Genomic DNA, 72,089 nt, shown 5'->3' with positions numbered 1-72,089 from the left:
CCGGATTTGAATCAGGTCGACCCGCTACCCGGCCCGACTATTATCGGGCCGGGCCGGGCTGGGTACCGGGCCTCGTCAACTACGTCCAAAGCCCGCCCGTTTTGTTAACCGGGTCGGGCCGACTGTCCCAAGAAGACACCGTCCACATTGACGGTGAAATCCCTCTGAAATCCGCCGAGGTCGACCTTCCGAATGTCGTGGCGATCCTCGGTGCCGCTCACGCCCTCGTTGTTGACCTTGATGTTGAGGCGGCCGAAGCGGGCGAGGGCGAGGTCGATGGCCGCGGTGACGTCGCAATGGGAATAGAGGAAGCCGTGGATGGTGTATGAGCTCCGTTCTGGTCTGCCCGATCCCTCTCACTCCTCCCGTCACGATCACGAGTTTCGCTTATGATCGCCAGTTTCCTTCCAACCTGCAACCCGCAAATGCATCATTCCCATGACCCAACATCATTAATCTTACAACAGAGAAAGATGGGGAGAGCGACGGTGAGTCAATCAACAAAAAAATAAAAGATTTGTAATGAATCAGTTGAATCGATTTGAAGCAGTGGATGGGATTTGGGGTTGATCTTACCTTCTGCAACGGGAGGTGAAGACTGCCATGAGGTGCGCCGGTGGTGGACTGGAGGTGGATGGTGAAGGACGGTGGTGGCGCCAAGGCTTACTCAATGCACGCGCAATCTCCTGTCGAAAACCCTAAATCCCTAAATGCATTTCCTAAAAATTTTAAATCGAAACTCTTGAATCCATTCTCGAGTTAACCGGCCTAACGGGTCCCAACGGGCCCGTTAGCTTAACCTGGACCCGGCCCGTTATGATGTCGGGCCGGGCCGGGCACAGTAGGCGAAAGACCGATAAGATAAAACAAGGGCCCGGACCCGGGACCGAACCGGGCCGGGTACCGGGTAGCCAGCGGCGGCCCGGCCCGGCGCCCAGGCCTAGTTATCAAGATAGTCAGATCAGATAGAGGTGGTGAATATTATGGTAGGTTTACTGAGATGAGACAATGGGAGGGACCATTAGCACGATTTCTAAAGGAAGAAGACATTGTGCCTCAATACACTATGACTGGCAGCGCCTACTAAAATGGTGTTGTTGAAAGAAGAAATCGTACGCTTAAAGAAATGGTTTGAGCTATGTTAAACTATTCGACTCTCCCTCTAACCTTGTGGGGTGAAGCTCTCAGGACAGCAGTGCATATACAGAATAAGGTTCCTACTAAGGTTGTTCCCACAACTCCTTATGAATTGTGGATAGGTAGGAAACCTTCTCTCTCTTATATGCACATATGAAGATGTCCTGTTGAAGCTAAGTTGTACAACCCTTACATAAAAGCCTTTGATCCTAGAACAACCAGTGGTTTATTTATTGGTTATCCAGAAAGATCGAAAGGCTATAGGTTTTATTGTCCATCTCATACACCACATATTGTGGAAACAGATAAGGTTAAATTCCTAGAAGATGACTCATTTGGACTTGATGCATTACAAAACCTCATGTTTGAGGAAATACAGGATACTGAAAGTAGACCTGCTAAAGAGAATGCAAGTGTGTATGATTATGTTGTCTCTCATGATGACATGAATGCAAATCATACAGGTAATGCATCAGATCTAGATGAATTAAATGTAAATCATACTGATGAACACGAACAGGATGTAGACGTACAAATTGAAAATGATCAATTACCTGTTTGTAGATCTGTAAGAGCCAGGAGATCTGCCATATCATCAGACTATGTAATATACCTACAAGAGCCTAGTGATTTCATAGACGTTTATGATGACCCTTTCACATTTATTGAAGCCGTTGAAAGCAAAAAATGCAGGTACTGGATTAATGCCATGAAAGAAGGGTTTGACTCTATAGCTAAAAACCAGACATGGAGCCTTGTGTCGTTGTCTGAAGGAGTTAAACTCATAGGATGTAAATAGGTCTATAAGACCAAGAGGGACTCTAAAGGCAACATAGAGAGATACAATGCAAGATTGGTTGTTAAAGGATTCACACAAATGGAGGACATTAACTATAATGAGACATATTCACCTGTCTCTGCTAAAGAGTCAATGAGGATTGTCCTTGCACTTGTAGCTCATTTTGACTTAGAGCTACATCAGATGTAGGTGAAAACGGCTTTCTTAAATGGTGATTTGAATGAAGAGGTATATATGGATCAACCTCAAGGGTTTTCTGAGAGTGGTAATGATCATTTGGTTTGTAATCTTAATAAAGCGATTTATAGACTTAAACAGGTCTCACGTCAATGGTACATTAAGTTTTTCGAAGTCATTACGACTTTTTAGGTTTACAGAAAACATCATTGATCGATGTGTATATCTTAAGACATGTAGGAGTAAGTTCATAATTTTGACTTTATATGTGGATGACATTTTACTTGCTTCAAATGATCTTCAATTGCTAATAGAAACCAAACATTTTCTCGCATCTCATTTTGAGATGAAGGACATGGGTGAGGCTTCATTTGTTCTCGGCATTGAGATTCGTCGAGACAGATCTAAATGTGTTTTAAGTCTCTCCCAATCAGCATACATCAATAAAGTACTTAAGACATATGAGATGGAGAATTGTTCTCCTAATTCGACACCCATAGCTAAAGGTGATAAATTTTGAGCCTAAATGATTGTCCAAATGACGAATTTGAAAAGGCACAAATGATCAACATTACATATGCATCAGCGGTTGGCAGCTTGCAGTATGCGCAGATTTGCACTAGGTCTGACATTTCTTTTGTTGTTGGCGTGCTCGGTAGATTTCAGTCTAATCCAAGCATGACACATTGGAAGGCCGTAAAGAGAGTCATGCGATACTTGCAAGGGACAAAAGATTACATGTTGACATATCGCAAGGTGGACCATTTAGAAGTGATTGGCTATTCTGACGCTGATCTTGGAGGATGTACCGATAGTAGAAAGTCTACTACTGGTTTTGTTTTCCTTCTATCAGGAGGTGCCATCTCATGGGGGAGGAAAAAACAGACTATGACTGCTGCTCATACCATGAAAGCAGTATTCATTGCATTATATGAGACTACATCGTAAGCAATTTGGATAAAGAACTTCATTTCACAGCTCAAGATAGTGGAATCTATTGATAGACCACTTCAGGTTCATTGTGATAATGAAGCTGCAGTGTCCTTTTCCAATAACAACAAAAGTACTACTTCTTGTAAGCATATGGAACTCAAGTATTTTGTTGTTAAGGAATGGACAGAGAATCAACTAGTGTGTATTCAACACATTGGGACTACAGATATGGTTGCAGATCCTCTTACTAAAGCGCTAGCATCTGGTATGTTTTTTGAACATGTTAAGAGGATGGGTTTGTGTAGTTCAATGTAAACACACTATTATATACATTTATGAATGTGATCACATGCAGTTTGTTGTCTATTATTTTGTATTCTCAGTTGTTTGTTGAGAAGTTTTGTAAGACATCAAATATGGGACCTTGGAATGAATTTTAAGGTTAATCCATTCATTTTGTTTACCCTTGATATCGACTTGGACTAGTGAGAGATTGTTGGGATTTCCTCATCTGGATAGTCCTGCGTCGATACGGGTTTATATCTGTTTCGGACCCTTAAGTATAAATACTCGTGTCTTGTGATGGAGAGAGACACATTCAGTTTTTACCGTCTGGGTAATCGGTCCCCTTAGCCATACATGAATTGCCTGTCCCCATCACTGAGCTGCTATGGCTGAGGAGAGAAACCCATTGCCGCTGCTACCGCCGCCACCGCTAACTCCGCTACCTCCGCAGCAGAATGACTCTATGGGGGCTGTAGCCGTTCTTCCAACAGCCGCCGACATTCAGTCGGCGATCGCCTCTACAGGTTCTACTTCCGCCCTATGAAACACATGGATCTATGAATGGTTTTTGATTTCTGCATTTTCTTTTGGTCGCTATCTTGATTCATCGCAAAGCTCCAACAGACCAGCCCATCGATTTTCATGGTTTGAACTGTGATTTTGGCCAAGTCTAGGGACAGAGCTCTTCGACGCTCAAAAAATACGTGGACGCAGTTTCTTTTTTAGACCACCCTGATTCATATGAGCACCGCAGTGGAGGTGCCTTGTTGATGTTTCCAAAATATTAACATAGGAAGGTGGTTATGTGCGCATCCCTGTGCAACAAAAATTGTGATTAGGTGTGCAAGACCTATATGCGAGAGTTCACAACAATGAATTTCACACATTTTAAGTGCTTACATATAAGCTGACATTAACATGAAATCATGATCCATTTTTTGAGATATAATGTGCATGAAGCTTACATGTGGATCTTGGGTTTACTGAGACCCACATCAAAATCCAATTCCAAGGAAAATTCTAGAAGATGGACTTAGATATGGAATTGGTATCTTTTGATATCCAAGATATGAAATGAGAATAACAGCTCTTGATGTATAAAGATAGATTAGATTTAGGACTTGGATATGAGATCCAAACATGGAAATAAGACTTGGATGTATCATATGGATTAGAAATATGTAGAGACATGAAAATAGCATGAACCGAAACCCGGCTCGAGCTTAGCTAGGTGAGTTCAATCTATATGTCATGAACTGGACCTATGTCAAGTCCATTTTCTAAAAAATTGGGTCCAGATCAAGGCTGGGTGCAAGCTCAGCCTAAGTGCTGTTTTTGAAAAATTTAGTTTTAATTAGAAATTGAGGAAGGCTAAGCCCCAGCTCAGGCATGCCTGATCCATGAAATTTATATGAAAATCTAATTTAGGTTCATGTGTTTTTTAATTTAGGTTTTAAGAAAAATATGTGCATGATGACAAATGAACAAAATACCCATGTGTGTGATTTTAGGCTGAAAGGAGTTCAAATAAAGAGATGACATTGAACTAAGGTTCTAAAATCAAAGAAAATCATAAACCAAGGTATTGTTTATGCACAAGAATGTGGCTTAAAAAAAAAATAACCATTTTACCTACGTGTATTTTTAGAGTTCTTAATTAATTTACTCAATTTGTCTGAACTAGCCTATGGCTAGGTTTGTAAATAGGCTATCATTAAAATCTTGTTGTATAATTCATTCGAAATTGCTCTAAAAATAAAAAAACAATTTTTAATCAATTTGGATATAACACGTTTATAAAGGGAAATCAAGGAAGACAACAAAAATCCTATTTCTATTAGAATTTCCATAGGTTAAGATGAGGGTTCCTAGAAAAGCTACTTACCTATAAGAACAAGCTGAAATATCAGAGAAATTCAATTTAATTTTTGCATAATTGAGTATGACAACAGTTTCTAGAGTGTAACAACATGGGCGGAACCAGAATTTTTTTCAGGGGCAGGCCAAACGATCCGTAGGTCGGGCTAAGAGGAGCAACGGTCGGGCCAAGAGGAGCGACGGGTAGGGCCAAACTAAAACAATTTGATTTTTTCAATATAAAAAAGTTTTTTTCCCTACGCTCACCCGGGCCATGGCCCAGGCACCCCACCCCCCCACCCTCTCCCTCTGCCTCTATGTAACAAGTACTAGGAATGTGTTTAACAGCCCTTAGAATGGAATTGAAATCAAATCGAAAGGAATGAATCAAACCAAACTAAGGGAGTATTGATTTACTCATGAAAAACATCATATCCACTTGGTTTCAGCTCACTGTATAGTTTGAGTTCAAATTTAGTTCAAACCCTTGAAAATATGTTGGAGAAAGCACTTGAAACTGAATTGAACTCAAACAAGGATTAATGAACACAAAAGTAACTAATGGAAGCTTTATTTATACATGATAAACATGGTCCTAGCTCGGTTTTAGCTCAATCTTCTAGGTTGAGCTCAAACCTCTAAAAATAAGAGAGAGAAAGCACTGAAAACTAAATAGACCTCAAACCGAGATGAATGAACTCAAGCCCAACTATGAGAATCTTGGTTGATATGTGATAAAACATGACCCTAGCTTAGTCTTAGCTTAATCTTCCTGGTTGAGCTCAAATTCAGCTCAAACTCTTGAAAGCACGAGAGAGAAATTTTGGACAATTGAGCAATGGCCTAATTGCTCAAATTTTAGACAATTATCAGAAATTTTGGCAAAAAATCCTACTTTTTAGGTGCAACGCTAATATTCAAGGGTAAAATTGTAAAGTTTAGTTTGAACAACCTGGTGATTTGGTCTTGGTGTTCAATGCTGGTGTGCAAAATGCTTGTTTGGCTCAAAAATGGTCCTTTGTTCATAAAACTTGGTCTTTCAAAATCAAATTGGAAATCTCATGGTGAAGGATAAAATGGTCATTTAGACTTGTAAAAATTTTTGGTGTTTACAATAGGTAAGGGTCCTTCCATTGACAATTGTAACACTTAATGGGATTATATCTAGTCGACCATTAATTTTTAGCACTGATGTCGCTTCGTATGGCATTGTCGAATCTAATCCCATATCTCTACTTGGACCTAGGACAACGCCATAAGGGGCTTTATAGTGGAAGCTGCTCTTGATAGCCGTTCAACTGCTGAAGTCTCCTTCCCCTTCTTGTATTGCATTTCAAAGTCAAATCCTATAAGCTTTAGCACCCATTTTTGGGTTGTGGCTGCCAAACAATGCTACTGTAAATGGAACCTCAAACTGCTAGGATTAGTGAGGATTGTAAAGCATCAACATTGTGACTGCCTGCACTATTGCCATCAACTCGCATTCATAAGCCAATTTGGTGTTGAATGTCACCCTCATTACCTTGCTGAAAAAAGCCATAGGATGCGGGTTCTGGCTCAACACTGCACCTACCTTTAGGTCCGAAACATCGAACTCCACTATGAATGGGGCTTGGAAATCAAGCATTCTTAATATAGGTGCAGTTGTTAGAACTTGCTTTAGTGTTGTCAAGGCTTCCTTAGCCCATTGTTCTCAAGAGAATTGCTCCTTCCCGGTGAGGGCTAAGGATCCGCCAATTGCCCATATCCCTTTACGAACTTGCAATAATATCCTCCAAGTCCCAAGATGCCCCTCAACTCTCTCATGGTATATGCCAATTGTTTATGACCGAGATCCTCTCATCCTCCATCCTAACCTATTATCTGCTGCTAATGATGCACCCAGGTAGGCTATCTCATTGGTGCAAAATGAGCATTTCAACAACTTGGCGTTTAGCTAGTTCTTGTGTTGCAGTGACATTACCATATCAAGGTGATCCAAGTGATCCTCTTTGCTCTTGATGTGTACAAGAATATAATAAAGAAACACAAGCACATAACTGCGTAGTAATGGCCGAAATCTATCATTCATAACAGATTGGAAGGTTAAGGTCACATTGGTCAAGCCAAAGGGCATGACCTTGAATTCGTAGTTCTCATCGTGGGTATGAAAGGTGGTCTTCGGCACATCCACTTTGGCAACCCTAATCTGATGATACCCCGAATGCAAATCAAACTTAAATAGGTGACTCCATACATGTCATTCAGGACATCTTCGATGATGGGAATAGGGAACCAATCCATCACTGTCACAACATTTAGAGCACAACAATCCACACAAAAGTGCCAGTTCCCATCATTCTTACGGACTAGTAATGCCGGGGAAGCGAACAGGCTATGGTTGGGTTGAATATTGCCTCGTTCTAGCATTTACTGCACTAAGCTCTCCAAGGATCTTGCTATGTTCAATTGTACCTTACTTTAGTCTCATGGCTTGAACCTCTTGTTGCAGTACAATGCGGTGATTGCTTTCATGAGACAAAGTTAATCCCTTGGGCGCTGTGAAGGTCTCACTATAATCATGTATCATCTTTTGTAGTCGGTGACGGTTGATTTTTACCTGTTGAAGCCGTCCTTGTGCCTCATCCTGATTTTGACTGGCGTATTTGCCTTAGCATCGAGCGTGTATGGCTCCTGCTCCTTCTTGAAAAGCATCTATGTCCCTACAAAATCTTGGACTACCCCTCCTAAGCCGCACAACTATTGAATACCATGCACTAGATCTTCTTCAACCATTGCTAGAATGAAGAGTGTTATTGTCCTTAGATTTCCAAGATTTGGTTTCTGCACTTGCCCTACACTTTAAGTTACTTCCATTCCCTAATATAGTGTCCAACATTGGTTGATTTGCTAGCGCACAACCCAGCAGTTTGACCGATTTCTCATAGATAATATTGTGTGTGGATTCAGCGTTTAGCAAAATGTTGACTGCTCAGCCCTCACAAATGCCCTTCTACCCTCATCAATCGGGTTGCCTCATCCCTTGTTAGAGCATGTTATCATATTTTAAGGGATCCTACAAAATCATGTCCATAGATGTCTTTCCTTCTTAGCCATTTTCCTCTTCATCCTCTAATGCATCCCTTTGCTCCATCAAATACATGTGGAGTTGCCTGCCCTAGCAATCACAACCAGTCACAATGAAAACAAATTTCTTGGCACCTCTTTTCTTTGATTTGCTCAGGTGTAAGGTGCCTGAACACTTACTTAAAAGAAGAAATGGGTTTCGGGCCTTACCAATGTGGTATGTTCATCCTTTTTCGGTTCGACGTACTATTTTTTGATCCCTTGCATTCAATCCTAAGTAAATATTCTTCTCCTTCACAGTGCACACGAGCTTGAAGCATTTTAAAAGGTTGCATGATTTCAAGTCTTGCACTTCAATGCAGACTTCTTCCTTCATCCTCCCCACAAAAGTCCCAATCACCACTTCAAGGGGTTGCTCCTCACCTTGATGTTCTTGAACTATTTTGGGTATTCAGTGACTATCCTTGTCTGTCAAATCCTTGATAGTTCAATGTTGTAATCAAGGTAGGCAGATGGATTGAAGTGTTGTGTCATTGCTCCTCACAAGGGTTTCTCAATTGAGTTTCACCTGGTGCGCCACCATCTATTGATATCATCAAATGGCAGAGCCTTCAAAATGGACCGTAGCGTGATTCACTCTAAGGTCTCCGACTATTCCTTGGCAATCGACGTTTTGTTTTGCTTTGAATATCCAACTTAAAGAAGCTTCACCAAAAAATTTGAGAAACTCCATCTTTATTGGAAGCTAGAGGTGAAGTCCATGGAGTTCGCCTGATCTATAGGGCTGCACCGCCACTGTTCATTGGTCTTTGTTTGACTCTGGGCTTGGAGAATGGCGATGATTCTGCTGCAATACCTTGCACACCAAATTTGTCAGTACCTCTTGACTTGTGGGGATCATGTTGATCTGACCGTCCATGTTACTAAGGTGTTGCTCCATTGCCTAACCCCTCCCACCAAATTTCTCCATGGCAGGCATGGTATCCCAGGCGATGATTCTATTCACAGCCTTCCAGCTCTGGTAACTTGTTAGCGTTCCTATAAAGCCAACTCGTGCACACTTGATGGAACCCATCTTCAGTCGAGAAATCCATATTCCATTAGGGTAAACTTCTCAATGAGGCACTATATTAAATATATATATATATATATATATATATATATATATATATATATTCCACGAGTGAGTTATTACAAGAATCCATCTATTGACCTGCTAATCCACCAGACTCACCTATAAAATAGAAAAAAAGAGACAAGATGTAAAATAAAGACTCAGAAAGTATATTGTAAAATGGACTCCTAAGCTGAAACTGAGTGTAGGCCCAAACAGTACTTCTACCTACACTTTGAAGCTTTTTAGCTAGAGATGACACCTCTCTATATTGCCTTTCTCCGTTTCATGGGGGACAATAATGAGGCCAAGAATTACAGTTACGGTTTGGATGGTGGAGCTAATCGGAAGAAGATTGTTTGGCAAGGGTTCCTAGAAGCATCAAGGACAGCCATAGGAAAGTTAAAGGCAGTTATGATGGCTTCATGATAAGAGAAACATGCCCCTTTTTTTCTCAGCTGGTGATGAAAGAAAATAACTAAAGCTCAAAGTAACAGGTAGGATATGGAAAGAACAGTGAAGGACATATGATTTTCCTGACATCTCAAGATGTGTGCTCGTCTTTGTCAATTTTAAAAAACATGAAAAGCAAAAAGTCTTTGCTTTTCCAGGTGACCATACACTTGTGTTGTCAGTAGGTTGCACATTTCATCAATGAAGATGTCTACAATTTATTGATTAGATTCTGATATACCCATGTGCTCCTTGTAGAAGCTTCTGCTCCCATAGAAAATATATAAAGGTATTCTTGTCATTGGTCAAATTGAATTGTCATTTCAAATTGTAAAGAAATCATGGTAAGTATAGATATCTGCATGACAGTTTCAAGATGCCAAAGTCCCAAATTAGGAACTTAAGAAATTCTCTTCCACTTCAGATATTAGGGGCAAGCAGTTTGGTCATAGACAAAAAATTACTCATATTTTCATGATGCCTTATTTGATCATGTTTCTTTGGTCCTGGATAGACAGAAACATTACTTGATGACCTCATGGAAGAAATAGATGAATGTATTTCTCCAGAGTATTTTGGTAAATATATTAATGCTTTTTTTCGTCTATTTTCTAGGTGAATGATGGTCCAATGGTTATGGTTCTCACTGTTGCTGTTTTCATCACTAGTTTTAGGACATGTTGTCTTCTGTTTAAGCAGCAATCAAACTTGTGAGGACTCAGTTTGTGATTTGGATCAACTTAGGAAGGTCGATCCTGCATCAGAAAATAGGATACATCAAAATAATATTAGAAAAGTAAGTGTCTCATGCTTCCCTAGTTTATGTTATCCTATTAGCTGCCGGTGATTTATCTACATTTTTGTACTTGACTTTTTCATTCGGTTATTCTATTTCTCAATTGCATATTGCAACAAAAGTTGAAGTTGTAATGTTATTGAATTACTTACCACCGATTGTTCATAGAGAATCTACTCTACGAAAGTGTGCATTTATGTGTGTATTTGAAAGACATGAGTGGTTCATTTTCCTTTCATCACTATACAAAATAGACAAGTTTTTTGGAGTTTTATGATGAGTGCATCTGCTTATGTTCGCTTTGGACCAGTAGGATCACATTATCCCCAAATTGGTGGTGAGAAAAAAGTTTACTCGTCTTTTTGAAACTTCAAACGGCATAAGTAGTTCCGCCTACTCAATATCTTGCTTTTTGTGTTCTGGTCCAATATTTTACTTGTAATGTCCCAAATTTTTCCAAAACTACTGTATTCGAATTTAATTCTAGACCTAAAACAAGTTTACAACTATTCGATCTAAAATGAATTTTTAAACCTAAGTTTAGATCTAAATCAAGCATTTCAAACTCAAAATCCAAAATCGAGTTCAAAAAGACAAAGTCTGGTGCTATGAGCATCGCTCACATGCACGTACCTTCCTTATGTATTGTGCTTCGTCTGTGGCTAATTGAACCGAATCTGGATTCAAAACGAGTCTGGAGTCACGCGAAACGGAGTCGACTATCCACTTGAAACAAAAAACCAATCGTGCGACCATCCATTTGCTCGGTCGCGCGCGTCGTACAACTCGCGGCCGCACGTCGTCACAACGCGCTATTTTGTGACCGCGTGACAACCCGTGCATCGCGCATTGTGATGACGTGCGACCGTGCGTGCCACGGGCGGGCACACACCCTCAAGCGTGTTTTCTCGCTGGCGTGCATTGTCAAGCCCCATTTTTCTTTGAAGTCATTCGTTAGAGGGCGATTTTTAACATTTTAACAGGGCATTAGCCGTACTTACACCTTAAAAAGGGATTTGCAGGTCTAATGACCAATCATACTCACTCAAAACCTTTTTTTTTCAAAAAAAATGAAAAAAAATTGAAAATTATTTGCAATTCGTATGAAAATATTGTAAAATTAAAAAAAATCAAATTTTAAGTTTTGGCTCCAAAACTCTTTATAAATACCCCCACAATCTTCTCTCTTAGGCATGAACGGACCATGGAGGAACCTATTGTGCTTCCTCACTTGAAATTCTGAATTTTCCTTAGCTCTCTCTTTTCATTTTTCTCTTCTTCTCCAACCTTGAGAGCGAACATTCTCTAAGTTCAAATTCTTCAAAGGAGCACAAAGAGATCTCGTGGTGGTTCATCATCTTAGGCGACTCCAAAATCATTCAAAAGAGAGGGTTCATTTCTAATATCATTCATATTCGAGGTATGTAATATTCCTCTCATTTTCATCTATTTGCTCTTTTTCTCTTGCCACCTCCCCGTGGCCGTGTAAGAAAGCTCAAATGATTTCTTATCTGGAATCGAGAGCTATATCTTGCATGCACTGGGAGTATGAGCAAGGCGGAATAAATCTCATTTCTTCATTTTTTCTCTAAAAATATGTTTGCTATATTGCCTTACTCCTCATCTTGCTTGAAATGATGTTCATGCATGATATTCTAAATTTTCCTTAATTGATGAGCAAATGCACGGGGAGAATGAATGCTTGGGGTTGAGATTTCTTCATTCTTGTGTTGATTTTTGAGGTTGAAACTTGTCCAACTCGGGAAAACCTTTGACAGATTTGTACATGTTAAAGTACATGTTCATGTCATTTTCATGCTTAGTTTATTCCTTAATCACCCGATTAAGAACACCAATGAGTGCTTTGTCACTCCCCATTTTATGTGTTTTTGATTTTCTTCTATACTCAATTGTGGGAGAAATCAATTTTCTTGTAATAGTTGTGGTTATTATTTACACATAAAAATATTTAGAATCATGTTTCCAAAATATTTTCAAAACCAAATACCCTCTCTAATGCGGTTTTGGAGACTTGACATAGGTTCTTGCATAAGCCCAAGTTCCTCTCTAGCTTACATCAAAATTAAAGTAGAATATTTTCAAGTTATTTTTTGATTTTTAATATTCATGAATACATATGCATATATACATGTTATATACATATACGTGCACATGAATGTCTTTCTTTGTTTTTCTCTCTTTATGATTTAACATATTCTTTTACAAACTCTCATATACATATATATGAATGTATATATGTGTATTCAATTTTAAAATCTCTCTCTCTCTCTTTTCTAAAATAAATCTTCTCTTTTTTACTTGATTTAAACTTCATTTTCATAAGCCTTTATATATATATATATATATATATATATATATATATATATATATATATATATATATATATATATCTCTTTTTTTTTAATCTTTGATTTTGTAATTTTCAATATCTCTTTTTCTCTATATTTCTCTTGTGATCAAGTCTTTATCTTTTATATTCTTTTGAACTTTTTTCTTTCAATATCTTTTTTATCTACCGATTTCACCAAGACAAAAATTCAAAGTAATGACTCAATATTGGAATCATGCTTCAGGGTCTACAACCTCATTCTATTTTCAAAAACTTTTCTCTTTCATAAAAAATATTTACTACAAAATCTTATATGTACGCAATGGTATCAATGCATTTAGATGAATGTTATGGTAAGAATGAATCATGTAGAATCAATGCATTCATGCATGTACATTCACTTAACATCACAAATAAGCACAATTATATCTTTAAAAGAAATTAAGGAAGATGAGATTGAGTTCTAATTAGGTAATAACCAATTAAAGCAAAACCTCAAACCTACTAAAGTTTTAAGAGAACAATAAAATTACTTCAAAATGATTTCCCAAGCTTTTCAAATAATATTTACAAAGATTTTTCAATTTTAGTTTCCCCCAAAATGTTTCACATTCTCAATTAATTTTTCAAGAACCTTTTTAAAAGTTTGAAACATCAAACTTTCAATATTTTTACACCACATATAGAATGAAGAGATGTTTAAGCCAAATATGAAATGCATCAAAGATAAGCATAACCATTGGGTTGATAAACTCCAGTAAAGGCACCGGGAACGATCAATCCTTGTACCGATGAGCGAGTCTCTTTTTCTCTCATTTTCAAAAAAAAAACATTTTTCTAGAGCACTCCAAAACCAAAAATAAAAATTTTGGAGATGCGACCATGTACCTAAAAGAATTCACCGTTGTTTAATGCACTGCTATTTTTTATTATTGCTAAGGCTGTAACGGTGATAAAGTGCACTTCTATTGTGTCTCTATACTTCATATAAAGCATCAATATAAACAGGATATACCGCGCAGCACATTTTCACCACAAAAAGCTATAGTGAGGGAAACAATAACGGTTACTGCAGTGGTGAAAAAATTTGCTGTGTAGAGCTATACGAGGAGCAATACCCATAAAGATATGGCCATATAGGACTGTTTTCCTATATTGGTACAGGTCGTGGTGATGTACTACATCTGGTGCATGAAGCATAGGTTTCAAACATATATCAAAAATGACATTCCCCGGAACTTAGGCAATGTGCCAGTGCCCCCACCCTCCCATGAAGGTTGGTGACCATCTCCACCTTCAATGGATCCCTTCTCTTCGACCACTGCCAATTCCTTAACGTATCTATTGGCTATTGCAAATGAGGACAACCATCTATCTCTCTCGCACACACACGGCCACACCAGACCACATGCATCAAATCCATTACAATAACCAAATGGATTAGTGCCCTTAGCTAAACTTTGATGGCTCTGGCCACTGCACACACATGCAACTGTTGGTCAGCAGCTCCCATCTCTCTCTCTCTCTCTCTCTCTCTCTCTCTCTCTCTCTCTCTCTCTCTCTCTCTCTGTCTTTTTTTTTTTTAAGTTTTGGTAGTATATTCTTGGCCCCCATCCAATGTTGGTGATGCTAGCTGGGCCAATGGGCAGACGTGACAGACTCCACATGCATAAAAGAAATTTTTCATCAAGCACCCACCGCCCCTTCCAATGGCCTCTCCATGCATTTCTTTTTTCAGGCCGCCACGCCATATATACATATATATGCCATTTGGCTGAAAGTTAAAATTTGATGCTAAAATAACCACAATGTTTCTTACAACTGCCCATCTTTCCAAAAGAAATAGAGGGTCAATGATATATAAGCCAACTATTCCCTATTGGACCCAAACAAACGAAGCAGGAGGAGGAACAGATTGATGATGTCCAGATATAATCTGCATGAAGCCCAGATGTACTCGTCATAGCTGTATCTCTTGATCAGGTCGTCCGTGTCATAGATTACATATCCACTGAAGATTATTATCCCGATAATGCTGTAGATCATCGAGGCGATTCCCGAGAAAGGGAAAAAAAGCTGACATATACGAAGAAAAGATGACAGGAGTTCAACAGTTACAACAAACTAATCGAAAGAACAAGAATACTTCATCAACTATTGGTCGATTGGAAAATCTCTACTTGGAGGCATACCTGGAGGAAGCCAAAGAATATAAGAGTCGTCAATGAGGAAAAGAGAAAAGGCCTGAGAAATTGGAAGTCATGGCCTCTCCTTGCTGCCCAATATGTGTAAAGAGTCAAGCTGAGAAAAAGGACAACGGTCACCGAAGCAGCTTCCAGGACGGCCCTACCTACTCCAACCAATAATCGAGTGCAACTTTGTCAGAAAAAGAGTTACTTAGCTAACAAAAGTAAGGTGTGATTTTTTTGTGGGGTAGGTGCCATGAAATTTTGAAAGAAAAGGGCGTATGGCTCAGATCAGAAACTTGCAGCTAAAAATTATATGTTGATCTGGGTAGGTACCTAAATTAGAAATCAAAGTTATGCGACTGAGGCTACAGATTCTCTTGTTATAAGTTGCATATCATCATCAATGCATGTAGAGGAGCCGAGTTTCAGTCTGTTAATTTCGTGGAAATTTGCATCCAAATGGTTTGTTTGGCCATAACAACCACTATTAGTGTCCCATGAATTTTTCCTAAGAATGATATTGTCATAGAACAGTGTGTTATAATAGTCAGTGAATCTGCTTCACTTTTCTGATATCTATTGGTAGGGGTGCACAACGAGTCGAGCTACTCGAGCTCGACTCATTTAAGCTCGACTCGTAAGCGAGTTCGAGCTGCTTCATTAGTTAAACGAGTCAAGCTCGAGTTTACGAGCCGACTCGTTTAACTAATCGAGTCGAGTTCGAGTTCACTCATGTGGACTCGTTAAAGCACGACTCGGCTCGTCATTAACATATCGGTTTTAAAAAAACCGGTTCGAGTCTTAATCGAGCTCACGTATTCGAGCCTCAGTCAAGCTCAACAAGTATGGATGACTGTAAACGAGCTTATCGAGCTTAATCGAGTCGAGCTCGAGCTCGATAAGTGACTATCGAGTCGAGTTCGAGGCAAGATAGTCGAGCTATATTCGAGTTTGAGGCAGGATAGTCGAGCTATATTCGAGCTCGAGCCGAGTCGAGCTCGTGTCTTACTTAGTCGAGCTGAGTTCGAGCTGACCGAGCTCGGGCTCGACTCGGCTCGTGTTCAGCCCTATCTATTGGTAAACCAAAGTTTCTCCTGGAAGAACACTCTAGGAACCCTGCTGGTTGACAGCTTTGGCAATATCACTCTTAATCATTTTCCGTTGTTTTAACGTACATTAGACCTAACTAAATAGTGGCATTGTCGATGTTTGAATCATAGTCACAAATAACGTTTCGGAGTTTTAAACGATGAAGTTTTTTTTAGTATAATACAGCGAGCTTGAAAAAAAAGGAAAAAAACAATAAATTTTAAAAAACTAAAAATAGAAAAAAAAATAAAATAAGTGAGAAACTAATAACCCAAACATCAAAAGATAAACAACAAATAAAAAACAAACAATGAAAACAATTGTTTGACATTAAAAAACTGAAAAAAATGAGTTAAAAATGTGTTTTTTCGTTTTAATGTTTTTTAAAAAAAAAATGTGTTTTTTTTTTAGTTTTAAACAGCTAGTTAATTTATCGCATTTTTTTCACGTTTTCTTCGAAAAACGTGTTTTTTTTTGTAACTATTTGAACTAGACCAGTCATTGAATTCACGAGGCAGCATGGTTAAGAAGAGGGGCACTTTCGTCATTTTTGAATGGGAAATTTTTCATTCCGATTTTGCCCTTATATTGGATCGTTCATTTTAACATTAAAGGCCTTTTGGTCGTCTCTAGCCTCGAACACATGGACCTGTACTAAGGGTCCTAACTACTCGATGTTTTTGTTTTTATTAAAAAGGTTATTTCCAGTTTTTCAATTTTGTCCATAGGAGAGAGAGAGGGAGGTGATCAATTTTTATGGTCGACCATCCATCCATTGGCATTTTAGTCACTCGGCCACCCTGATTAGGCCAGAGTGTTCGCTCCTGGTTGGAATTAAACACTACGATTCCCACGAAGTAATGACACTCACTTCTTTTTATAACTCAGAGTCTATCCTGCTTCCAAAGAAATATATGACATGTAAAATGTAAACCTCAGGAAAACATTCTTTTGTAGTCCACAATTTGCCTATAATTTAAGAACGCACTTGTTTTTGTGAATTTTATGAGGATTCGGTAGTGTCATGAAATTTGTCAAATGCTACAAACTGTAGCAATATTTCTCCCATCTTACTATTTACATTGGTCGTCTTGATCCTTTCTATTTCCTCGCTGCTGCTGAGGGTGGACATCAGGCTAGCTAGGTAACCGGTGGGTGGTAGGTACTGGGCTCATGGCTGATGGCTGGGTTTGGACTGGTTATTTGACCTTTGACTACCCAATAAAAAAACTCTCAAGGTTGGGCTGGTCCGACTGGACTGATACATATATTTAAGTCTCATCTTCCACTTTTTTATTTATCTCTCTCCTGATATATATATATATATATATATATGCTGACTGCCGGCTACCTTCAAAACAGTTTGTGGGTTGCAATGACGATTTAAAAACTCTGTGGCCGAGTGTTTCCTTAGAAATTCTTGATGCATCATCACCAAGAGTTTTTGAGGTATTAAAAAATGAAATATTAAAAGGTTTCAAATAAGAGTGCTATCAAACCGAATATCCAACATGCATAAAGTAGATAAGCTAAGGGGGCCGGGCATGGGCTGCTAGGAATGTCTTTGGAAGTGCTCGAGCCCAGCATTGCCAAGCCTCAAGCTGGCCCGATGCTGAGCCCTACTGCTAACTCGAAGGAGCAAAAAGAATAATGTCCCTCAACTTAAATCATGCTTAATTAGAACATGGTTTTAGTGGATGGAGAATACCCTCAACAAGCTCACGCCCCTTCCCTTTCCTCCTCCTCCTCCTCTTGATGATTAGAGGTGTTTGGAGATTTAGAAAGGGGAATGATACCCATCAATTAAACATCACACATTTACTGCTTACAATCCAAGGGTGTAGCGTTCATGAGTATTGAATTGATGACCGACCTTACACTTCTCTGCCATTCTGACCAACTATGCTAAGTTTCTCAAAGCAAGATTTAGGGTCGAAGGGGTCGACATTGAGGATTTTAGCTTGTTTTAACACTATAAAAACAACTTCGATTGATGCGGAAAAAAAAAAGTGTCTGTGAAAGAATAAGAATACGACTGAGGCAGACTTTAAACGGCGATGGAACGTCATGCAAGTAGAGGAAGCATGCAAAATATGTGGGCAGTCAGGAACAAAGAGTTGGCTTACCGTTGGTGAGGGCGCAGGCGAATCCGACGAGGAAGCTGATGGAGAGCGTGTATAGTCCCAGAAATACAAAATTGACCGGATGCATTTGCCGGAAGATGTACATGGGGATGAGAACTATCAGCACGAAAATAAAAAGAAAATTATAGTCTCAATCTCAACACTTGTGCCCGACTGAAGGTTCTGAGGCAGATTCTAAGAAAAATCGGATAAGCCCATATAATATTTAAAACTAGGAAACGCCCTTTGTTATAGGAAATGAGAAACACCAAGAAATAGAAGAATTCATATGAAGAAAAAGATGCTGAACAATGGACATATTCTACCCAAAATAGATTAATGGGACTAAAGTAATCAGTGGCGAAGCCACATATAGGCAGTCTTTAATTTTTACATTAAGATCGTTTAATATTTACGTAAGAGGTTTGTAAATGACTTAATTTCACTTATATTATTCAAAAAAAAAAAGAAAAACTAAAGTAAAGTGAAGCCACAACTAGTTCATCTTCCATGAATTGTTGCAATTTAGCATGTTGAATGAAAAGACATTAAGTAAACTCAAATCAATTTCGTTAATATTTCTTGATTTTAATAAACTAAACTATTTTTAGTAAAATGACAAACATAGCTTATATTTTAGCCTGTATGAACTATCAACAGCAATAAAATATATTGAAGAATGAAATAAAACGAGTCACCCTACTGGGTTGACTCGGTAAGGAGGCGAGCTGAGCTGAGTCACTTGCCTCACCAGATTGACTCGGTGAGTTTTTAAAGGATGATTAAGGGAATGTTGCACCTTTAGTCTAGTACTACAATCTCCATTAAAATAACACCCATAATATTCGAGCTGGATTTGCGCTCATTTACCCCACCCTACGGCCTTAGAGACCTCCACAATATAATCCCTATGACATAGACCATATTAGAAATTTATTGTGTTTCATTTTTGCAAAAGCATCCTTTTCTTTTTTTTGCCTTTAAGGGGCTTAGCATAGCTCGTCTCGAGTTAGGAGCTTGTATAAAAGCAGATCTCTAGTTAGATTAGATCTAGTTAGATTTCTGTGGGCGCTTCTGTGCCTTAAGATGGTAGGGTGTGACATCTAAGTTAAAGAGTTAACTGTTGCTATCGCCGACACCGATACAGCTCAGGACCCTAGAAGCAAGGGGGATGAGGGCAGCCTTCAAACATTTTTTTAGGTGGTGAGATTAATACCAATCGTTCACTCGAAAAAGCACCATTTTTTTAACCATTAAGTGCATAATCAATAATCAGTCTAATATAAAAGTGCAATGAGTAGTTATATCTAAATTATCGTCATCTAAATTATCGTCCGCTAAAAGACTTGAGAATGAGAAAACAGGAAGAAGACAAGAAGAAGATGAATATCTGATTTTCCACTATACGAAGAAAAAGGATACACAATGACACATAGCAGAGCTAAAAATTTTTTGTTGAGGGATACTCTAAATTTAAATTTCAAATATTAAGGAATACTCACATGTAAAAAATTAAAAATTAATGAAGTTTTTGCATGTAAGTAATGTAATTTTTTTTTGTTGGTGTGGGCAATTTCCCACACCAACAATAATGTAGCTCTGCCACTGCAAAATGATATACAAAACCGGCCAAGATCAAGATTCTCCTTTTCTAAAAGAATAGGAAGAAAATAAGGAAAGATAAAAATACAGTTAAACTAGAATGTACAGTTGCATAAGGTGTTGCCTAAATTAAGAGACAAGATCCGTTACACTTCGTAGTTAAAATGGAAAAGAAACATATGATAATAAATTATAATCTAAAATCAGTGTAGCAGCTAATATGTTTGGCCCCCCAAGTTATCTTAATATTAAAAAATAGTCCCTCTCACAGAGACAAAAGTGAAAACTGAGATAACATTAAAAAATAGTCCCTCTCACAAAGACAAGTGAAAACTGACAAAGATGTCTTTTTCATTAAAAGGGTGAGACGTCACTCTTATCGCAACGTGAGGTCAATGTTGAACACCCACAGCCTTTCAATCTCATCAAGCGCGTAATTTCATCCGCCCCTTTGCGGCCATTGCCCCTCACCATCTGCAAGTTGACAAAAGCTGGTCGTTGGGCTCGATCGTTGCCTTGACCTCACTTTTAGTTTTGTAGGATAAGAATTTTTTTTTCCAAAATTCCACTTTTAACTTCATAAGAAAAGGATCTTGCTGATCATTTTGAATCCATAGGACATCGTTCCTGTTAATTTTGTAATTTTTAATTAATGGAAGGATAAAGATGGGTCGATCCCCGAAAGGATGGTACGGAAAATCAACACCGCGGGAAGACGAGTTCAAACTCGAGCTCGAGTCAAGTTCCCTAACACAAGCTCGACTCGATTATACTAAGTCGAGCTCAAGCTCGATTCGATTATACTAAGTCGAGTCAAACTCGAGCTCGAGTCAAGTTTCCTAACCCAAGCTCGACTCGATTATACTAAGTCGAGCTCAAGCTCTACTCGCTTAACGAGTAACTCTGTTAGCCCATTGCAACTTCTGATCTCCAACTTAAAGATGAAACAAAAGCAAAAAAAATGAACTCAACTAAAAAGGACATCTGCAAAAAAATGACACATTTGCTCACGCATTGCCCTGGACCCATCTACTTCTCTATCTTGGCCTGCATTTCGCGGAGAGCACCCGTCCTCCTCTTCATTTGACCCAATTCCTAAATAAAAAAAATCCAATTTCTGAAGTGTTGTGAATCGGTGCCCAAGAGTCCCAAATGAAAGAAACCCTAGCTCTAACCTTGAAAAATGAAGTCTGACCGTCTTCAGCTCCGACCATATCGGCATAAATCTCGCCCTCCTCTTGCACGCCGTCCTCTATGCAGACCTCATTTTGCCCCGACCTGCCTCTCCTTCAGCCTTCTGAAGAGAGAGAGAGAGAGAGAGCGCGCGAGAGAGAAGTTGGGGAGGGGAGCCGCAGGCGTGTTTGAGGAGGAAAGGCGTGGGTGAACCGTGAACGACGAGTGTAAGGTGAGAGAGAAAGGAGAGGGAAATTGATGAGAATGAGTAATTATGAAAATGTAATAATGAAAGTAAATGGCTAGGTGGTTGCGTGGGGGTGAAGGGAGGGAAAAGAAAAAGATGAAAAGAACGAAAAATGGTGGGAAAATTAAAAACTTAAAACAAAATTAAAGTGGGCTTGCGCGGGTTAAGGGAGAAAATAATGAAGTAAAACTAAAAACCCAACCCGGGTGAACCGGTTTGAATAAACCGGTTTGAATAAATTACTGTATCGGCTTTTAACATTTAATGAGTTTATAATGAGTCGAGTCGAATATAAACGAGTTTGAGTTCTTAAAACTCGAACTCAACTCGTTTATTGTTTCGAGTATCATTCTAAGCTTGAATTCGACTCGTTTATAAACGAGTCGAACTGAGTCGACAATTTTCGAGGGAGTTCCAGTCGAGCTTGATTGGTTGTGCACCCCTAAAGATAGGCTTCTGCGTCACAACCGATAATCATGGATGCATGACGTAGTTCACTTTACACCAAAAAAAAACCACAAAATATAAAAAATTTTAAAGAAGCACAAAAATATTCCGAGAAAAATGAAACAGTTGCCACCAAATATTTTCTAGAAAAACAAAATATGTTATGCCATCAAGGCACACTCTCATAGAGCTCGTGTGGTTATAACATAAACATATAACTGTTTTATGAATATGACTTAGAGAAGACCTTATGCTATGGAACAATGACAACGTCAAGACAGGAAAAAATCATTCAAGTTTCACTTTTATAACCTGCTTTGAAATACAGATAACATATAACCTAATCTCATGCCATTTGGCAAACGAAGAAGCAAAGAGGTAATCGGGATTAGGCATCTAACGCACCAAAAATTCGAAGGAATTTAAATCACAAAAAGCAGGAAAAAAAAAAGAGTAAAAATGCCTTCAAGGTCTACTAATAAAGGGAAGGAAATTAAGATCGGGGAATAGTGAAGAGAGAATCGGAAGGAAATGGCAGTTGTGCTCACTGGCGAACGGCATAACGAGGCTGGCGTTGAAGAGAAACCGTCCGAGATTCGTCGAGACTAAGAAGTCGGCGGTCGGGTGAAGGGCGACGACAACGGCGCAGACGGCGACCGTGAGGAGGAGCTGCACGGTGAGGATGGCGTAGATCTTCCGGATGAACGCCCAACGCAGCTCGGGGTTCTCCGTCATCATCGGGTAGAGCGACGCCGCCGCTCCTTCCTCCACGTCGCCGTCCTTCAGATAGGTGCTCATCTCCGGCAGGCAGCGATTGCAGAGCGATCGATCGCAAACAACTCGCTGTTCAGAGAAAGGGAGAGCGGGGAGGAGTTAGGGAGGCGGTGGAGACGAGGAAGGATCCATACAAATAGCGACGGACGCTAGAGGGAGGACGGCCGCAAAGGATAATTTGGCTTTTAGTCCAATCTGTTTGCTATAATTTCGTACACGGGAATAACATACCTAGATTTTGGATAACTGCCACATTTACATTTTTTTTTACAAGCTACTCGGACTGAGCCCACCACAAACTTTTACCTTGGATGAATAGCGAGGTCAGATTGACCAAAATGGCATCAGTTTCATTTTTATGTTAATATAATTATAGCCTGGAGAGGAGGGTATGATATTTGGCAGTAAAATAATGGGTTTATGTCATTTGAAATTTTATAAGAAACAAAATTCTATGGGGAAAATAAAATTTTTAAAAAATATTGTTATTATTTGAAGTACTGCTAATAAAATTTCAACTTAAATGCACTTACATACGACAACGTATCCGATCAAGTAAACTAACACACATTTCAAATGAGTAAATGATCCTTTTTTTTTTTTTTTTAATTTTGTGAAGTTTGTAAATCAATGACCTTTTCAATATTTTTCTGTTAACTTGCTTAAATTTGCAAAAATCACAGATTATACACGAAGTTTCATAATTGAATCCAAATCCGATTCCCATATCCAACCGAGATCCATTAAAGATGCAAATGCCCTTTACATGTAATTCGCTTTGCCAGCCATATGAAGAAAGGTTCAAGGAATCGTAAGGGTTGAAACTTCTTACCAGCCGCCCAAGGGAAAGTTGACGACGGAAGGTTGGACTTCCAACATCTACGGCCGACCCTACTCGGAACAACTTTCCTTCATAAATGATAATGGACTACTCTTCCAGTTATTATTGGGGGGCCGCCCAAATGGACTTGCATTCCCAGGTTTTGGCTTTTGACAAATTATACGTCTAATAACGCGAACATTCAAGAACGTATGACAAATTTCTTTATGGGAACGCCAACCAGAGAACTAGATTAGGAATAACAAAGGCCACAAATAATTAGTTGCTGGCGGCAAGTTTGAGAAAATGCAACAATAGAGTTTTTAGAGACATTTCCAGCTTCTTCCACTAAGACAGCCTGGACCCTGCGCCCGCTGCCGGGGCGGCTGCCTGACTATCAAAGTCTCTAACCTAAGCATGGCCCAGGCCAGCTCGATGATAACAGAACTAAAACGATTTTTTTTTTAAATCATGAAAAATGTATATTTAAATTTATAGTTTCTTATATACAATATAATGAAAATTAAACAAAGGTTACGAGTTGGAGCCAACCCACAAAATTACTGGGCCTGTTAGATGGTTGATTTTGCCAGCCAGGACCTAGGCCCATTTTTTCGGGTACTCCGCCTTGTGATTTTTCACCCTTTCTCCTTTTCTTTTCTATTCTGAAGTTTGAACATCAAGTATTTTATCTTATGAAAGTAATTGTGAAAGTTCTGAGGAGTTTGTCGTGATCATGATATTACTCGTCATAATATAATAGACATTTTTTATGATCAAGAATGGACAATTGAGGAGCTTTCTATATGTGCTCGAGCATCAGAGCAGGTTGTACGTGTGGCTTGTTCTATATAAGTCGGCTTGGTTGCTCATTCAAACACGGTTTACTTGCATAAACAAGAAGGGGAAGACAACACCTTTTAGTCTTAATCTTAAAGACGAAAAGATTAATGGAATGTTCGAAAAACTACTTACTGCGCTGGATTCTTGCAGGTTTCAAATCTGGAACGAGCGGCGGAATCTCTCAGCGGGTGGCGATTTCTCCAACTAAATCTGAACCGTTTGCAACTCCAATTATGATTGCAAAATGTTCAGGATACAATTGCTAAAGCGAAGAGCAAAAGTAGGGAAAATATTATACTCGAGTGGTTTGATACAAAGGGCGATTCCAAGGCAAACTGCTGGGAGTATGGCTCCCTGCCATTTATTGATAAACAAAATACAAGGTACAAAAAGTAAGAAAAGGGAATCCCTGCAACCACTTACAACTGAGGGAAAGAATCCCAATCTCTAACAGCATTTACAGGAACAAAACATTAAGTAAATTGAGCACTTGTGCTGCCAGGTTTGCTTTAAGAACACCAACAAAAAGCTGACGTTGACAACCCAAAAGATTTCCAAAACCTCTTCCCTATACTCTCTTAGCTGCTCTCTTAAGTGCAAGTGATGCTTGTGCTTGCAGTAAGATTCATTCATTGCCATTTTAAGACTCTAATTTTGAATCTTCCACTCTTCTTGAGTTAATTTGTACTGACATTTTGGGGACCTGCACCAACTAAAAGTCTTACGCCATAATTATTGATCATTTTTCCAAATTTATTTGGATCTACTTGCTTGCACACAAGCTCGGAAGTTGCTTGGGATTATGTAAATTATTTAAATACAATGTTGAAAAATATTGAACCACAAGTTGAATCCACGTCCTCCACCCAAGATACTGAACCACAACTTGGATCCAGTTCTTTAACTCCACAAGTTAGACCCAGTCTATTACCTAGTGAACCTCAACCAATGCAAGAACAGCCAATGTCTCACCCCTCTGGCCCAACCCATCACATGATTACACGGTCGCAAGATGGGACTTGTGTTCCAAAGGTGTACTCTCATTCTTATATTCCATTCGTCAAGCCTCATCAGCCACTCATTCACTTGCTAAACCTAAGACATTCAACCAAGCCATTAAACATGACCATTGGAAGCAATCCACGGACAAGGAAATTACTGTTCCCAATGACAGTATAACTTGGACTTTTGTACCGCCTCATCCCAACACACCCATTATCGGTTGCAAGTGGGTTTACAAAGTAAAGCTTAAAGCAGATGGGTCCCTCAATGCATGTCTTGTGGCTAAGGGTATGACCAAACTGAAGAGATGGACTTCTTTGATACGTCTAGTCTAGTTATTAAGCTAGCAACCATTCACACGGTCTGATGGACATTAATAATGCTTTTTTACATAGGTGTCCAGTCAAAAAAGTTCATATGTCACAACCTCCTGGCTATAAAGATTCTCGACATCCTTCATATGTGTTTCAACTCAATAAAGCTCTTTGTGGGCTCAAGTAAGCTCCTCGAGCATGATATCAAGAACGAAGCTCAGCCCTTGCTTAAATGCAGTTCAAGGTGGCCTCAACTGATACTTCTCTCTTCATCTTCCACCAAGGAGACATTACGGTATGCATATGGTTCATGTCCATGATATTTTGGTGACCGGATCATCTCCTACATATATTGAAAATCTCATCTCTAAGCTGAGCAAACGCTTCTCTCTTAAAGATCTTTGGTCCATTGCATTTCTTTCTTGGAGTACGTTCAAGCTGTTTGGACAACAGAGATGACGTATTTTTATCTAAACAAAAATATGCTCTTGACCTTTTACAACGCACGCACCAATGTGATTGGAGCCAAGCCTGTCATCACCCTCATGACTGCCAGCAAAGAACTGACGATCCATTTCAAGACGCTGCTTTATATCAACTAAGAGTGGGCACTCTTCAATACCTCTCCATGACGCACGTTCGCTGTCAACAAATTATGCCAATTTATGCAATGTCCTACAGAACATTGGACCGCAGTTAAGAAAATCCTTCAGGATATCAAAACTACTTTGTCTTATAGTCTTATTCTCAGATCGAGTTTAGATTGGACATTCAATGCTTATCCGGATGCCAATTGGGCCAGATGTCTAGATGACCGATGATCTACTGGAGCTTATGCCATATTTTTTTGAACCCAATTTACTTTCTTGAAGTTCAAAGAAGCAACCCACTATTGCCCGCTCGTCCATAGAGGCAGAGTATCGATCAGTTGCCAACACTGCTGCAGAAGTCCTTTGGTTACAATATCTCCACAAATATCTTGGAATATCTTCACGTCAACCACCCATCATCTAGTGTGACAACATCAGTGGAAGTTATATGTCTGCAAATCCAGTTCTCCACCACAAGAGCAAACATGTAGAAATTAATGTCCATTTTGTTTGACATCATACAGAAATTGATGTCCACCGTGATGCACAAATAAGGTTACAAACATATTCCCACAAAAAGAATGTGACTTTAATGTTATATAACCCCTCATCGTCATGAAATATAGATTTCTACTCTTCCACATCCATGAAATAACCTTTGGAAAGCACCGTTTCCAGTATTTCGTCAGCCATTTAGTCTTGAAAGGTTTAGTTCTCCTCCAGTCCGACATAGCTAAGAAGGAGGAAAACTCCAAAATTGAAATTTCCATTTTCAAACTCACAAACTTCCAAACATAATTGGCGTACTTGCATGAGAGAAAAAAGTAAGAGTTAGATTCATTGGCTTCTTTACAGAGTGACTGGGCAACGATTCGCTAATTGTGATTAATTGGATTCCCATCATTTCCATTTTATAGAGAGTGAAAAGCTTTTGCTTCAATGCCAAATAGTAACCCAAATAGCTGTAAGAATGGCTCTCCTCTTCCAAATGATGCTAAAGTCTCATTTCCCTACTGTCTATCTAGAATTTGTCTATAGATCTCCATCCTCTTCATATCAACAACCTCTTTGTCACCCCATAATAGTTGATCAGAACAAGGTTGTGATTGGTTGCTCCTAATCACTTGCTTGATCCAAGGAGATTATAAATTTGTCAAAAGATAAGCTGAATGTAATCTTATAATCTGTTGTCTCGCGCAATGTATAAATTTTCTATGAATATTACAATCAATTCCATTTGTCAAATATTGGCTAATTCCTCAACTCCAATTGTCTATCCAAAACATAATTGAGGAGCGCTCATCATGTTTTCAGCTAAGCAAATAACTTATATCATTCCAACCCCAAATGATGCTTTTCCAAGCACAAGAATGTTCAGTCTTTGCCTTGAAGGTCCACAAAGTCTTTTTGCTTAAGTACTTGTGCATTGAGAATGGTGCCCATACACTAGAATACAAACAAACTCTAAAAGCAACAAATATTTGATAAGCCTTGTTAAGTGTATGCAACTGAATAAGGCCGACTCCTCCTTTTCATTGAGGTCCAAAGAGTGCCCTAGCCAACTAAATGAATCTTTCAACTGCCATCTTCATCGCCCCAAAAGAAACGACTACATTCCTTTTCCTATTTTGTAATTACCTCCCTTGGTAATAAAAAAAACCTCATGTAATAAGAAATAAGTTGTGTTATCACATGTCGTACCAAGCAGATTCTGCACACCATTGATAGAAGATGCCCTTTCCACCATGCCAACCGTTACTCATTTTATTAATGCGATCTGCGCAATGTTCAGTTTTGAGCCTGTCCATAAACACAGGAAGTCCGACATAAAGTATAGGCAGATTAGCTTTAGACCACCCCATATAATGAATAAATCATTAAGTTCTTGATCATTCATATGAAATAAATGGAATAATATAAGATTGAGTAGGGTTAATTCGGAGACCTGCTTTGTCTTCAAGCTCCTAAAATATATTTTTCATGCATTGAAGATATTTTTTTTTTTATCCCTCTGCATAAAAGCATAATATCATTGGCATAAAAAATCTCTCACGACAAATACTTACCACTTGGAATTGGTGGTATAATAATATTTTTTTCCATTCATCTTCCATCTTAGTCTCTTAGAGAGGATTTCCATACCTAAGGAGAAGAGCAGAAGAGACATAGGACCACCTTGAGGAAGGCCTCCATGGTTATTGAAATATTTTCCCTCTCTGCCATTAACTATGACAGCAAATGAAACTGATGATATACAAGCCAAAATTTTCATAATCCAGTCTTGACAAAATCCAAAATACAGGAGCGCCTTCTTCTAGAATAACCATCTGATTTTATTGTAAGTGTTAACAATATCAAGCTTAAGTAAAAGAGATTTATTGGTTGAAACTATTTAGTATGAATGTCCTATGTTCATGAGCAACCAATCTTTGCACAATCCATTTTATTTTATTGACCATAATTTTCACCAGAATCTTGTATACAGTATTGCATAACGCTATTAGTATGTAATCTTTAATATTAACTGCCCCATCAAATTTAGGAATAATAATAATATGGGAATAATTAATATTTTTTACAAGCTTACCCGACTTGATAAAATCTTTGAACGCTGCAATCACATCCTCTTGAACTATGCTCCAATAGGTTTTTAAAAAATTCTACAGTGAAGCCATCTGGACTAAGGGCCTTGTTATTGGGCAGGCTAAATATAGTTTTCTTAGTTTCTTGAAATTCATATTTTTTTCAAGAGACACAGGATTGAGTAAAGACTGATTTTTATTTCCATTTATCCTCGGTTTTCCACCAAAGAGTCCATAAGAAAATCATTATTATGTATTGGTGTCATCGTTGAAAAAATCAATGAAAAACTGTGTACAAAACTGCCAGGTTGTTGAGCTAGGATCCCTTCAACTGCCAAACCTGTAATTCTCCTTCTCAACGTTCTATTCTTTGCACATGCTTGAAAGAACCATGTGTTTCGATTGGCTTTTGAATGCTGTATGTATAAAAGGTTGACTGCACGTTCAATTTTCCCGCACTCCTTTGCTGGGGCGCAGTCACGTTTGAACTTTGAACTGCAATTATTGCAACAAGCCCGACCGTCGTGTCTATTGGACTTCACGATGCGGTGGCGCCGCCATATTTTCTATCAAGGATTTTTTGCAAGTTTAGTTCTTCGTATACAAGTGGATCACGAAAAACTGTTGCTTAGCCGCTCTTATCTCTCTCTAAAATGTATGAAACAGTAGATGAAGATTGTTGTCTTAACCACCAGAGCCAGTTAGCTGAATTAAAGTTTATAAATTTTGACTATGACCAAAATATCATTTTTTTTTAATTTTTATATAAAATAAGTGAAATTTTTCAAAGTTGTTTTATAAAAAATGTGAAATCTTTTATCATCAAAATGTTATGTTTTTGGGAGCAATTCATTTATGCTTATTATAGAAGCACTATTAAAGTTCAAAAAATGATCAACTGAAAATATGTTTTGCATCAACCTATTCTTAAGGTTATATGCAAAAAAAAACCGTAAACATCACATTAAAAATTTGCCTTTTGCCTTCAACCTAATGGTTTGGTTTCTATCAATAATAATAATAATAATAATAATAAACTTAAATCGTGACTCATATCCCTCTACCATCAACCAAGGCCCAAATCAACGTACTTCCATACAACCATACTCCAAAAACGACACATTTAGTCCACTGGAGACCTCATCCCAACATCACGACCCCATCACGTTATTGACTCCTCCTTCACCATCGACTAATCCTATTAGCTCACTTCCTCCCTCCACCACCGATCATTCATCTCCTCCATCTAACGACCCCCTACCTCCCATCCCATCCATTTCAGCACCCTCACACACATCCCATGATCACCAGGTCGATGACACCGGTCACCTAAAACCTAAAATTTTTGTCACCATCAAGCCATCGACCACAATCAACACCCAAGAACCAGTCAGTTATAAAGAAGCCTCTCAATATGCAGAATGGCGTACAACAATGGATACCGAATTTCATGCTTTGCAGCAAAATCAAACATGGGAACTAGTACTACGACAAGATCATTTTCATGTTATTGGATCCAAATGAGTTTACAAACATAAATACCATCCTGACGGCACTATTGTAGACATAAAGCTCGGCTTGTGGCTAAAGGTTATCTTCAAGAAGCTGGAGTTGATTTTAATGAGACCTTTAGTCTGGTTATTAAACCCACATCAATGTGCATGCTTCTCTTCTTGGCCGCTCAGTTCAAATGGGACATCCGTCAATTAGATTTTGATAATGCCTTCTTAAATGACTTTCTAAACGAAGAAGTTTATATGTTGCAGCCTCAAGGTTATGAAGACCCCAACCACCCCAATTATGTGTGTCATCTTGTGAAGGCATTATATGGTCTCAAACAGGCACCACGCGCCTGGTACATGCGCCTTAGTAATTTTATTCAACATATGGATTTTTAGATCTCCACCTCGGATCCATCACTCTTCATTTCTCAAGGATGCAAAGCCTTCGTTCTTGTCTATGTCGGCGATATATTAGTCACAGGCCCATCCAACGAGGTATATTAAAGATGATTCATGAACTCAAACAACATTTCACTATCAAAGATATGGGTCGACTGTCATATTTTTTAGGTATTGAGGTCATCTATCAAAATGACTACATTTATCTCAGTCAAATGAATTATCTACTCAACATACTTAGACGAACCCATGTGAAAAATGCAAAGGCATCGTCTACACCCATGAGCACCTCACTCAAACTTCCTAAGGAGCACCTAAGGTATTGATATGCATGTTCTACCAGGCCGGATCTTTACTTCTCAATCAATAAAGTCTACCAATGCATGCATCAGCCCACCAAAGATCACTGGAAAGCAGTCAAAAAAATTCTGCGATATGTTTGATAAACACTCAACTATGTTTGATAAACACTCAACTATGTTTGTGCTTTAAATCGACTAAAGGTCCATTGACTCTCCACGCCTACATTGATGCCGATTGGGCAGACTGTCTAGACGATCAGAAGTCAATTGGAGGATGTGTGATATTCCTTGGAGGAAATGCCATCTCTTGATTCTCGAGAAAACAATGAATCGTAGCACTTTTCAAAACCGAGGCTGGATACAAGTCTCCAGTAGGAGGAGTTACAGAATTACTCTGGAATCAGTCTTTACTATAAAAATTTGGCTTCCAATCAGCCACATCTCCCACACTTTGGTGCAATAAGATTGGAGCACCTTACTTGGCAACCAATTCTATTTTTCATGCTCGCACAAAACATGTAGAAATTTACTTCCACTTTGTCAGAGACCATGTAAACAAGGGGCATATCATGGTTCAATTTCTCCGGTCAAATGAACAAATTGCCGATGGTTTAACAAAACCATTGAATGGTTCACTCTATGACCAATTCAGAACCCATTTGAACGTTTTGGATTACACGATCAAATTGAAGGGGTATGTTAAGGATAATTATGTTAAGAATTATCCTCCAACCGTTGTAAATGAAACGCCTGCTGCAATCCAACAGCCAATCTGTACAATGCCCAATCACAGGAATCCTTCATCTATAGTTGCCTAAAGATCCCCGATTTACAGTTTATATTTTGTATATATCAAGAGTATCTTCACTGCTAAAACGTCTCTAGTGTACAACTGTAAATTGTAATGTGTATTCACATATGTCAATATAAATAGGTACTCACCTCCACACGCTACAATGTGAAGTGAGATTTTCTTCCATTCTGGTATAATTCTAATACCACAAACTTCCCAATACTCAAGGACTGCTAAATATCCAACGGCCCCTGCAGCAAAGGGAGATGAATGACCATTCCTCCTTTATTTCGTGTCAATAGTGCTAAACCACTGCTATAAGTCTATAGCAGTGACTTAGCCATCACACGAAAAGCAGGCACTAGCGGTGGAATTTTGACCTGGTTTTTTATTGTCACCGGTATAGATATGTACTGGTTATAATCATCATCAATTTAGGTTTCATAGTGATCTCATCCCAAAACCCAACAAATAAATTTTATGCCCACAAGAAAACACTTATAAGCTTTGATAAAAAAATTCTAGCTTTCCAAATTGCAATATCACATGATGTAATGGTATGACTCACGAGATGAGTTCTTTCCACAGCCTAAGCCACACATTTTAGCTTGTTAAAGGTTCAACAGATTTTGGTTAGATGATTATATTTTCATCATGTACAGTCAATAACTTCAAAATAAGTTCATTGAAATCTAATTTTCAATCGACCAAAGGCAAAAAAATGAAGTTTTTAACACGTTCAAATGTCGTGAAAAAGGTATAGCCTGACCAGCCAAATGAGATAGTTTCTTTCATGAGATATAGTGATCATCTTACAGCCATATTCGTCCTTCATGATTTCTAGTTTATGTTTGAAAGCGTTCATCCTTTTATTGGATATGGTCTTAATAAGGTATCTAAAACTATTAATTAAATGTGAGGAACAATGGAAGAGGTTTTTGGAGAATTATGAGGATCATAAGCTCCATAGGATGTGGTCTCATGGCAGCTTGGATCCTACTTCATCGTTCGAGCAAAAAAACACATGGGTAAACAAGCTGCTGACCTCTCATAATTTAAATTAAGATCTTAATTAATAGTGCTCCTAGAAAATTATTATTTTTTATTATAACCACTTGTCCTTTTGGCTGAAGGGGACCATTCAAGGTACAGTAATTTCTTATGTCGGGAGTATACATGGAGATCGTAATGCAGCATAACAATATGATTGTGTTCGTGCAAGTTTAAAGAAGACACGGCTGATTGCACATAGAAGCTAGATTACAACGGTTGTAGGCCTCCTGTTAGCACCACTACTAGAGTAAAGCATACTAGAATGTTCTGAATATTGTCCTGCAAACTTCCAAATACTTGAGGACTGCTAAATATCCATTGGACCCTGGCAGTGAAGGGAGATGAATGCTTATTCTTCCTTCATTTTGTATGGATAATGCTAAACCAAGATGATTACATGACCACAGACTAACGGTCCTGTTTCGAAGGGTCCGGTTAGGTTGTCGATGATGCAAACACCAGTTATCCGCTCAAAAGAAATGAAATTGTCTCTAAATTGCTAAGAACAGGTGCATCAGCCAAAGAAGTAGTATCCGAGCTAATCAAGCATTAGATATCGAGTCCTTCATTTGCCCACCATAACATACAACGGTTCCTTTCATCATTCCACTGGGATTTTCCTTGCAAGTGTATATAGGAAACACTTCTACTGACTCATTGGCTAAACAATGACAAAATGGATCAAGCATTCAGGAGCAGCAACCAAATTGTACAGTTTCTAACCCAACCAATAGTGTACTGCATCAAACCAGATAAAACAAGTAGTCATGCAAGGCATAGGGAAGAAGAATAGTGAGGAAGAGGTGCGGATCTACCAACCCAACTCCAAGCGATTGGTGCATTCTGGATAACCTGCTAGCTTGGACAATCACTATTATAACTTTTTGATTTAGCACGAGTTTAGATCCATACTGGTGATGAGATTCACTGGTATAAGACTAGCGGTTGGCTATATGGGCAAAATTTTCACCGTAAAAGATAAATTTACAAGAGTAAGCAAAACCACATTGTAGCATTGGTAGAGATCTATACCGGTGACCAATAGAACCACTATAGCTAAAAGCACATTCCCCCAGTCGAGGCCCGGGGTCATATAGCGGTGGCTATACAGGTGAACCTTTTTTTCTAAGAAAAATCTTAGATGATCAAGTAGAACCATGTCGAGCCCAATTTAACTCCACAGTTTTATATTATTGCTTATAATGAAATTGGTTTTAACTAGAGTTTTGCCGATCGCTTCATGTTTGTATCCCTTAAATTTATACATAGAAACAACTATTCTATTGGTGCATATCAACCAAATTATCCCTGCATAGCAAGTTTTGAATATTGCAAACCTAAAGTATTTTCTTAGTATTGAAAATGCTGAGTGAACCAAAATATTTTTATATGCTTAGAGGAATACTGCTGAGATTTACTTGGGAAATTAAGTGGTATGCTTAATTAGAACCAAACCCATTGAAACAACCAATTAATTAAAGTAGAAGACTAAAATAAATATTTAGGAATTTCTAGCAACCACATTTGTCTGACCATTAGACCCTTGCCTTGATATTTTTTCAAAAGATTAAATAATAATAGAAATAAAAGGGGTTTAGCCGTTGCCTCCCCTACCACTAGGGGTAAGCGTGGGGCCCATGTCGGCCCACGCCAGGCTCGCCCCGTTTTTGGTGGACTGGCCAATTTTAGCTCGGTTTATAAAAAAAAAAATTGTAACTATAATTAAAATTAATTTAAAAAATTTATTGTGCCTGGCCCTCCCGGCCTCCCCTCATTAAACTGCTGATTGTTGCTTCCGTGCAACAACCTCCTCAAATTACTAGGGTGCAGCAACATTTTTCCCACTGCAAGCTTGTCGCTTGAGCGTAATTTTGTCTTTTTTTTTTTTAACCTTTGTTTAGACCCACACCAGTTGAGATGCTCGGATGGATGGGTTGACGTTGTTTTTTGAGTTTTAATAAAGGAAAATGATTCTTTGTTAAAATAATTTTAATTTTACGTTGAAATAGTATTTATAAAAGCATTTTTATGATTTGAGTGGCCGGATTTTAGGGTTTGGGACTGACTTAAAAGGGACATATCAGGGACAAAAATCAGACAACTCAACTCAAACCAGAGCAATGCAAAATATCAACAATTCTTTTTTACCTTTAAAGTAAATAAAGATATATTTTATGTTGAATCATATATTTACAAGATGTGATTTAAGTGGTCTCGTTTTCCCGTGGCATATACTAAGGGATATATACAATTGATATATCTCATACTTTCTTAAGTCAGGGACCACTTAAATCTTATCAACATTTTTATCAGTACTAATTCGACATAAAATATATGTTAGTTTATTTGAAGGTTTTCTACAAAGTGACACATTGTTGCCACCCTGCATTTTCGAATAAATAGATAAAAAAAAAAAAAGGCTGGTCAGTCGCCGTTGCCTCCTCCCAAATCTAAACAGAGCTGGCGGGAGCAAGAGGTTGTTCCTCTCGACATCTTTTGGACCTTCCTTTTTATAATATTTAATTTTAATTTTGTTTTTAAGTAAAAAGATGAACGGTCCACACTCTGCCTGTTCGTGTGGACGGCTCACAGCTCCGAGCATGTTTGACAAGAGTGAAATGTATATATACTCGGGCCGTTCGTGTGGACGATTCACGGTTCCGAGCAGGCTGAACCGGATTGGATCCTGAACTGAATCCAATCATGGGGGCTTAGTCCAGTTAAAAATGAAATTGGTGGAGAAGACGGTTTCGGTCTCGCGGAAGCAGTCTCTGTCCGGCGCGTGGAATAGAGGACGAGCGAGCGAGGGAACGAGTGCAGGCCTGGTACGGACGTTAGCCTTTCCTTGTTCAACTTCTTTCTCTCCATGGGGATTGTTTGTCATCCTCCAATCTCTCTACCGGGAGTTCGCCGAGATCAGGTGGAGGTTGGTCGGAGAGCGATCTTCTTGGGGCAGAGACTCTGCCCTAAAGGCTTGAGGCATTGGCCGCTATAAATCACTGTCTCTGCGTCGTCGACTACGAAGGAGAAGGATGTCACCCTCGAACGGCAGGGTGATGCTTCCGCTTCAAGCGACGAGAAGAAGGAGTGGCTGCATTTAGTCGGTATTGGCAGCAACGACCTGTCCGCCATTGCGATCCTTGCTCTGCGGTAGGCAAGAGACTGTCTCTCATTCTCTCTCTCTCACTCTCTCTCTCTATTAACCGCTTCTATGTTTTTTGAACGCGAACTGAGAGGGAAATTTTATAGGGACTCTGGTTCTTGGGTTCTTGATGTCTTCATCTCCTGCTCCCGTTTTTGTTTGACGAAATCAATAGAAGCGTGAGTGAGTTTCACTTTTCTTGGGGTTTCTAAGCGTGTTTCCCTTTTCTGTCATGATCGTTGATTTTGGTGGCTAGGGTGATACTTGGAAACTTGGTAAAGGGGAATGTTGGTTGGTAATTGCACGGTTTCAATGTCAGCAGCTTGGATTTGATATGGAGTGGCAACATGTGTAGATTGAAGAAAGCAGGGGCGAGGTTGTAGTTGGGCCAATCATCATCCAATTTGCATGACTGTGACGTATTGGTTTCACCTTCTAAAGTCATCAAGTTGAGTGTGATTCCTGCTGACAATGAGGAGATTTTGCAGGCAGAGGCCTCTGGCACATATACCTGTTGTTAGTGTTACCCGCCCTTTCCTCTTTTTCTGCTTGAGCTTCCTCTCTTGCTGACTTTTTCTGTGAATAAAAGTTTTTCCTGATACTAATGGTTGTTAGCACATTCGTGTGTTGTTGCTACAATGGCCTACATTTGCAGAATTATTTTGAATCCATTTTTTGTTAGAGTGAGAACTGAGACAATGCACTTCATGGTGCTCGAATATTGAGATGTGCACAAGTATCTCTGATTCTCTATTTCAACAAGGGAAGAATTGGTTTAACTAAGAACCTGTAGGCATGCTAATAGTTGCAAATTTTATTTACTATATTTTTAAGCACAGGTTGCTCCAAATTTGAGTTGTTGGCACCAAACACTTGTCTGCTTCTCCCCAGTGCGTTATCTCGTTTTGTTATGTTTGACATTGGGTCTTGGTCTTGTTTACCAAAAAGACACCAAACAAGTTCAGATGATTCAAGTACCACACTACCTCATAGAGTTATCGCATCTGGCAAAATCTTAATTTTGTACTTTTGTTTGTCAACCACTACTTCTGCCTAGGCGCATTATCTTCATGGCCTTTCCATGTGCGTGATGAAACCGAGCAACTTGGCAACCCAATTAAGCACTAGCAGAGCCAGAAGTTTTTTTGGTGGGGGCATTCATTCAATATTTTTAATTTGTTTGAAGAACTTATATGTATAAGTATAACAATGAAATATATCAAAATAACACAATAATAAACTAACTTTGTGCATCTGTTGTGGGCAACTGCCCACACAGCAACCATGTGGCTCTGCCACTGCAAGGAAGCATTCAGAGACTAAGAAAATAACCTACAAGAAACATTTAATATTTCTATGATAATGTACCAAAAAAAATTTATGTTGCCTGGAAGCCATATGTTTTGACTTTCATGTACTACATTAGCATTGGAATTTGTTAGTGGATGGATATTTATTGGCTCCATTGCGTTACTCTTTACTCACCAACCAAAATCCATGATTCTGATCAATGGCTTTTGAGAAATGGACTTCTTATCTGCTTGCCTCAATGTTTTTTTATTAGCCTGTTGGTTGGGTTCCTACTTTTGAACCGCTTCATTAGAGTATTATTGGTATGCAGATGTGCTAGTGAGGCTGAATTTATGATTCGTCTAGACTTGTTTGCTCTTTTTGATGCTTCCCTTGAATCGTCTATTTTGTCTATGTTTTCGTTGCAACATAACTTTGCAGTAGGATGCTATGTGTATGCAAATGGTTATGACATTTCTTTCATGTAGAGCGTAAAGCTTTTGTACGTTTCATTCACTGGGTATATTTTCCATTTGCATGTTCCAGTCACAGCAGGTGTGCTTGGTTTGGGAACATAACAGACCAAGAAAACCTTATTGCTGTCAACGGCACTCAGGGTAATTATATACTGCGGTAGTGGTGTCACCACAGGTACTGTTTGGACCCTACTTTTTCTTAATGTAACTGCAAGTTGTTTACTATGCCCAAGTACTATTGTACTTTCTTGTCTCTATCTGTGTGCGTTACTCTTTACTCACCAACCAAAATCCATGATTCTGATCAATGGCTTTTGAGAAATGGACTTCTTATCTGCTTGTCTCAATGTTTTTTTATTAGCCTGTTGGTTGGGCTCCTACTTTTGAACTGCTTCATTAGAGTATTATTGGTATGCAGATGTGCTAGTGAGGCTGAATTTATGATTCGTCTAGACTTGTTTGCTCTTTTTGATGCTTCCCTTGAATCGTCTATTTGTCTATGTTTTCGTTGCAACATAACTTTGCAGTAGGATGCTATGTGTATGCAAATGGTTATGACATTTCTTTCATGTAGAGCGTAAAGCTTTTGTACGTTTCATTCACTGGGTGTATTTTCCATTTGCATGTTCCAGTCACAGCAGGTGTGCTTGGTTTGGGAACATAACAGACCAAGAAAACCTTATTGCTGTCAACGGCACTCAGGGTAATTATATACTGCGGTAGTGGTGTCACCACAGGTACTGTTTGGTCCCTACTTTTTCTTAATGTAACTTCAAGTTGTTTACTATGCCCAAGTACTATTGTACTTTCTTGTCTCTATCTGTGTGCCTGCTCCATTGCGTTACTCTTTACTCACCAACCAAAATCCATGATTCTGATCAATGGCTTTTGAGAAATGGACTTCTTATCTGCTTGCCTCAATGTTTTTTTATTAGTCTGTTGGTTGGGTTCCTACTTTTGAACCGCTTCATTAGAGTATTATTGGTATGCAGATGTGCTAGTGAGGCTGAATTTATGATTCGTGTAGACTTGTTTGCTCTTTTTGATGCTTCCCTTGAATCGTCTATTTTGTCTATGTTTTCGTTGCAACATAACTTTGCAGTAGGATGCTATGTGTATGCAAATGGTTATGACATTTCTTTCATGTAGAGCGTAAAGCTTTTGTACGTTTCATTCACTGGGTATATTTTCCATTTGCTTGTTCCAGTCACAGCAGGTGTGCTTGGTTTGGGAACATAACAGACCAAGAAAACCTTATTGCTGTCAACGGCACTCAGGGTAATTATATACTGCGGTAGTGGTGTCGCCACAGGTATTGTTTGGACCCTACTTTTCCTTAATGTAACTGCAAGTTGTTTACTATGCCCAAGTACTATTGTACTTCCTTGTCTCTATCTGTGTGCCTGTGCCTGCATGCACATTTGTGTCTACATGTGCCCACCCATGTTTTTCCCCACCCTTGTCTGTATACATGCTGTTAGAGAGAGAAAGAGAGAGAATTAGTTAGTTGGAAGGTTGATAGCGGATGCCCATTACATATTACTGTGACATGATTTAACTTCCTACATGCAAAGGGTGCAACCAAATAGATGAAGCTTGATGAAACATGGTATATAAACGGATGGGAATATGGGACATATCCAATCACTGATCTGATTTTGGATGGGAATATGGGACATATCCAATCACTGATCTGATTTTGGATCCATTTAGTTGGATTCAAAGAATTCTAGATCAATCTACTAAGCAGATTTGGATTTATTAGAATATCAGTGATATCCAATTGGGTTCAAATAAAGATCCGACCTAGTTACATCTTATGTCACATGGGTACGGGTATAGGTTTGGGTATAGGTATGGGGAAGCAAGTATGGCAATTTTATAAAATCTTATTGCAGAAGTACAACAAAAAAAAAAAAGTGTGTACATATACATCACATCACATCAATAAGATAATTTTTAATAGTTCCTTTTATAATTTCTACATATAATCTCATAAAACATAAATAAACTAACAAAAATATTGTTCGGATCAGTTCTGTTGACATTTGAATGAGCCTCGAATGGCATAAACATTCTATTTAAACCCATGACTCCAATTATCTTAAAATTTAATAACTTTTACAACAAAAAATATAGAACATTTATTACCTCATAAGTGTTATTGGGAAAAGCATTACTTCCTTTAATTTAAACAACTTATTTATGGGAGTACCAATTTCATTCAATGGTTACCATACAATGATCAATCCAACATCGGTGATTTCATCCAACGTAAGTTAAACTTGAGAAAAAGAGAGAGACCTGAGCGACAAGTGAGATGGTTGTACAAGAGTCGTTCGCCTCAAATAACCTGATAAGTTGTGGGCGGTTGTATTTTATTGTCATATATACCGGTGACTTAAGCCACCGCTGTAGGCAATATGTACCGGTGACAGAGTTCACCGTTAGAGATCTAAAGCGGTGACCAGAAGCGCTTCTGGTCACCATGGGCTCAAGTTTGATACTCATCTCATCCCAATACCCAACAAATAAAGTTTACACCCACATAACAACACTTATAAGCTTTGATAAAAAAAAGTCAAGTTTTCTGAAATAGCAAGACCACATGATCTAAAGGTTTGGATCACCAGATGGGTTCTTTCCACTGCCCAAGCGACACTTTTTAGCTTTTTTGAAAGTCAGTAGATCTTCGTTTAGATGATTATTTATTCATAATCTATGTTCAATAACTTCAAAAGAAATTCAATGAATTATATTTTTCAGTCAACCGAAGGTAAAAAAACGAAGTTTTTAATGCATTCAAGTGCCATGTAAAAGCATAGTCCGACCAGCCAAATAAGAGCGGTTTCTTTCATGAGATGACCATCTTATAACCATACTCGAAATTCATCCTTTATGATTTCTAGTTAACGTTTGAAACCACTCATCCTCCTGTTGGCTACCGAGCTTAATAATCTATCTAATATTATTAATTAAATATAGGGAACAATGGAAGAGGTTTTCCGAGAATTATGACGATAGTAAGCTCCATGGGAGGTGGTCTCCTGCCAACTTGTATCCTATTCACTGTTTGAGCAAGAAAACACAAGGGTAAATAGACTGCTGACCTTATCTCATAATTTAAATTAAGATCTTAATTAATAGTGCTCCTACATAATTATTTTTTTATTATAACCACTGGTACTTTTGGCTCAAGGGAACTGTCCAAGTTTGGTGTCCTTCATTATTTTATTCAAGAGTATACATGGAGATTTTGATGCAGCGCAACAATATGTTTGTGTTCGTGCAGGTTTAAAGAAGACATGGCTGATGACACGTAGAAGCTAGAATAAGGCGTACTGGCATGTTTTGAATACTATTCTCGGTCCTGCAAACTTCCGAACAATTGAGAACCCCCTAAATATCCATTGCACACCGGCAGCGAAGGAACGAATGCCCATTCCCCCTTTATTTTGTATGGATAATGCTAAACCGAGATGATTACATGACCGCTAACTAAGGGTCCTGTTAGGTTGTCGATGAAGCGAACACAATTTATATGCTTAGATGAAATGAAATTGCCTCTACATTGTTAAGAACAGCTGCATCAGCCAAAGCGGCAGTATCAGAGCTACTACAGCATTAAGTATGGAGTCCTTTTTTTGCCCCTCATAACATAAAATGGTTCCTTTCATCATTCTAGTGGGACCTTCCTTGCAAGTGTATATAGGAAACAATTCTACTGACTCATTGGCTGAACAATAACGAGATAGATGAAGCATTCAAGGAGCAGAAACCAAATCATACAGTTTCAAACCCAACCAATAGTATATTGGTGATGATAATGACTAGTATAGACCGCCACCGGTTTGTTTGCCACAAAAGATCAATTCTCATGCATAATATCAGCAGTATAAATTTACGACAGTTGGCAAAATCATGATGACAACGATGTAGGGATCTATACCGGTCACCAAGGGGTCATATGGTGGTGTCTACGCAGGTGAACCTTTTTCCTAAGAAAAATCTTAGATGATCAAGTGGAACCATGTTGAGTCAAATTTAATTCCATAGCTTAATAGCGTTGTTTATAAAGAAATTGGTTTTAACAAGAGTTTTGCTGATCGCATCATGTTTGTATCCTTGCGTAGCAAGTTTTGAATATTGCAAACATAAAGTATTTTCTTAGTATTGAAAATGTTCAGTGAAACAAGTGGTGTGTTTAATTAGAACCAAACCCATTGACACAACCAATAAATTAAGACATAATTAGCAGTTTCTAGCAACCACATTTATCTCACTATTAGAACCTTGGCTCCCCTACAACTAGAGGTGAGCATGGAGCCATGTCCGCCAGGCCAAGCCGGCCCCATTTTGGTGGCCGGCCAAGTTGAGCCTAGTTTATTTTTAATGCAAAAATATAAAATAAATGTACTATATATATTTATAAAAAAATATAAAACTATAATTAATATTAATTAAAAAATTATTGTGCCTATTGACAGACCGTTGCTTATTGACTCCCCTGAAGCGCGCTCCCCGAATTCAAGTTGTTAATGCTACAATCTTCTTCTTTTTCTTCCCTTTTAGGTAGCATAATCAGTATATTAGTCGGAAGAATGAGATTCTGCACAGCAAATTGAATACAACATAACGGTCACTTTTAAGGACAGAAGATGGACAATGATACGTGCCTTATTTTGACACCATCGAGGACGGTCGAAGGCCTGGACGAGGGTGCAAGAGCGGAGCCGACCAACGGCGTTAGTAGCAGCTGGACACGCCGATTACCACCTGACAGGCTTATGTCTTCATTGCCTTGTGAGGTTAGTCTCGGCGGGGAGTGCCGAGAGCAGCAGGCCGCAGCATTACGTGCGGCCGAGCGGGTGGAGCAGCTAAGGTCGAAAAAGGTGAGACAGGGTCCTGATCCATAGAGAGAGCGGGCGCAACCAGATCCAATCCAGGCGCCCTTTTGTTTATGTTTATTTACTCTTTTGTACCGTCTCGGTTTGAGACGTGTTAGAATCGTTTTATTTTAAGTTCGTTGTACCATCTCGGGTTAGGAGCTAAGTGAACCGAGACGCTTCTCATGTATATAAGCTTTGAAATTAGGGCTTTTTGGATTACGCTTGAATGAAGAATGGATTGATTTTCACTTTGGGCGTCACTTTCTCTCTCATCCCATCTTCTTCTCAACCAAGTCTACTCGTCTTCCCGGCGACGGCTGGATTGATTTTTTCTCACCCGTGGACCAGCGACGGCTGGTGTCTTTCTTTGATCCGACGGCGTCAATCCTCCTCCCATCCTCAATACCCTTTTCTTCTTCTCCCCAATCGGCCGAAGGAACATCTGCCTCCCCTGTTCTTGCGATAGAAGGAGAAGCAGCGGCAGATCAGAAAGTTGAAATCGATTTGCCTTGCTGAGCGTGATCTTGGGTAGAGATAACGCCTCGGCAGCAAGGTCCTATCAATTTGGTATCAGAGCCGACGCTCACAGCGGCGAATCGAAGCTTCAGATGATAGATATCGTCTTCTCCAAGGAAAACAGGAAACACAAAGACAAAAATCATTGGCGTTAATTTTGTGGAAGGATTTACTGGTCGAGCAGTAGACCATTGGATTCATCTACGTCTCAAGCGTCTATCAGAAAATTTTCAAAATTTTTGAGGCTGTGGTTTGCGAGGAATCGATTTTTGAAGAGGTGCGGGTTTGCAGACGCAGTTCTTCCCCAATTCCTGCAACCACCGAGCAATCCAGCTTCAATTCAGTGCAAAATATTGACAAATTTGTGTGGATGATCATCTGGATAGAATCCTAACAAATTTCCGCATCCAGGGAGCCCAAGATCATCAGATTCCGTTCAAAAACGAGGAAGATACAGCGATTTGAAGAGGCGCGGGTTCTCAAACGCTGCTCTTCCCCAATTCCGGTGACCACCGAGCACTCCGGCGATGATTTCGGCCACCAGCGGAATCAAAACATGTTGATGGCAATACCAAAAGATTCCTGACAAATTTCCGAGCAAAACGAGCCCAAGAACGTTCAATTTGGCTCAGAAATGAGTCTGGAATAGCGTTTTGAAGATCTCAGGCAAGTTCTGTCGTTTTTCCGGCGAGGCGGGCATTTTTCGGCGCAATCGACGTTTTCCGGCCGCTGTGTTCTTCAGTCCCCGGCAGTGTCCTGTACCTCAGTGTCACAAGGCGCAGCGGATCACTCGGATTCGCGCGTCCCGTGGAATCCACCATCACCGTGTCCGTGTTTCTCGTCGAATCCCGCTACGTGTCCTGCAACACCGCATCGACAGCTAACACCGTGTCTCGCTTCACACGAGTCGGGAAGGCTACAACGTGGGTGAAATCGTGTCATCGTGTCCCGCTCTTCTGCAGCACGTGTCCTACCTTGGACACCACCCGAGACTGCTTCCTATGCTTCTCTCAGACGGCTGAATCAACCGAATGTCATCCAACTTCGATCGACCGGCGTTGATTGCTCAGAACTCGGATTTGGGCGATTTTAGATGCATTGGAATTGTCTAGATCTCAATTTCCTGGCCACCAAATCTCAGTCTTTTTGGTGAAGGAACCAGGGTGCAGCAGATTTTTGAGTGTCGACTACTCTGAGAAGATTTCTGAAACAGATACAAGCTGCAGTCGAGCAGAAGAGGCATGATTTTGGGGCTCAACAAATCCAGATTGGAGAGGAATCTGACAGTGAGCCTAGATGCGTTGGAAAGCTACAGAAGTCAGGAATTTTTGAGTCCAAGTTTTACGACTTTTGGACCTTCCAGTAAAGAGATATTGAATTTTCAATGAGCAAAGGTCCCTAAAGCAGCTAACATAGAATATGAGTGCAATAGACTTAGATATTGGCGTCTACGTGAGGGACAAACACCTACATGATATAGTGCTGATTCCTGGTTCAGAAATCAACCAAAAACCGAGGATGGAGGTCTGGACGACAGGAAGAAATCCTAAATGCGACTTGGTGTTCTAACACCCTAGCATCCACGGGTTCCACTTTGAACTCGAGGTCGACAAGGTGAGCCGCCGAGTTTGGGAGACAAATTTGACGCTTACGGGGAAACTAAGTGTAGCAGAGATTGTTATAAGACTCCAATGCACCGAGCAGTTATACCCAGGTGAGATCCTCAAGGTAGGAGACTCCAGCCAGAGTTTCAAACTAGAAGTGATTCCCTCGGTCTCTGGCCAAGAAGAAGGGAGTTATGACAACAAGCACCAAGAGCCATATGTGGACGGTTCGACGCCACAAGCAATGCAGCAGCTTTGTGAGAAAATCATTGAGGTCATCGATGGACTGCAAGCCAAATGGAAACAAGATGAAATTGCCACAGGTTCGACGGTTGAGCATGACACTACAGCCATGAAAGAGCCATTGTTACCACGGTCCTTCACTCCTCAGTGTATGGTCAAGACTAAGGAGGGTGATAATGTTATTTTGGAGAGCTTGTTGAATAGTCTACAAAGGACAACAATGCAGGAGATAGTTACTAGTTCGATAAGTGACCAAGGAGAGCAGGTCGAAGAGATTCCAGGCTGTACAAAGAAGAAACTTGTTCCAACACCTTGGAAAGGGGGGCCAAAACATAGCAGCATGGGATCACAGAAAGGGTATAGTCTTGATCATCCAAGAAGATAACCTCATACGAGCTTGGGGTCAAGCTCGGTCTAAGGAGGGTGGATCTGACACGTGCCTTATTTTGACACCATCGAGGACGGTCGAAGGCCTGGACGAGGGTGCAACAGCGGAGACGACCAGCGACGTTAGTAGAAGCTGGGCACGCCGATTACCACCTGACAGGCTTATGTCTTCGTTGCCTTGTGAGGTTAGTCTCGGCGGGGAGTGCCGAGAGCAGCAGGCCGCAACATTGCGCGCGGCCGAGGATGGGCGCAAGCCCAAGAAGCGACTTGTAGGGTTCGGCACTAGCACCTCTGTGCGTAGGGCCAAGTGCACGCGAGTGAGTTGGACCACACGACACCTTGGCATGGTTCACGGTTCGACACTAATAGAACCCTTGGGCATTACTTATATGGCTCCAGTGGGAGGAGCGGGTAGAGCAGCTAAGGTCGAAAAAGGTGAGACAGGGTCCGGATCCATAGAGAGAGCGGGCGCAACCAGATCCAATCCAGGCGCCCTTTTGTTCATGTTTATTTACTCTTTTGTACTGTCTCGGTTTGAGACGTGTTAGAATCGTTTTATTTTAAGTTCGTTGTATCGTCTCGGGTTAGGATCTAAGTGAACCAAGACGCATCTCATGTATATAAGCTTTGAAATTAGGGCTTTTTGGATTACGCTTGAATGAAAAATGAATTGATTTTCACTTTGGGCGTCACTTTCTCTCTCATCCCATCTTCTTCTCAACCAAGTCTACTCGTCTTCCGGGCGACGGCCAGATTGATTTCTTCTCACCCGTGGACCAGCGACGACTGGTGTTTTTCTTTGATCCGACGGCGTCAATCCTCCTCACGTCCTCGATACTCTTTTCCTCTTCTCCCCAATCGGCCGAAGGAACATCTGCCTCCCCTGTTCTTGCGATAGAAGGAGAAGCAGCTGCAGATCAGAAAGTTGAAATCGATTTGCCTTACTGAGCGTGATCTTGGGTAGAGATAGCGCCTCGACAGCGAGGTCCTGTCAATTTGGTATCAGAGCCGACGCTCACGGCGGCGAATCGAAGCATCAGACGATAGATATCGTCTTCTCCAACAAAAACAGGAAACATAGAGACAAAAATCATTGGCGTTAATTTTATGGAAGGATTTACTGGTCGAGCAGTAGACCATTGGATTTGTCTAAGTCTCAAACATCTATCAGAAAATTTTTAGAATTTTTGAGGCTGTGGTTTGCGAGGAATCGATTTTTGAAGAGGCGCGGGTTTGCAGACGCTGTTCTTCCTCAATTCCTGCAACCACCGCGCAATCCAGCTTCGATTCAGTGCAAAATATTGATAAATTTGTGTGGATGATCATCTGGGTAGAATCCTAACAAATTTCCGCATCCAGGGAGCCCAAGATCATCGGATTCCGTTCAAAAACGAGGAAGATACAGCGATTTGAAGAGGCGCGGGTTCTCAAACGCTGCTCTTCCCCAATTCCGGTGACCACCGAGCACTCCACCGATGATTCTGGCCACCAGCGGAATCAAAACATGTTGATGGCAATACCAAAAGATTTCTGACAAATTTCCGAGCAAAACGAGCCCAAGAACGTTCAATTTGGCTCAGAAATGAGTCTGGAATAGCGTTTTGAAGATCTCAGGCAAGTTCTGCCGTTTTTCCGGCGAGCCGGGCATTTTTTGGCGCAATCGACGTTTTCCGACCGCTGTGTTCTTCAGTCCCCGGCAGTGTCCTGTGCCTCAGTGTCACAAGGCGCAGCGGATCACCCGGATTCGCGTGTCCCGTGGAATCCACCATCACCGTGTCTGTGTTTCTCGTCGAATCCCGCTACGTGTCCTGCAACACCGCATCGACAGCTAACACTGTGTCCCGGTTCACACGAGTCGGGAAGGCTACAACGTGGGTGACATCGTGTCATCATGTCCCGCTTTTCTGCAGCACGTGTCCTACCTTGGACACCACCCGAGACTGCTTCCTATGCTGCTCTCAGACGGCTGAATCAACCGAATGTCATCCAACTTCGATCGACCGGCGTTGATTGCTCAGAACTCGGATTTAGGCGATTTTAGATGCGTTGGAATCGTCTAGATCTCAATTTCCTGGCCTCTAAATCTAAGACTTTTTGGTGAAGGCACCAGGGTGCAGCAGATTTTTGAGTGTCGACTACTCTGAGAAGATTTCTGAAACTGATACAAGCTGCGGTCGAGCAGAAGAGGCATGACTTTGGGGCTCAATGAATTCAGATTTGAGAGGAATCTGACAGTGAGCCTGGATGCGTTGGAAAGCTACAGAAGTCAGAAATTTTTCAGTTTCATGATTTTTGGACCTTCCAGCAGAAAGATATTGAATTTTCAATGAGCAAAGGTCTCTAAAGCAGCTAACAGAGAATATGAGTGCAATGGACTTAGTTCTTGGCGTCTACGCGAGGGACAAACACCTACAAGATATAGTGTTGATTCCTGGTTCAGAAATCAACCAAGAACCATGGATGGAGGTCTGGACGGCAGGAAGAAACCCTAAATGCGACTTGGTGTTCCAACACCCTAGCATCCACGGGTTCCACTTTGAACTCGAGGTCGACAAGGTGAGCCGCCGAGTTTGGGAGACAAATTTGACGCTTACGGGGAAACTAAGTGTAGCAGAGATTGTTATAAGACTCCAATGCACCGAGCAGTTATACCCAGGTGAGATCCTCAAGGTAGGAGACTCCAGCCAGAGTTTCAAGCTAGAAGTGATTCCCTCGGTCTCTGGCCAAGAAGAAGGGAGTTATGACAACAAGCACCAAGAGCCATATGTGGACGGTTCGACGCCACAAGCAATGCAGCAGCTTTGTGAGAAAATCATTGAGGTCATCGATGGACTGCAAGCCAAATGGAAACAAGATGAAATTGCCACAGGTTCGACGGTTGAGCATGTCACCATAGCCATGAAAGAGCCATTGTTACCACGGTCCATCACTCCTCAGTGTATGGTCAAGACTAAGGAGGGTGATAATGTTATTTCGGAGAGCTTGTTGAATAGTCTACAAAGGACACCTATGCAAGAGATGGTCACTAGTTCGATAAGTGACCAAGGAGAGCAGGTCAAAGAGATTCAAGGCTGTACTGTACAAAGAAGAAACTTGTTCCAACACCTTGGAAGGGAGGGCCAAAACATAGCAGCATGGGATCACAGAAAGTGTATAGTCTTGATCATCCAAGAAGATAACCTCATACGAGCTTGGGGTCAAGCTCGGTCTAAGGAGGGTGGATCTGACACGTTCCTTATTTTAACACCATTGAGGACGGTCGAAGGCCTGGACGAGGGTGCAAGAGCGGAGACGACCAGCGGCGTTAGTAGCAGCTGGGCACGCCGATTACCACCTGACAGGCTTATGTGTTCGTTGCCTTGTGAGGTTAGTCTCGGCGGAGAGTGCCGAGAGCAGCAGGCCGCAGGGCACAGCAGCTAACAGAGACGCTGAGGGCACCAGGGCACAATAGATTATTGAGTGTCGACTACTTTGAGAAGATTTTTGAAACTGATACAAGCTGCGGTCGAGCAGAAGAGACGTGACTTGTCAATGAGCAAAGGTCCCTAAAGCAGCTAACAGAGAATATGAGTGCAATGGACTTAGTTCTTGGCATCTACGCGAGGGACAAACACCTACAAGATATAGTGCTGATTCTTGGTTCAGAAATCAACCAAGAATCGAGGATGGAGGTCTGGACGGCAAGAAGAAACCCTAAATGCGACTTGGTGTTCCAACACCCTAGCATCCACAGGTTCCACCCTGGTTCTGATGGCTTTGGAACTGACTGACCTTTTCCAGCTTACAGGAGAACCTAATGTCTTGTTAATCTCAAGCTCATTCATGTATATGATCCAGATATCTCTACATGACATCTTTAGAGTAGCAAGAAGTTATGTTCTGTCCTGGTCTCCTTCCTTATACGGTCTTTAGGTAACTTGTACGTAACATAAGTCCTACAAATTTAGTAACTATAGCATTCCATTTATCGTACATACTTGATTACATACCTGTTTGATCCTCAACTGCTCGATTATTTCTTGGCATGATCTGGATTATAGTAATCCTCCTCACGTAGTATGTGTCAACCGTGTCATTATTGAGAATGCATGAAGATTCCAACACAAAGAAAGTACATGCTCCAATATCTAGGCTTGTAAAGATGACACATATATATATTTAAGAATGCACTAATATTGTTGCCGGCCGACTGTGTCTGGCCCGGCCAAGCCAGTAAAAGGTTATGCTGTTTGGCCACCTTAGGCATAGCTCGGGAAGCATGTGGGATTCAATCGGACGCTGAGTCAAGCAGAAAGAAATGCACGTGGAATGTGCAGCGCGGTGGTGCAATGACGAGGCGTATAAATGCATCATGGTCATCAGTCCCTTTGGAAGTGCAAGTCCGTCATTGAGGAATCAGGTTGGTTCCCCACGCGTAGCATTTGGATGCTGCGCGTGGGTTAGGGGCAATTCCCCCGGTGGACGCATATGCTACGTCCACAACTGCGTAGAGTCACGCGGGGGCGAGCAAGTGAATGCTCGTCGTCGACTAAGGCGATGGTCGGCCGCCTTGCTTAATGACATATAATCGGCAACTGGCTTCGGCTGAGGACTTCCTCCCAAGGGAAGTCTACCCTCACCCAAATTTCGCATGGAAGTAGACATACACTTGGAGGAATGACGACGTTCTGACAGGGCCTCATGGCCACGGCTTGCCGATAGTCTACTATGGGATAAACCTGGGTGATGGTGTGCCGAGTCGTAGCACTCCTCGTCTAGTCCACAATTCTAAAAGATTGATGAAACGCTTCCGCTAAACTAAGAGAGAGTCAGACTGGCCAAAGGCTTTGGGGAAACCCTGCAGCGCTGTGCGGGCCAGAGTTGGCTTGAAAAAGTCGGCCCGTGACAAATGGTATCAGAGCAGACGATTTCTCGTAAAGAACTTGAAAAATGAGAACGCTGTGATGATAATAAACAAGTGGTTCTGAAAAACATTGGCTTATTAATGGTGCCCTACGGTTTGGGCATGTTCGTCGGACACTGGTTCAAGTGACCGTATTGGTGTTGGCCAGGAGAAGATCACACGTTCCGAAGACGGTATCTGGGCATCAGGAACTGAAGGGCCAAGAGTACCGCTCGCTGAGACAGATAGGGTTAGAGGCCCGACGTGGAAAAGGATTGTCCTTCGTGTTGACATGACTCGAGGAAAGGAACATGTACACAAGTTGGCAACACAACTTGGAAATTTGAGACTTAGTAGTCGACGGAGATGTTCCAGGCTTTACTAAGGTAAAGTGCAAACAGTGACAGAAAAGTGTGAAGAACCTAAGGCGTCAGTTAGACGGACGTAGGCTCAGTTGAAAAGAAATGAAGGAAACGGTTGTTGAATTTCTCTTGCCCGGGGTGAAGTCACTGAGGACAGTGACGATTTTGGCGGTGGGAGAATGTTGCTGGCCGACTGTGTCTGGCCCGGCCAAGCCAGTAAAAAGTTATGCTACTTGGCCACCTTAGGCGTAGCTCGGGAAGCATGTGAGATTCAATCGGACGCTGAGTCAAGCAGAAAGTAATGCACGTGGAATGTGCAGTGCGGTGGTGCAGCGACGAGGCGCATAAATGCATCATGGTCATCAGCTCATTTGAAAGTGCAAGTCCATCATTGGGGAATCAGGTTGGTTCCCCACTCGTAGCGTTTGGATGCACACGGGGGTGCGCGTGGGTTAGGGGCAATTCCCCAAGTGGACGCATATGCTGCATCCACAACCGCGTAGAGTCACGTGGGGGTGAGCAAGTGAATGCTCGTCTTCGAGTAGGCGATGGTCGGCCGCCTTGCTTAATGACATATAGTCGGCAACTGGCTTCGGCTGTGGACTTCCACCCAAGGGAAGTCTACTCCTACCCAGATTTCGCATGGAAGTATATAGGCACTTGGAGGAATAGCGACGTTCTGACAGGGCCTCATGGCACGGCTTGCCGATGGTCTACTATGGGATAAACATGGGTGATGGTGTGCTGAGTGCGTAGCACTCCTCGTTTGGTCCACAGTTCCAGAAGATTGATGAAACGCTTCCGCTAAACTAAAAGAGAGTCAGGCTGGCCGAAGGCTTTGGGGAAACCCTTCGGCGCCGCGCGGGCCAGAGTTGGCTTGAAAAAGTCGGCTTGTGACAAATATGATATGTGTATTTAATCTATGCTTGTATCAATGGCCAAAATCCTCAAACATATTGCGTACCCTATCTTAATCGATGGAGCTGGCTGAGTAAATGAACCAGCATAGACCCAATAAGTAGTTGTCTACTACTACTAAGTCCTCAAGAATGAAGATACCTCCAGCTTATTCTTTGACCAGAATTATCATTGAATATTGCTAGTATAAAAAAATAAAGAATAAACGACTTCGATTCTTGTCAGCTTCTACTAACAAACACATCATTGATTTATTCATCAATTTTGCATGCAGGTGCATGATGGCAATCATTCTTGACTTCTCCCACCCATTGGTACAAGGTCTGGTCATTCCTGCCACCTTTAAAGTCTACCAATTCTTATCTTGGGATCAAATCAATTTTTTTCTTCAAAATTGTAGTAATTCAACTTCTCAGTTTCAACTTCGATTCTTGTCAGCTTCTACTAACAAACACATCATTGATTTATTCATCCATTTTGCATGCAGGTGCATGATGGCCTATGTCACATGGGTATGGGTACGGGTGCTGGTACTAGTACGGGTACAGACCATTTTCAAAAAATTTGGGTACGAGAGTACGGCCGTACACACACACATATATATGTCAAAAAATGCAGAAAAATAACATATGTGCACATATCTATATCAAAAATTACAAACAGAATAACATATTGTCATATTCATAAATCATAATCCAAAATTTATCAGTCTTGATTCTCATTCTCCTCAGTCTCATAATTAACATTCAAAATACATTCAAAATACATCTACTTTGTTGATTTTCATTCTCCTCACTCCTCAGTTGCTTCATCAAGATTAGAAGGAACAACAGGTTCTGTAAAATCCATATTAAGAGCATGCAATGCATGTTCTCCTTCAAGTTCTACATCAATGTCCTCTGGATTAACATCCCAATACTTGGATGATCTTGAACTACAAGTTGCAACAAAATCAAAATATGATTTAAGTTAATATTAACTTTAATTAAACAACCAACATAAGTATACATATCAGAGAGAAAAAAAGAAAGAAATACCTGTAATCATTTGAAGTACGTGAAAGTAAGCGTAGGTTGGAGTGGACATAAACTAAATCTTCAGCTCGCTTATTAGTTAGCTTGTTTCTCTTGATGTTGTGAATTTGAGAATAAGTGCTCCAATTTCTTTCACAACATAAAGAGGTTGCAGGTTGAGATAATAACTTCAATGCAAGATGTTGGAGATTTGGTGTCGATGCTCCAAAACATAACCACCAATTAACAAGATCTTCTTCATCTCTTGCCATTGCAGCTTGTATTGAATCATTTCTTCCACCAGAGAAGCTTGCAAACTCATTATTTATTGTCTTCAACCGATGGGAATCAGAATATAGTCTTCCCAAATATATCTCCATATTTTTTGATATTTCTGGATCTCGATTAGGAGGAACACGACCAGTACCTCCTGCCAACCATGTTTGTCCATAATATTTGGGATTTAAGGAGTGTGCCATACAATGCAAAGGGTTATTGCTTCTGTTCCATCTTCTTATTAAAATTTTATGCACATGATCGAAAAACTCAGAATCATCAAGTGCAACATTCTTCTTTTCATGTCTAAAAATGATGCTTTGAATTTTTTCAATCATGTTATTCCACATATCATAAACTTTATGAAGCATGGGCCCTTCTTTATCAACTTCTCTCAGCATCTGCCAAATAGGCTCTGTAAACTGCAGAAAATATGTAACTTTATCCCACCATTCATCATCTAAAATGCATCTTTTAATTTCTTGAGCCTTCACAATGTCATCATTCCGATAAAACTCCCAATCATTGTCAGTCACCATAAGTGTTAATGCATGTTTCACCTGCTTTATTCTTTTTATCATTACAATAATGGATGCAAAACGAGTCTCTGCTACCTTCAACAATTTCAAATCAGAATGCCTATTAAATATAGAAAGAGCATTGTTGTGGTTTACAACAAAATTTCTGATGTTTCTGACATCATGCTCAAGCTCCTCAATCCATGAACACAAGAAACCGGCATTTGGATCATCTTTTGGTGGGTTGCAAATACTTTTAAGTGCTAGATTTATACTGTGTGCCACACAAGGAGTCCAGAATATGTGACTATACTTGGGATCACTTGCCAAATTCATTTCTGCTCATTGGCAAACTGGAGCATTATCAGTAATAATTTGCACAACGTTATCTTCACCCACTTCTTTGATGACTTCTATAAATAACACTTTTAAATACTCAGCATCTTTATACTCCCCAGATGCATCAACACATTTCAAGAAGATTGGTCCATCAAGCGAATAAGCAATAAAATTTATCAGGGGCCGCCTTTGTATATCAGTCCACCCATCGAAAACAATGGATACTCCATATTGTTTCCATGAAAATTTCTTCTTCTCTAATAATTTTTCAATATTTGCCTTCTCTTCTGCAAGAATTACTGTTCTCAATTTCTTTGAACTCGGGGGTACATAACCACTCAAACTACAATTAGCCAAACCTGTAACAACATCCTTCCAATAAGGACTTCTGGCTACATTGAAAGGAAGTGAACTTGCAAAAAAAAAAAACCTTCCGATCCTTCTATCCATCTCTGCCCTTCCCATATTATTGAATGCTTGTGCTAATGTTTTTCTTTTCTTTGAAGCATCTTCATGTTCTTCAACAGCATAAAGAGGAACAGACACACTTGACTTGGATGAAGATTTCTTTGTCTCAGCTGCATCTTGTTCTTTTTTGAATATCTTAATCTCCTCGTTGGTAAGTTTTGAGCATGGTCTAATTCCAACGCCTCCGATATGCAACAAATGTGACTTGCAACGTGTATAAGAGCCCGTGAACATCATTTCACAAAAGTTGCAAGAAAACATTACATTCCCACCACCACCTAGTCCTTTTCCTATTTTTTTCACACAGCGCCAAAGAGGCTGTTGTGGATTATCCTTCTCTAATGCAGTGGTATTAACGCTACTACTGTTGCTTTCTACATTCCCACTTCCTGTAGGAGGCAGTATTTCTTTTCCTTTATCAGCCATTACAACTTATGTCTGAACAGAACCTAGCAAATGAGCTGCAACACATAACCAATAAAAACAGGGATCATTTGAAATAGATGAATCCTATTCCTATCACAAAACGATATATCACAGATTCACAGCCATAACTAGGGAAGAGCTGCAGTCACCCAAGTGAAAGATATACAAGCAAAGCTGCATCACTGCATGAAAAGAAGACTTTTCGCCTATACTAGTTATTGCTTTGAAACTTGTTTTGAAATGTAACAGCTGCACATGCCAGAGCAACAAGAAGCACGATGTACCAGCACACAAAAGTGACCGCTAGTTAGACACTTAGTTATCTGTTGAAGGAAAAGAACTCTGAACAAGCAAATTCCAATAATGAAACACAAAAGAAAGCTTTAGCCGAAAGTGTTTCAAACAACAAAAACATAATATTCAGACACTCGATTCTATATCGATCAAAGTCTCCTACCCATATGCACATACAAATCAAACCCAAATAAGAATAAATGAACAAATCCACCAAACGCTTCATACCATACCGACTAACGAGACATGTAAAAACAAAGAATCTCTCTCTCTCTCTCTCACACATCGCCGGTCGTTGCTGGCGGCGATGGGTATTCTGCCTGTCGTCGCCGGCGACGATGGCAGGGGTGGAGCCGTTGAAATGGTTTAAAAATAAAAACAAAAAAACAAAAAATATACCTTGCGAGGTAAGACAGTCTGCCTGCTGTCGCCTCCTACCGTTTGCCTTCGCCGAGCGCCGCTGCTGTCACCGTTCCGCCCTCCGTTTGCCACCTCTGCCCTCGGCTGTCGCCGCTACGTTCGTCGCTGCCGCTGCCTTCGTCGCCGGGCTTGTGAGAGGTAAGTCAGACGAGAAAAGGAGAAAAGGGTTTCCAGCGAAACCCTTGCGATTTTTGTTTTTTTGTTTTTAACATTAAAATATATATATAATTTAAAATGAAATAATCGTTAAAAAAAAAGACAAATTTGGAATCGGTCAAACTTGACCGTGTTCGAAAAAGGTCAGATATAGCCTCTGGTACGTTGACCGTACCCGGTACGGTCAACGACGTACCAGAGGCGTACCCATACGCGTACACGCCTCCAAAGGAGGCGTACCCATGTTACACAGATGATGGCAATCATTCTTGACTTCTCCCGGCCGTTGGTACAAGGTCTGGTCATTCCTGTCACCTTTAAAGTCTACCAATTCCTATCTTGGGATCAAATCAATTTTTTTCTTCAAAATTGTAGTAATTCAACTTCTCAGTTTCAACTATCCAAGAACCAATTCCCAATTCCAATGTCAATTCTGAGTTTAAAACAGTAGTCCCAATGCAAATCTTCATAACTGCTAGAATTCAAAATAATTTTTTATCAAAATTTTAAACTAATTCAAGTTTTCAATTGAAGTCCCAACCAATCTTCAAAATTACCATAATTTGAAAGAATTTGTGATCAATTCTTAATCTCTGATACAAACAAATTCAAGTTTTTGATTATTAAAATTGAATTTCAAATTTTCATTCAAGTTCAAAAGTAACTTTGAAACCCAAATCCAATTTCTGCACATTCATATAAGAGAACCATTAATTAAATGACTTGTACATCAGACCTTAGAGTGAAGCACATGGGTTCCAATAGAATGTCCTATATCATGCTGCAGCTTTATACTTATTGCATTATCTATAATAAATTGCCTAACATTCTCCAGCTTAACTTCTTGTATAATTTTATAAAAAAATCTTATAGAAAACATTAATAGTCATAAGAGTATCATACAAATCAATAGATTTTAAGAACATTATACTTAAGAAGAAATATACAAGGAAGTTCACCAATGACAACACCACAAATAAGTTCTCAAGTCACTCTAGTCCAGGCACTTTCAAAGCCAGGGGTCAAGACTGACCTCCTAAACCAAATGGCCCTCCAATATTGGTGGGCTTTTCCTTTCCCGCAGTTTAAGTTGATGCCCTTTTCCTTTGTATGCTTACTTTTTTCATACTCAAAAATTCATGAGGACTCTCTTCTCCCTCTCTCTCTCTCTTCTTTCCCTCTCTGCATCACTTTTTTTCATTACCGTGCTGCTTCACAGACCCCTTTTAGATGGTCAGTAATGCTCAAAAGTTAGCCTCATTCTCTCCATTTCTCTCCGCTAGTGACAACGTTGTTGCGATTTTTTTGCCTCAATGATTGAACACGTCTCCTTACCTACAGGCAATGCAATGATGCTCTCACCAGTTTTTGCTGGATAATGGATCGATCTACCGAGACATACTATGATTGACAATTTGCTACTTATTGACTTGTTGCTCCATGGTAAGTTCTCCCTTTATGCATTAATTGATCAGTAAAAAAACTATCAGGCAAAGTCCTTTGAATTTAAATATTGAGAAGAAATTAAGGCGTCTGAATTTGATGACACAGAGGTTTCCATTAGTGTTTCATCGTGTAGAGTCCGCTTGAGAAGGGAGGATGATCAGGAGCACTGATGCTAGAGATAGGGGCATGATATCCTTTTGGGTTGTCTCCTTTGTTAGGCAAGTTTGAAGGGTTGATTGCAATGTTGGATTGTTATGACAAGATTCACCAAGTTTGACCTCATCTTCATTTGTTTCTCTCTCATGTTTATTGACGAGATAGTGCCTACGCCCAAGCAGGTGCCTCTCTCTCTCTCGCTTTGTGTGTGTGTGAAAGTATGAAACCTTCAGTATAAATGAGAGATAGCTTATATTTAACCTTTTGAATAACAAGTGCGGTTACCATGCTATTTTTGGTTTTTTGTTTCAGACGCAAATTTTGATGCCTCCATTTTCGAATTTCCTGCATCTTTCATTCCCTGTTGCTTATTTGTTATCATAGTTGATAAATTCCATTTTTAGAATCACCAATCAAGATTAAGTACCTCCCTTTCCAAAATGGGGAAGCAATTTAAGCAAACAATTCCCTTCAATTTTTTTTCTACAGGAAGAGATGAGTCCCTTAAAAGGATCGTGGAATTTTGTCCTTGTAAAGATCTGCTTACAAACTTTTCTGTTCTGAAATAGTTTTATCTGTCGGTGAATGAGCCCTGAGATGATGTGGATGGATAGTTTGAGCTGGCTGAGATTTGCATTTCTGCTTCATGTTTCATAGTATTCCATTATGTGTGCTGTGTTATTGATGACTGACAAGTGGTACCCTTTGTTTGTTGGATTAGACACGCATTGTTTGGTTTCATCAACTATGATGAGGCATGTTTCTCTTGTGTTCGTGTGTGTTTCACCTGGTTTGGTTCCATTCACTATTCACACTACAGTTATAACTTGAGTGACATATAGCCACTTATGCTGGCAAGGATGCACTAACTCTCTCTTTCTCTCTCCATGTGTGTGTGTGCATGGGGAAGCTGTTTGGCATGGGACATTCACGTGGACCATTCGCTTCAATGAGCCTCTTATATGGTAGATGTCTCCCTCCCTCTGAATAGCAGTTGTCAATTCTGCTTAAGGCATGGGATGGCCACGTAGATTGGTATCAGATGTTGATATTGAGTAATGCCTCCTCCAATTTCTTGCACTGTTCGCGAGCTTCTATAGTTTCTTTGACTTTGAAGTGTCTTCAAGGTTCAAGTCTTTGGTTGTTTAATACCAGCTTGTTTCCATGTTCACACCCTTGTAAATTCCTTATTGGGACCCTTTCAAAAAAGGGAAAGTAAGTTTCCGTCTATTGCAAACTTCTGCTTGGATTGAAGCTTCTAATTAGTATACTAATCTAGTTAACTCTCAAACTGTTGCCACTAGTGCGGGCATTGTGTTGTTTTTGATCCATTAGATGGCTCTTCCAACATTGATTGTGGTATCTCAATTAGAATTCTTCCAACATTGGTTATGGCAGTTACCAGGTATTGTGTTGTTTACGGTCGAAAAACATATTGGCATATATAAAAAATCTGAATTTTTTTTGTAGAAGCCACCTTATTTTATAAATTACTTTTATAAGAGACAAATTATAATTTCTGGAAAATTTAAATGGTAAAAAGTTTTTTATAGATGCTACATCAGATGCCAACTAAACTGAGTAATGGCAGGGCGTAGATAAATTAAAGAAAGAGTAAAGACAGTCATTGTTTTCTGAAAAAAATCGCCTCAGCTTTATGTAGCTTTTTTCTCATAGTTATTTCAAGTTTGTTTATGATGAAAAGTAATTTCTGATGAGGATGATCTCAGGGCATTTTCAATTATCTTTTGTCTGATGAAGGTAATTTCAACTTCTACATGATGTGATGGTTCTGGTCTAGCTTGTGTTTTGTAATTTTTGTCGATGGGTGGTCAGCATGCGGCCATGGTATTCAAGAAATTTATAATAATAAAAATGCATATTATTAATCTAATTTATAAGTCATAATTAATTTGTAATTTTTGTTATTATTCTAGCTGCTGCTTTTTGTCAATAACAAGTCCCAATTTGTTAGAGATTGTGCACTTAATTGAGATGGCTAATTAATTCAATCGCTAAAACGAAACCTAAAGTGACTGAAAGTGCCATCGCAACAAGTACCAGAAAATGGTGACGGCCAACTTCATCGCTGCTAGTTTCAGCGATGGGATCTTTAGCATGGGAATGTTGGCCATCGCAAGTTCTCATGAGCGATGGAAAACTGGGTACTAGCAATGGTTGTTACCATCGCTAATATTGATTTTTGTTGTAGTATCATGTGTTCCGCTAAGGGCAGTATTGGAGCCCAGTTGAACTTAGCTTCGTCAGCTTGGCTCTACTTGATTCATATATTGCTCGGCTCAAGATCGACTTGATAAACTGAGTCCTTGATCAAGGTCGACTCGGTTAACCTTCTTTATCAACTCCCGGCCATTTGACTTGATCTCTTTCCTTAGCTTTAAGTTTTAAAATTAAAAAGAAAAAAAGAAAAAACCTCGATTAAATGAGCTTACTCAACTTTAATCAAGTTGAGTTCATATACCTCAAACTTGATTCTTGTATAAGCTCCTGTTTTCAGTTAAACTCGAGTTCTGCTCATTTGCCGAACCAGTTCAAGTATAACTCGAGTGGGCTCAACTCCTTGTACAGCTCTATGGTCCACCGACCACATGTTTTGGATACAAGAGGGATGCCAAACATAGAAGCAAGTTATAGACACCACCCCGGAAGTGGTTTATTGTGCTTGGGCATTCTCAATGACTACCATGTTAAATTACTATTTTTGTATACTTTGGTAATGTTTCCTTATAAGTAGGATTCTAATCTTCTGTTGATTATTACTTATGGAGTGAGTTGACGAAAAAAGTAGGTAGAATCATAAATGGTAGGAAAAAGGGGAGTTTTCAGGAGAAAGATCAGGAATATGAGAAGATTGATACTCAGGATAGAGATGTATGTAGGCGAGAGCAGATACAATTCAGGAGATTTAAGTCCAGGAATAGTAAAATTAAAGTTGAGAGTAGAGAATGAGGTAAAGGTGATTGGTCTGTTGCATGATTTTTGTTTGTGAGATTACTTTTGTCGTGCATATACTAATGTGTGATTGGTAATTATTTTTTCATGTACAATGGTCATATTTTCTTATAAATAAGATTCTAATTGTCTATTGATTATGACATATGGGGGTGATTTGCCTAAGAAATTAGGTAGAATCATAATCTGTGCAAGAAAAGGAGATCGGGAGAAAGAGAAGGAATATAAGAAGATTGAAGCTCATGATGGAGTTGTAACTTGTAAGTAGAGGAGAGCACATAGTTTAGAGAGATTTAATTAAGTTGAGGAAAGTGGTAAAATTGATGTGAAGGATAGAGCTAAGAGTAGATCCGGTCACTAGGAGAATTTTCCTCCATTACTGGACGTGGTAGATGGATACAACTCATATTAGGAAAAATAATTATTGTATCTAGCAATATTAAATTTTCTTATTTATTTGTTAGCATTTAGGAATTTTCCAACATTTTAGTAAACTTTTTGGCAACAAATGTGATAAAATCCTCTCATATGTGTCGTTTTCTAATGGGCCTTGTTTTACTTTATAGTTATTTTTGTTCATCTTATATAATATAAGTATTTCATGTGAGGAAGAATTGACATAATTACATTTGTCTTATAAAATAAGTCCAATTGTAGGTCGCGTTCCAAAGCAGTTTTTAGATCACGACTTTTGGCATTACAAAAAAGAACGGATTCACCGAAGTGTAGAAAAAATGGATGTCGGTGGAAAATAGCCTTCACGGACTTTTGAGGGCAAACGCACTGAAAACAGGGCATCGCTAACGTGTGCTACTAAAATTCAGCTTTCACAAATGTCCAGTTTGCAGATGACGGTAAAAACCACTGGGACCCGCTTATCCCAGCTGGACGTCCTATATAAAATAAACAAAATATCCCGTGTAGTATCATAATATTATATAGATGTCATGCATAATGTGCAACTTAGTTAAGAGAGTATATTGATAACCCATGCATATTCAATTAGCAAGTAAAATTCCGGCGTACAAACATGATTTGCCTTGTGATAGAAACAAATTACAGTAAACTGTCCGAAAATGTAGACAGCATAATATACGGGTCTTTTCTTTAGATTTTATTTATTTCTGCCATATAATCCAGCGAGGTAGCTCTTTGATAAGAGTGCGAATATTCCATACTAATAGTGTCGTTCATCGTTTGCCTTTATTAGCTGCACTACAGGTACTGTTATCTTTTCTGTTGGAGTTCGAGCTGCAAAAGCCGCAAAGATGATCCAATTATTTTATGTCGCTAATTTTTAAATTAATTATACCTTTATTGATGAGATAATGCTGCACATGATATAAAATTTTAATTATATGGAGTGCATTGGCCAGTTCTCCTCGTCTTCCTTTTCAATAGGGCTGGGCATCGAAATGGGCTGGGCCCGATAAAAATGTCAAAATGAAGCCCAAAAACTTTATCGGATCAGCCCGCGGCCCGGCTCGTTTCTAAACGGGCCGGGCCCATGTAATATTGGGCCTCGGGCTTCGATTAATGCCCGAGGCCCGGCCCAGCCCGTTATCAAACGGGCCGAACGGGCTTTTAGGTGGGCCAGGCCGGGCCTGTTTCTGGGCTCAGTTTGCTTTTATAATCAACTTGCAAAACAGAAAATAAACCAATAATTTTTTGTAAGATAAAAAGGATCAACAACAAGACAGCACCACTTGCTTGGAATTGCACACACTGCCGGTTCAAACAAACAAAGTGCATGGCATGGAGTACAAATGGCCCCATGAAGTTTTAAAGCTATACAAAATCAAGAACCATCTACGTTTAGAATCCAAGTACAAAGCAAAACAGCCTTAGTATAAAAGAAATCCATAAGCATGTGCAATTGTTTTCCAATAGTGTCAAAGTACATGATTGATCACTGAATCTCCATATTAGTGGTAATACCAGCTATCCAAACAGCACATAATATCTTCCTTTTCGAAATTACAAGATCTCAAACCACCTTAACAACCAAGACAGGAAAAGAGTACAAATCCCACCCACATAGCATGCTACATATATATTAGGAGGGCTGAGCAAACAAGAGCAACATCTGCGTTGTCTTCCGATCGAGCAAAATCTGATCAAGCTTTGTTATGTGACATCCTTTTCCTTCATATGTGTTTTCACTGTAACAACCACACCCATTGAATTTGCATGAGAAAACAAAGAGAGAAAGAGAGACAATAAGATTGATCTCATATGGTAAAACACTATGTTTATAGCATAGGAAACTAGCATGTGTGTGTATGTGTGTCAAGAAGATTTTGTAAAATGTCAAGGAAATATTTTACCACAATGAAATATAAATAATGCTAATTCGTCACTAGAAGATTCTTCCTTATCTTCAAAGCTACAAAAAACAAATCACCACAAGCAAACTACAATGTTAGTATATCATGAAAAACAAAAAAAAATGATTAAAATTTAACATTAAACAATGAACATCTTACGTTTCACATGAGATATCTTCATCACGAATCCAGCTCTGTGTGCAAACTAGTGCTTCAGTAGTTTCAGGAGTGGTTGAACATCGATAATCATTAATGATTCTTCCAGCTGTACTGAATGCAGACTCAGATGCAACTGTGGATATAGGGACTGCCAAGATATCTCGAGCCATTTTAGATAAAACTCTATATTTACTTTCATTTGCCTTCCACCAAGATAATATATTGAAGTCTTCATTAGGCCGAGATCGTTCTATTGGATCAGTTAAATATGCTTCCAGATCTGTGCGAGATACTTGAGGAGATGAAGAACTCATGTAATATGTGAAGAAGGCATCTCTTGAAAAAGTTGAAGCCCTCTCTTCTTCAAAATCAACAATGACGTTGTTTGCATTTTCATTTTCTTCATTGTCTGCGTACACGTTTTTGTACTCAGCATACAATTTATAAAGACTGCTCTCTATTTTTTCATATTGTACCATTGCATCAATTTCATTTAGACTCTCAAGCACATACGTCAAATATCCCAGTTTGGATCTAGGATCTAAGACAAATGCAATTCTCAAGAGAACATTGTAGTCATTTTTCCAATATTTGTCAAACTTTTCTTGCATTTTGTATGCTAATGTCCTTATATAATCATTGTCTGCCAACTGATTTTTATGCAAATGGTTGCGTACCTTCTGTATTTCTTCAAAAACCACATTAGTTGTTACGTTTCTAGTGGCAGAGAAGATATTTGTAACATTATAGAATAACTTCAAGAACTGGCACAAAGTACTTGCATAAGACTATTCATCATCAGAAGGTAAATTTATATAATTTTGATCTACAGAAGCTAAATGTTGAAATGCATCTTTGTAGAACAATGCATCTCTCAACATGACATATGTAGAGTTCCATCGAGTTGGAACATCATAAGTTAATTTCTTTGTACCAATCAAGCCCACTGTTCTTATACAATCCTTAAAGGAATGTAACCGCTTTGGTGATCCCTTTACATATTTAACACTTTCACGGATTTTTGAAATTATATCATGTAGATCCTGCATACCATCTTGAACCATAAGATTTAGAATATGCGCACCACAACGAATATGCAAATGTTGCCCCTGCATTGGAATAAGATTTCTTCTTCCTAAGTTCCTTTTCAGTGTAGTCATTGCACTATCATTTGTCGGACAATTGTCAGCAGTAATAAAAAATAACTTTGACTGAATGTTCCATTTAGAGATGCATTCTAATAAAGCCTCACACAAACTATTTGCATTATGTGGCGGAGGTACATGTACGAAACTGAACATATGAGCATGCAACTTCCAATATCTATCAACGTATTGTCCTGTTACGCATAGATAACCCAATGTCTGTTGTGAAGTCCACATATCAAATGTCAATGAAACTCGCTGCGTAGAATCATTTATAAATCCTTCAAGTCGGACTTTCTCAGTCTTGTACATTGACATAATTTCTTTTTTCAAAGTTCTTCTAGAAAATGGAACAAACTTAGGATTGCAAGCTTGAAGAAGTTTGTTATGATATTTATACTCTGCCAAATTGAACGAAAGCTCATGTGCTATTACACACTTTGACATCAACTTTCTTATAGACTCCATGTCAAATTTTTGTATACATACAAAAGTTACACCAGAGTCACTAACAGTCACTAACTGCAAGTGATAAAGTTCTCTGTTTTCCTTCATTGATTTGCCTATTTAAACATGATTTTATATGTCGACTTAAATGGCTAGTTCCATGAGCACTGCTTGCTTTCAGTCGTTCTCCACAATGTTTGCATTTGGCAAACTCTTCTCCTTTATATGTAACTAACATAAAATCAATCCATATTTTTGAAGTCCTTTTTCTCTTGGAGACAGCTTCTCTCTCGGTAGATGATTCAACTGATTCCATATTAGAAGTTGGATAATATTCTTTATCAAAAGAACCAGGCAACATAACTGACATAAGTTGAAATGACACATGTAAATAACCAAAACAATAAAAAGGACCATTAAGATGCACAATATCATAAGAATGAACTTATTGAAACTGTTCATAAACAATAACTAAGACAGAAATAAAAGTTAAACAATAGGAATGAACTTATTAAAGAGAAGCATTTCAACTAAAACAGATGTGGTACCATTAACCATATCAATATATAAATGTCAAGAGTCTAACCTTGGCAAGTCAATAGGATTAGGAGTTAAATCAACCTGGTCCAAGAATTGAGTGCCTTGATAATGTTTCCTCTTTTGGCTTTGGCACACTCAAAGACCTACAATGTCATCAAAATTAAAATTCATGAAGACATAATAACATAATAAAGCCAAATTGGATGATAATTTTTCTCAGTATTAAGAAATGATACATGGACAATACATAAGCTAGAAGTTAAAGACAAACTTACCACGGGAGGAGCTAGAAGTTCCTGGTTGGGGAGCAGAGTAACACTTAAATATTAAATTTCTAAGGTCACTTTATACGTGGTATTCCATTGTAGAGGTAAAACATTAATTCAAATTGTATCATGCATGAAGGACTACTGGACTACGTTTTCTGTGGAAGCTTGTTCATTCAACCATCAGCTTCTCATTCTTTTTGAATCTTTATGAGTTTCTGTCCTGCATCGAACTGGACTGATTTGGGATCCCTTGGGTTGATTCTCATGGTTTACTGTTGTTGACAGAGCAAGAGACATCAAAGTTTGAGGATCCAAATGGTTTTCTGTCAAGAAGCATAACATTGGAGGAAGCCACAGATACTATTCTCTTCTGTAGGCTGAGATCGTTCATAATCTGGCATATAATGCAGCAGCCATCGCTATTGAAAGGGAGGAAGCTCGACCCACTTTTACCATTTTGGGCAGATCTAGGAAATGATGCCAAGCATCCAAGTGTTCTATCTGGAAAGAGGGTGACAAGGTCACGAAAGCCTAAAGTGAAACAACATCACAAGCAAATGATGGTGAATCCAACAAGGCTGAAGTCGAAGTGAAGTTCTATGAGACCAAAATCCATCATGTTACTGTACCAAAGCAAGTTGATAGAATGAAATCTATGAAGCTTGAGTCCAAGTGCAATTGCACTATAAGTCTGTAATGTAGCAGATCGCCTGATCCTCCTCACTCAAGGGGAGACTGTGATTCAAGGGGAGACGAACAGTCAGCCTTTCCCCTGCCCTTGTTTTGATTAATGTGAATAGTAGAATGAGAATTATGATTTTTGAGGTGATTCTTTTTATAAACCTGGATACACTGTGATGAGTTTGATGACATTCAACAACACAACTTCCCTGTGATGACATTCAACAACACAACTTCCGAGAGCTTCTCAGTAGTCGCAGGCATGAAAATTGAAAAGTGAGGAAAACGGATGATTTATCTAAAAAAATTTAGCATCACAAACCAACAATCACAGTATGCTCAAAGTGAGGAAAACGGATGATTTATCTAAAAAAATTCAGCATCACAAACCAACAATCACAGTATGCTCAAAGTGAGGAAAACAGATGATTTATCTAAAAAAATTCAGCATCACAAACCAACAATCACAGTATGCTCAAAGTGAGGAAAACAGATGATTTATCTAAAAAAAATCAGCTTCAAAAACCAACAGTCACAGTATGCTCAAAGTGAGGAAAACGGATAATTTATCTAAAAAAATCAGCTTCAAAAACCAACAGTCACAGTATGCTCAAAGTGAGGAAAACGGATTATTTATCCAAAAATCTTTCTGATTCCAATTTTGGTGTGTGTGTGATGACTCAGAAATATATTTTCAGAAATTTATTTCTGTGTTTGATAATAAAGAAACATATTTCCAGTTAAAAGGGGGGAATGAGAGAAAAACAGTTAAATAACTGTTTACAACCAAGTACTGTTTACAACCAAGAAACGTTAACGTAATAAAATTATCAAGCAAGCAGAGTAAAAAGTGTTGTCAATCTAATAAATAAACAAAGGACATTAGAAACAAATGAAAGCAGCACTTTCCTTATTCACAAGACGGCCACTTCCCATGAGAATTGACGTCCAATTTCCCTTTTCAAGAGAGTTCGTGTGAAGCTTTACTACTCTGATATACAAGGACGTTCTTAGAAAAGCTATTAGCCAGTGCGACCAGTATTTGTTACCAAATAACACAGCATCAGTATTTGATTTGTAACCAACTACACGAACAAATTAGCATCCAAAAAAGGTCCAAAAGTAGAACTATAAGATGCTCACTTTGGAGTCAATTACAAAAAATTCATAGAGCAAGAATGAAGCCGCATGAAAGCGAAATTCAGGGAGGGATGGCACCTTTAAGCAAGCACATGCTAATTGATGTGTAGAGTCTAGACATTTCATAATGTGTAAGCTATGTCACACGGATACGGCTGGGAAGGTCAAGTACCGGCGTCGACACGCCGACACGGGGATCCCGACACGGGGACACCGCAGGATACGTTTTGGATCGGGTCTGGGTCAGACCCGATCCAAACCAACCCGATTTTCTTTTAAACCGTCGTTTTCTCTTTACGCGACTTTACCCTCCGACGGTCGACTTTCCTTACCTCGACGACTTCCACGGCAGCACAGTTCGGCAATGGCGGGCGACGGCGACATCTGGTGGCGTCCGGCGACAGACAGGTAAGTGTTTTATCTATTATTTTCGACATTAGAAATTAGGGTTTCATCTTTCATTTGGGGATTTTTTAGATTGGGTATTTCTTACCGATTTTGGGATGTTTTGGTTTGAAGATTGGATGGTTAAGGATCCTATTCTTCACTGCTATGTGCGATATTTTATTTTTTTTGTTTGATTTTGGGATTTGGGGATTTTGCCGATTTGGGGATTTTGCCATCGTTGTTGTTGATGATGGTAGATATGTAGCCTTCGTTGTTGATGATGCTAGATATGTAGCAGGTTCAGCTACATAGTCGATCGCAGCTAGATATTATAGATGAACTCGGCTGTTGTTGGGAAATTAATGATTCTATTGGCTTCTAGCATGCAATCTAGATGGCATTAACATATTTCCTCGGCTGTTTTATTTCAGACGTTTTATGTTCATTATATGTTTTGTAACTGCATGTTTATGTTCATTATATGTTTAATGTAGTATGGCGAGGAAAGGAAAAACAGTGTCTTAGTCTCAACCTACAAGTTGTGGTTCTGGATCAGCTGTGTCTATTGCACAACCACTTTGTTTGAGACTTTCTTGCTTATGTCTTAGCAGTTATCACTTTTGAGATTGGTGATGAACAATGTTTTGTTTGAGACTTTCTTTATTATCATTTTTAATTTTTTTGAATATAATATTCACCGTATCCGCGTATCCTAAAATTTGAAAAATGCCGTGTCCCCGTACCCGTACCCGTATCCATAGGATACCCGTACCCGTATCCGTGTGACATAGTGTGTAAGTATAGATGCTTCATCGACTCTCAGAACTAAAAGTAACCTAGTGATCAAAGATATCAGCTGCTTATTTATCTTAAGACTTACATCATACCTCTGTGGTAAAATGTTTAAGTATCCCTACAACAGAGAACATGCCTCTGCTTTTAGAGGTTTCTACTACTAATGATTTTCCACTCTATATCTACCTGAATTTCTATATATCACACTTCAACCAGATGTTAACGGTCAAATGCAATTGCTTGTTCTTCATAGACTTCCAAAGTCCAAAATGAGTCGGCCAGCACGTGGAGAATATGAAAAACCGCAGAATGTAGCATCCTCGTACCCTTTGTCAGGTGATCGTACCCTTTGTCAGGTGATATTGGTCTTTCTCTTTCCTTACTTCCACTACCCATCGACAAGGACCCACAAAAATCAAACTGTCTCTTTTTTGTGTAGGAAATTCATTCTACGTTCAATTGTGCTAAATTTCTCCGTCAATCAAGAAAATACCTCCATGTTTAACATTGTTCCTAGCGCTACTGGTCCAAATGACAAGGCCACGGAATGAAGGAAGAAAATGGTAAAGTAACTACAAGTTCCTCTCCAAGTGAAGACAACCCAACGAAAGAACGAAATCTTTTCACCCGAAAGCCAAACTCCACTTCACTCACAACTCACAATCACCAGTTCAAAGGACAACCTTGAGCTCCCTCCCACCTTCAGATGCCCTGGAATCCGAGACCATGAACCTCAACAAAACCTGCACAAAAGCAAAAGGACCTACTGCAAAAAAGAAAACGAAATTCCTCCATGAAAAAAAGCAGAAAGAAAGCAAACACAGACATTAGCACCAGATTTCCGTCTCCGAACACCAAATTCAAGCCAGATAGTCTAAAATCCTAAAATGAAAAGCCCATTACGCGAATCCACTCAAGACAGAAAACGAAGGCAACAACCAAAATCTCGAACAAACTAATTTAAGAACAACGGACAAGGAACAACAGAAAAAAAAAAAGCGTTTCAGGTTCCATTCTGACATACTTTACGAAGAGAAACAGAGAGAAAGAGAAGGGATTAGGTTTTTGGAGAGGCCTCAAAGCAGTGACTGGTGGCACTGGCTAATGGCCCCTGGTATTTATGATAATAATCAAAGCAGTGACTGGTCGCACTGGCTAATGGCCTCCAAAACAGGATACAATCTGAAGTTGCAGCACAGAGAAGAGAGAACGAGAGAGAGAGAGAGAGTGAGAGAGAAAGTGAAAGAAAGGGGTTTCTGGTACCTGTCGATGTCTGCCGCATGAGGATGGAAGGTCGCGGAGGTCAGAATCTACAAAGCATCTCCAACGACTACTGGTGCCGCTTGATGAGCTCTGCAAGAGGCTGCAATGGTGTCTGAAAGCGACAGATGGTAGAGGGAGACACAGCTTCTTGCGCAGGAGTTTGGAGTTTTGGATGCACAACAAAACAAAATGGAAGGAACAAAATGGAAGGAGAGAGGAGGAAGAAGAGAGCGAGGGAGGAAGAAGTTTGGCGGAGGGAGGAGGGGGAAGGGAGCGAGGGAGGAAGAAGGGACGCAGTGGAAGAAGGGAGGAGGAAGAAGGGAGGCGGAGAGCGAGGGAGGAAGAACGGCGCAAGAGGCGTCCATTTCCAGCTTCAATGGGAAAAGCCTCTACGTGAGTTGGAAGCGAGGGGTTGAGAGAGACAACGAGCTGCGAGAGAGACGCCCAGGGGAGGCGCGGCAGTGGCAGGAGGGAGGAAGGCGACCGGAGCGATGCGAGAGCGAGCGCCGTAAAAAATTTTCGGAAAAATATTTCTATCAGGTGAAAATTTTCGGAATCGGCCTCAACGATGGAAAATTTTTTTATGCGTTTGTTAAGATGAAAAATTTTGAAATTTTGATTTTTTTTCGAGTGAATATTATTTTTTCAAGCCATCAAACGGTCCCCCAACTAAATTATTTTATATAATCATAAAATTTGTCCAAAAATGTTAGATATTTAATATATAACACATAATTCACAAAACCTTTAACTAATACGAAAACAACAAATTATTTGATTTAATAAATTATCTGATATTTTATTTGATTAAATGATATAATTTTATGTAAAAAAAACTTCTATTGCAATAAAGCTAAGAGGACTAACCCAAAGAGTTAGTGTTAGTGTGGAGCGAATGAAAGTTTGACATCATTGAACACTCTTTTTACAGATGTAAATTATTTCAATTAATTGAATGAAATGAGAAAATTTCATTAAATAATGTCTTTTTAAAATGAGAAATAATATGTGTCACTTGATTTAATAATTCTCAATAAGTGATCATCATGAAATAATGATTTACTCAATTAAAATTTGTTATTATTTAAAAATAGATAAATCAATATTCAATATACATAGTTAGTATGAAAAAAGTATGAAAGGCATATGAATAACTTGTGAAAAATAGATACAAACCATACAAAAAACTTGTGGAACAAGTGTGAAAAGTATATGATAAACTTGTTTGTTGAGAAAACTATTTCTAATTACTCAAACATATCATTTGCAAGAACATGTAACCTCATAAAAATTTTCTTTAGTTGATAAACTAGTTGTCTTAGATATATATTTAAAAAGAAGAATTGATCAAAGAATGTATGTAAAAATAATATAACACTTCCTTAAATGATTTGAAGACATAGAAATCAAATATGACAAATTATGAGTATGAAGAACTTATCAAGAAAATTGATAAGCTAACAGTTAAAACATTTTAACCAGCCATGTCAAAATTAAGTAATAAATATTTGTTCATAAAAAGAAAATATGACAATCTAAAAGATCAAAATAAAATTATTTATCCAAAGGAGTTGGAAATAAAACTCGACAATATTTTACAACTTGTAAAATTAGAAGATCACTTAAAAAGTTCAAAACAAATAAATACGAAACAATAAATGTATTTGGTCACAAAAAATAATATTAGAGTTAAAGCTCTCACGGTAGATGAAATAGATTACAATGACACAAGATGATAAGTCAATTCTTTAATAAGAATTTCAATACAAAACTATACGAAATCACATGGAGAAAGTTGTAATCCAACTTTTACTGAAGTATTTATAGAAGATAAAGATTATGGTTATCCTCCAAGACAACCATATTCTGAAATGAAAGATAGGTTCTAGATAAGTATTTAAAAAAAAAAATTGATCAGAAAAGGTATGTGAAAATAATACAAAACTTCCAAATCAAGAATTAAACCCAAGTTTTATTCAATGAGTTTATTTATTTTATTGATTAATAAATCAATGCAACATTTTTTTAATTAATTTAATAAAATAAGAAACTATTTAACAGATAAACAAAAAATAAGTGAAAAATTAGAAAACGGTCTATTATAACTATTTAATTAAACTATCTTATGTAATCAATGCGTGCATCAATTTTTATATCCAGTAAGTAAATCAGAAAAAAATTACACAATAAAGTTTTATAAGAGATGATGGGCTTAGGTTAGGGTTTAGGACAAGTGGATGGGTTGAAACAATTTTAAAAATAGACCTATTTCCGCCCTGTAGAGTTTTTGATATAAATCACCCTTTGCCAATGTCCATCTTTTCATCTGTTTCAGCCTATAGTCGCGACCGTCATTAGTAGGAGCAAACAGAAGGGTCCTCCTCCATCACCAAGTGATATTAAGCCTGGGCATGGGCCGGGTTGCCACCAGGTACCTGATACCCGGTCCGACTCGGGCCCGGGTACCAGAAAAGTGGTAAATGGGTTTGTCTTATCGGGCCCGGTTCGGCCCAGTATTTAATGGGTCGGGGCTGGGCTTGAGACTGTAACCATTGAGGGCCCGAGAAGCCTGCTAAAAAAAATAATAATTTTTTTTTCAAGAAAAGTAATTTAGGTTAGAAACTTAGGGTTTCGTTTTCATTCTCAACATAGAACATGGTATTTCCCTTCTCCCCGTTGACGGTCGACCGTCGTTCTCCTGAATCTTCTCTACGGCCCTGCCTCTGCGAGTTTGCGACTGCCTTCTCCGGTCCTCCTCGGCGCCCATTGGCTGTGTGACTACCGAGTGCCGACTGCCGCCTTGCTGTCATTGCCACACCATCATCGCCGCTGCCGTCAAGCAGATCAGTTCACCCCATGAAGGTTGGTTTTTCAACCGCACATTCCCTATTATATCTTTCTCTTACTCACAGAGTGTATATCAGTTGAGGT

General features: G+C 39.4%; 1 protein-coding gene and 2 long non-coding RNA genes across 6 annotated transcripts in view; 2 read left to right on the top strand and 1 right to left on the bottom strand.

Moving 5' to 3' along the window:
- Window positions 1-14,685: 14,685 nt before the first annotated feature.
- LOC116257051 (protein LIFEGUARD 3-like) lies at window positions 14,686-22,712 on the bottom strand. Its single transcript, XM_031633666.2, has 4 exons — window positions 22,386-22,712; window positions 18,372-18,485; window positions 15,160-15,317; window positions 14,686-15,043 (listed from the first exon to the last, which is right to left on the bottom strand). Exons 1-4 carry the CDS (start codon window positions 22,633-22,635, stop codon window positions 14,837-14,839), a joined length of 729 nt encoding a protein of 242 aa, XP_031489526.1. The 5' UTR covers window positions 22,636-22,712; the 3' UTR covers window positions 14,686-14,836.
- Window positions 22,713-35,586: 12,874 nt separating this feature from the next.
- Window positions 35,587-58,329, top strand: LOC116257925 (uncharacterized). 4 transcript variants are annotated; one of them, XR_007573963.1, is made up of 10 exons: window positions 35,587-35,961; window positions 36,210-36,469; window positions 37,790-37,894; window positions 38,352-38,456; window positions 38,927-38,997; window positions 51,795-51,841; window positions 52,008-52,088; window positions 56,772-56,873; window positions 56,982-57,214; window positions 57,943-58,329. It is a non-coding gene; the product is annotated as an uncharacterized LOC116257925 (long non-coding RNA). The 4 variants fall into 4 exon arrangements; XR_004173508.1 differs by having other exon boundaries at window positions 56,772-57,214; XR_004173511.1 differs by lacking the exons at window positions 38,927-38,997; window positions 51,795-51,841; window positions 52,008-52,088.
- A 13,483-nt stretch (window positions 58,330-71,812) lies between these two features.
- Window positions 71,813-72,089, top strand: part of LOC116257318 (uncharacterized) — a 5,220-nt gene continuing 4,943 nt past the window's right edge. Inside the window, exons 1-2 of the long non-coding RNA XR_004173344.2 lie at window positions 71,813-72,020; window positions 72,083-72,089. The exon at window positions 72,083-72,089 is cut by the window's right edge and continues 157 nt beyond it. This is a non-coding gene — a long non-coding RNA (uncharacterized LOC116257318). The remainder of the gene's footprint in view (window positions 72,021-72,082) is intronic.

Source organism: Nymphaea colorata, chromosome 7, assembly GCF_008831285.2.
Source record: "Nymphaea colorata isolate Beijing-Zhang1983 chromosome 7, ASM883128v2, whole genome shotgun sequence".
Lineage (NCBI taxonomy): Eukaryota > Viridiplantae > Streptophyta > Magnoliopsida > Nymphaeales > Nymphaeaceae > Nymphaea > Nymphaea colorata.
The sequence above is the reverse complement of the archived record's forward strand: the minus strand, read 5'-3'. Positions and strand labels throughout refer to the sequence as shown.

What these genes read in the sequence shown, in the direction of transcription:
- LOC116257051 (XM_031633666.2), bottom strand. Translation starts at nt 22,635, where the DNA reads ATGAGCACCTATCTGAAGGACGGCGACGTGGAGGAAGGAGCGGCGGCG. An exon ending in CCTCGTTATGCCGTTCGCCA is followed by an intron (nt 18,486 to 22,385) that starts GTGAGCACAACT and finishes TCGTGCTGATAG; the next exon opens with TTCTCATCCCCATGTACATC. An exon ending in CGCCTGCGCCCTCACCAACG is followed by an intron (nt 15,318 to 18,371) that starts GTAAGCCAACTC and finishes TGGTTGGAGTAG; the next exon opens with GTAGGGCCGTCCTGGAAGCT.